This window comes from Oncorhynchus gorbuscha, unplaced genomic scaffold (assembly GCF_021184085.1).
Source record: "Oncorhynchus gorbuscha isolate QuinsamMale2020 ecotype Even-year unplaced genomic scaffold, OgorEven_v1.0 Un_scaffold_2398, whole genome shotgun sequence".
Taxonomy (NCBI): Eukaryota; Metazoa; Chordata; class Actinopteri; order Salmoniformes; family Salmonidae; genus Oncorhynchus; species Oncorhynchus gorbuscha.
In genome coordinates, this window is record NW_025746923.1 from 1 (window position 1) to 72,089 (window position 72,089).

Here is a 72,089-nt window from a genome sequence, read left to right on the forward strand (position 1 = left end):
TAGTGACAAGAGAGAAGTGAAACCACAGACAGCCCCTTAGAATTAGTTTGACACGTGTAATAGTGCAGGGTTTCCCAAACTTGGTCCTGGGCCCCGCTTGGGGACCGTTTAGTTTTTTGCCCTAGCACTACACAGCTGGTTCAAATGATCTAAGCTTGATGATGAGTTGGTTATTGAAGAAGGGGAGGGGGGCAGGGTTTGGGAAACACTGTAATAGAGGATCAGGCCACACCTGAAAAAATGTCCCTCCATCAACCAAATGTATATCTGCCTGGTAACATTACTACATAATCCAGATGCGGTAGCTATGGGACCTTGTTTGACCTAACAGATAATCTAACCTAGATGAGAATATGATATACTTGTTTGTTATCAAGAATGAACAGTATTTAGATGTGTGTGTGATATATTTTATCCAGCACTCACACTCTTTAATAAACAGGTAGGTGAGGGTAAGCATGACGGTGTGTCCACTGTAGAGGAAGTCACCACACATGAGGTGGAAGATGGACAGACCGCCGCCGGAGATCAATGTCAGCACACGCTGCATCTTAGCGTGAGAGTCCCCATACAGCTGAGAGAGATAGGAGGGAGAGAGAGAGAAGGGGGGTTGAGAGAGAAAGAGATAGGAGAGAGAGATTAGCTTGACAGACAATACAAGCAGCTTCAGTTAGAGGAATAAAGACCATTATACAAAACGTCATTGTAACATCAGTGCAACACAAACGATGTTCCCGTGTGGTTCAGTTGGTAGAGCATGGCACTTGCAATGCCAGGGTTGTGGGTTTGATTCCCATAGGGGACCAGTACAAACAAAATATTAAAAGTATGGACTCGCTACCGTAAATCGCTCTGGACAAGTCCATCTGCTAAATTACGTACAGTTGAAGTCGGAAGATTACATACACTTAGGTTTGTCATTAAAACAATTAGGACATCTACTTTAAACAGCTTGGGAAATTCCAGAAAACTATGTCATGGCTTTAGAAGCTTCTGATAATATTTGAGTCAATTGGAAGTGTACCTGTGGATGTATTTCAAGGCCTACCTTCAAACCCAGTGCCTTTTTGCTTGACATCATGGGAAAGTCAAAAGAAATCAGCCAAGACCTCAGAAAAAGAATTGTAGACCTCCACAGGTCTGGTTCATCCTTGGGAGAAATTTTCAAACACCTGAAGGTACCATGTCCATCTGTACAAATAGTACGCAAGTTGAAACACCATTGGATCACGCAGCCGTCATACCGCTCAGGAAGGAGACGTGTTCTGTCTCCTAAAGATGAACATACTTGTGCGAAAAGTGCAAATCAATCCCAGAACAGCAGCAAAGGACCTTGTGAAGATGCTGGAGGAAACCAGTACAAAAGTATCTATATCCACAGTAAAACGAGTTCTATATTGACATAACCTGAAAGGCCGCTCAGCAAGGAAGAAGCCACTGCTCCAAAACTGCTGTAAAAAAGCCAGACTGCGGTTTGCAACTGCACATGGGGACAAAGATCATACTTTATGGAGAAATTCCTCTGGTCTGATGAAACAAAAAATAGAACTGTTTGGCCATATTGACCATCGTTATGTTTGGAGGGAAAAGGGGAGGCTTGCAAGCCGAAGAACACCATGTTAAACCATGGGGGTGGCAGCATCATGTTGTGGGGGTGCTTTGCTGCAGGAGGGACTGGTGCACTTCACAAAATAGATGGTATCATGAGAGAGGAAGATTATGTGGATATATTGAAGCAACATCTTAAGACATCAGTTAAAGCTTGGTTGAAAATGGGTCTTCCAAATGGACAATGACCCCAAGCATACTTCCAAAGTTGTGGCAAAAATGGCTTAAGGAAAACAAAGTCAAGGTATTGGAGTGGCCATCACAAAGCCCTGACCTCAATCCTATAGAACATTTGTGGGCAGAACTGGAAAAGTGTGCAAGCAAGGAGGGCGGACAAACCTGACTCAGTTACACCAGCTCTGTCAGGAGTGAATGGGCCAAAATTCACTTATTGTAGGAAGCTTGTGGAAGGCTACCCGAAATGTTCGACCCAAGTTAAACAATTTAAAGGCAATGCTACCAAATACTAATTGAGTGTATGTAAACTTCTGACACACTGGGAATGTGATGAAAGAAATAAAAGCTGAAAGAAATAATTCTCTCTACTTATTATTCTGACATTTCACATTCCCAGTGGGTGGTGGTGATCCTAACTGACCTAAAATAGGGAATTCTTACCAGGATTAAATGTCAGGGATTGTGAAAAACTGAGTTTAGATGTATTTGGCTGAGGTGTATGTAAACTTCCGACTTCAATTGTAAATGTTTGGAAGTGTTAATATGAGCCTGTGTTAATGGATAGAATTGTACCTATCCAATGAAATTGCATTTAAACTCGCCAGTGTCGTCATCTTTCTCCCATCAGATCACTGTACCACAATACCCAGAAAACCTCAATTCCCTGGGGCATATATTTCCAATCGAACTCAAGACCGGATGCGATAATGTTTGTGTCTCCAGGGTTCGAATCCAAAATGGCTTTTTTTATGAGCAGCTATTGAGCATGGCAGGCAGATCGATATGAGTTCTGGAGGGAGCCAGGATGAGATCACGGTAGGACGTGGGTCACATGCCACAGCTCACACACACACACACACACACACACACACACACACACACACACACACACACACACACACACACACACACACACACACACACACACACACACACACCTTGGGGGCACAGGTGAAGTGATTGCCGGGTACAGGAAGGGTTGTGATGTACATGGTGACGCAGCGGTACAGGTAGAGGGTGCCAATCAGGAAGAAGAACCTCCGACCTGCAATCGACCTGGAAACAAACACACAAAGGGAAAATAAATGATGTCATCAAACAGGCCACTGTTAAAAGGGCCGTGGAACATTTCTCTTGGACATAGAACAGTGGAGGCTGCTGAGGGGAGGACGGCTCATAATATTGGCTGGAACGGAGCCAATGGAATGGCATCCAACCATGTGTTTGATGTGTTTGATACCATTCCACCTCCCCAATTAATTCTCCCAATTAACGTGCCACTAACCTCCTGTGACATAATAATAATGAAAATGTCATGTTCAGCATACCGTAGCACTTCATATAGCCTGCAATCACTGTCTTATACTGTTAAACCTGAATGTTGTATAGTCTGGTTAGAATGTCACATACATGGGGATAGCCTGTGACACAGATATCCCAAGATAACCGTTCTCTTACTTGTATCTGAGGAACAGCCACTGTATAACCCAGATTCCCACCAGGAGCATGCCGTTGATCTCGGTGACTGTGAACGCCCACTTCACCCGGTCGATGTAGTCAAAGAACTTATCGGGCAGTGGCGGGCTGTTCTCCTTCTCCGGACCCTCTCGTGGACGACCGTGATGACCACGGTGGTCAGGACCAGGTTGAAGATGGCGTAGAAGAACGCAATGGCTGTCTTCCACCACTCCGTGGGCAGCCGGTTTCCCTTGGCGTCGGGCAGCGAGATCTTCACGTAGTCCCTGTGGTGCCCGATGACCTTGCGTAGGCATCGTTTCGTGTCCTCCGGAGTGTTTTGCCCGTGTTTGGGGCAGTTGGCGTTAGGGAGGACCCCAAAGACACTGGCAAGGACCCCGCTCTCACCATCCATGCCCGGGTCCAGATGGGATGCAGTCGGGTCCACGAGCACCATGGTCCAACACTGTCTACTGTCCACACACCAATGAAGAGCTCTCTGGTTCACTCAGTCAGCTAGTGCCTCTGAGGGGCCTGGAGAAATAGGAATTAGTCCTTGTTGTTGGGCCTACTGTATTTGGTTTGACTGAGGCAAAGATGTCTTCCCCCTGAAGAAGAACAAGAGGTTAGGATTTCAGTTTCATTTTGGTTCAAAAAGGTGTTTACTGTGTGCTTGTTTCCTGCAGGAGAAAGAAGACACTGGAGAGACTTGAGCCGTAATGGAAGGATGGAATGCCTATCTGTGGGTAATTACTGGCTAATGTTCCCTCATTGTCTTTAATTTGGCTGGAGACAGACATGTCTGTTGGAAACTCATGACAATCTCTTCTCATTCTTCAGTTAACAACAACTACAGTACACTAATATCCACCACCATTCCATTTGCAAAAGGACAGTTGTACACTGAGATGCTAATTAATAATACCAGATGGCAAGGAAGTCATCATTACGAAATGCTAGTAGGCTACATATGTAGGATCTTAATCTGATCACTCTGTTGCAGGAGAACATTCCTGCAATGCAGGACATTTCAAATATGCAGTATATTTGAAGTTTAAAATGGCTTCTGAAATTTGTCATTTCCAATTTGAAGTTTCAGACTTGATTCTGCCCATCAAAATTTTAAATCAAAACCTACAAACATTTCCATTAAATATAATACACATAATAATTCAAATTTCCTGTTGCTGCAGGATTATCTTCCTGCTATATATTAAAAGTAATTTCCTCACCATCTTAAATAAGCATGCCCCTTTCAAAAAATGTAGAACTAAGAACAGATATAGCCCATAGTTCACTCCAGACCTGCCTGCCCTTGACCAGCACAAAAACATCCTGTGGTGGACTGCAATAGCATCGAATAGTCCCCGCGATATGCAACTGTTCAGGGAAGTCAGGAACCAATACACACAGTCAGTCAGGAAAGCAAAGGCCAGCTTTTTCAAACATAAATGTGCATCCTGTAGCTCTAACTCCAGTTTTGGGACACTATAAAGTCCATGGAGAATAAGAGCACCTCCTCCCAGCTGCCCACTGCACTGAGGCTAGGTGACACGGTCACCACCGATAAATCCATGATAATCGAAAGTTTCAATAAGCATATCTCTGCGGCTGGCCATGCTTTCCTCCTGGCTACTCCAACCCCGGCCAACAACAATCTGGATCCTCTCTTTCTAAAATTATCCACCGCCATTGTTGCAACCCCTATTACAAGTCTGTTCAACCTCTCTTTCATTTCTTCCGAGAACCCTAAAGATTGGAAAGCTGCTGCGGTCATCCCCCTCTTCAAAGGGGGTGACACTCTAGACCCAAACTGTTACAGACCTATATCCATCCTGCCCTGCCTTTTAAAGTCTTTGAAAGCCAAGTTAATAAACAGATCACTGACCATTTCGAATCCCACCGTACCTTCTCCACTGTGCAATCCGGTTTCCGAGCCGGTCACGGGTGCACCTCAGCCACGCTCAAGGTACTAAACGATATCATAACCGCCATCGATAAAAGACAGTACTGTGCAGCTGTCTTCATCGACCTGGCCAAGGCTTTTAACTTTGTCAATCACCGTATTCGTATTGGCAGACTCAATAGCCTTGGTTTCTCAAATGACTACCTCGCCTGGTTCACCAACTACTTCGCAGTTAGAGTTACGTGTGTAAAATCGGAGGGCCTGTTGTCCGGACCTCTGGCAGTCTCTATGGGGGTACCACAGGGTTCAATTCTCGGGCAGACTCTTTTCTCTGTATATATCAACGACCTCGCTCTTGCTGCTGGTGATTCCCTGATCCACCTTTACGCAGATGACACCATTCTGTATACATCTGGCCCTTCTTTGGACACTGTGTTAACCAACCTCCAAACGAGCTTCAATGCCATATAACTCTCCTTCCGTGGCCTCCAACTGCTCTTAAACTCTGGCAAAACCAAATACATGCTTTCAACAGTTCGCTGCCCGCATCCACCCGCCTGACTAGCATCACTACTCTGGACAGTTCTGACCTAGAACACGTGGACAACTACAAATACCTAGGTGTATGGCTAGACTGTAAACTCTCCTTCCAGACTCATATCAAACATCTCCAATCCAAAATCTTTCAATTTCGCAACAAAGCCTTCACTCACTCCGCGAAACTTACACTAATAAAACTGACTATCCTACCAATCCTCGACTTTGGCGATGTCATCTACAAAATAGCTTCCAATACTCTACTCTGGATGCAGTCTATCACAGTGCCATCCGTTTTGTTACCAAAGCGCCTTATACAACCCACCACTGCGACCTGTATGCTCTAGTCGGCTGGCCCTCGCTACATATTCATTGCCAGACCCACTGGCTCTAGGTCATCTACAAGTCTATGCTAGGTAAAGCTCCGCCTTATCTCAGCTCACTGGTCACGATAACAACACCCACCCGTAGCACACGTTCCAGCAGGTATATCTCACTGGTCATCCCCAAAGCCAACACCTCTTTCGGCCACCTTTCCTTCCAGTTTTCTGCTGCCAGTGACTGGGACGAATTGCAAAAAAATAAAAAATAAAAAAATAAAAAAATAAAAAAATAAAAAATTTAAAAAATTAAAATAAAATTTAAAAAAAAATCGCTGAAGCTGGAGACTTACATTTCCCTCACTAACTTTAAACATCAGCTATCTGAGCAGCTAACCGATCGCTGCAGCTGTACATAGTCCATCTGTAAATAGCCCACCCAATCTACCTACCTCATCCCCATATTGTTTTTATTTACTTTGCTGCTCTTTTGCAGACCAGTATCACTACTTACACACCATCATCTGATCATCATCATCTGCTCATCTATCACTCCAGTGTTAATCTGCTAAATTGTAATTACTTTGCTAATATTTATTGCCATACCTCCTCATGCCATTTGCACACACTGTATATAGACTTTCTTTTTTTTCTATTGTGTTATTGACTGTACGCTTGTTTATTCCATGTAACTCTGTGTTGTTGTTTTGTCGCACTGCTTTGCTTTATCTTGGCCAGGTCTCAGTTGTAAATGAGAACTTTTTCTCAACTAGCTAACCTGGTTAAATAAAGATGAAATAAAATAAAATATAAAACTAGCAAATCCTATATCTGTATGTCCCTTTAATTACTAACTCGTCAACTATCATCTCCTGTCCTGTGATTTAAATAGTTTGGGTTTAAATACCACATTTTCTCCCCAAAAAACCTGCCAACCTTCTAGGCAAAAAAAAACAAATTGTCGTTTCTCTAAATAGGTAGTCCAGGGATGATGCCAGAACCAAAATAGGAACCACTTCCCCAAAAGTTTTCAGAATGTAGCCTAAGCAAGGCTGCTGGTTTGCTTTAATGCAATAGAACATTAGTACATGAAAAGCCATGGCTCCATAATGATGATTTAGGATTAGGATGATGATGAGCAGGGAGGTGGTGGAAACTTCCAGATGTTTACTGTTATTCCACTACTCTTTATATTTAGGATTAGAATGATGATGATGAGCAGTGGAGGATTGAAACTTCCAGATGGAAACTTCCAGATGTTTACTGTGATTCCACTACTCTTTATATTTAGGATTGATGATGATGAGCAGGGAGGTGGTGGATAAAACTTCCAGATGTTTACTGTGATTCCACTACTCTTTATATTTAGGATTAGAATGATGATGAGCAGGGAGGTGGTGGAAACTTCCAGGAGGATTCCACTACTCTTTATATTTAGGATTAGAATGATGATGAGCAAGGTGGTGGAAACTTCCAGATGTTTACTGTGATTCCACTACTCTTTATATTTATATTTAGGATTAGGCTTTATATTTAGGATTAGAATGATGATGAGCAGGGAGGTGGTGGAAACTTCCAGATGTTTACTGTGATTCCACTACTCTTTATATTTAGGATTAGGATGATGATGAGCAGGGAGGTGGGAAACTTCCAGATGAAACTTCCAGATGTTTGAGCAGGAGGTGGTGGAAATTCCAGATGTTTACTGTGATTCCACTACTTTATATTTAGGATTAGAATGATGATGAGCAGGGAGGTGGTGGAAACTTCCAGATGTTTACTGTGATTCCACTACTCTTTATATTTTTATATTTAGAAACTTCCAGATGTTTACTGTGATTCCACTAATATTATTAGGATGATGTTTATGATTCCACTACTCTTTATATTTAGGGATTAGGATGAGATGAGCAGGGAGGTGGTGGAAACTTCCAGATGTTTACTGGATTCCACTACTCTTTATATTTAGGATTAGAATGATGATGAGCAGCTTAATGTTTATGTGGTAGGATGATTTAAACTTCCAGATGCTTATCAGCTTAAATGTTTTACTGTGATTCGTGAGTGTTTATTTTACTCTTATATTTAGATTAGGATGATGATGAGCACTGGAGGTGGTGACTCTGAAACTTGCACCAGATGTTTACTGTGACTTCTCAGACCTAGTTCAAATATGTTCCTCAAAATGCTCTTTGTTGAAACCTATTGCTTTATTTACATTTCCCAGAAGCACTGGCTCATTTACATTTAAGTCATTTAGCAGACAGCTCTTATCCATTTGAACCCGACTTACAATCATTTAGCAGAGATCCAGAGCTTAATTTCTACAATATTTGTAGGGTTAAAACTTGCATGGCTTAATGGACCAATAGAATAGTTACAAACCCCACCCACCTGGCATTCCAGGCAGACTAGAGCAAACACTCAAAAGTATTTGAAAGATTTCAAATAGTATTTGAACCCAGGCCTGGGGCTTTTATTTGACTGCAAGTTTGTTCTTCTGTCAGGAGGATCTGGGTGATCAAACCATTTGTAGCTCCGCCACGGCAATAGTTCTCTTTCTGTCCTCCCTGCCTGAGATGATTACCCAGCCTACTCTCTATATCCCAGCTGCCAGGAACGGTTCCAAATGCAGGCTTCAATGTATAGACTATATGTTCTGCAAGACTGCCTCAAGTAGTTTACAGTGTAGAAGCTGCTCACTGAACACCATGTCACATGGCTTGTGTATCAGCCTGCATGGAAGATAGGAGATACAGGAAATGGAGATTGGTTGGGGAGATGCAAACATCTGTATGTAGTTGCTGTATGAAGTGTGCTGGCTGGACAGACTGTCACTGTACTGTAGGCTAGGTCTGAGATTTGAGAGAGCAGAGAGAGGGAAGAATTAGAGAGGAAGAGGGAAAAAAGAGCCAGAGTGGAGAGGTAGAGAGAGATAATAGGTAGAGAGGAGGAAGTAAACAAAAGAGAGAGAAGAGGAAGGAGAGACAGAGGGAGGTAGACATAGATGGGTAGAGAGAGAGAGGGAAATAGAATAGGTAGAGAGGTAGACAGATGGGAGGAGAGGTGAGAGAGAGAGAGGAGAGAGAGCGGCGAGAGGGGTGTCTGTGGGAATGACTTAGAACCTATGGACGCTCTCTCATAAAGGGAGGGCACCAATCAGGGGGGCTTTGTCCCGATGCACAAGAACACACAATCCCATTGTACCAGCTGACAATCCAGGTAAAAGACACACACACACACACACACAATACCATGCATGCACACATGTTCGAACACACACAATGCATAGACACATTACACCGACTGCACTGTACTTTGAGGTTTCTCTGAGCTAAGAAAAAGAGAGCCCAGCCCATTGCTTATCCAGCTCTCAAATTGAGGGCATCTGGCTTGATTGAAGAGTCCTAAGCTAAGTATAACCTCTGACTCCAAGGCCTACTGCAAATTAAATCTTCAGCCAGGGGGTGGATGGATGACTGAGACCACGGAGTTGGTATCTTCTATCACAGATACAGATGACAGTCTTAGTATAGGGAGGCTCCAGTGTTCCTGCGAGATTCACACGGCCAAAGAGCAAAGTGTGTGTGTGTGTGTAACCTGAGACTGACTGAAACCTGTCGACAGACACACCTCTCCTGCGTCACATTCCTCCAGGCACACACACACACACACACACACACACTGAGAGCAAGGGGTCGCCTTCTGAAATTCAAAGTGAATTTTTCTCTGTAGTCTTTAATCATTAGAGAAAATGTTATTGCAACCACATGCTTAAACTCTAAAAAGTGAACAACTGTAGCTACAAAAATAAAGAATTGTTCATTTGATGTGGGAGTAATAGACAGTTTACTGTCAACCTTCCACTTTCCAGAGGTGGACAAACTAGCCAAAACAAAGGACCATGACTTACCTAAAGCCACAGGTCCGTTGACTAGAGGTTTCCATTCACACGCCAGAATAAAGCACAGAATCTTGGACACAGGAACATGAGTTTATTTGGGACTGAGCCCTTTTTTTTTGTTTCTTTTGGGTTGAAGGGGACCCCCATTTAAAGCATCCGTGAGGTCTGAGGTGTTAAATCCTAGTGCCAGGTCCTTACTAACTAGTGTGTATATATCTGGGTTGATTTAGTGACTCAAAGGGGGTGATAATAATGGTTGGTTTATAACATGTTTCCAAGTTTAGTTGTTTATTGAAACTGAATTGATATGCAGACTTCACAGACCATGTTGAAACTGAATTCAAATGCAGGCTTCACATGTATAGACTATATGTTCTGCAAGACTGCCTCAAGTAGTTACAGTGTAGAAGCTGCTCACTGAACACCATGTCACATGGCTTGTGTCGTCCACCTTGCGTGGACGTTAGGAGATACAGGACATGGAGGAATAATCATTCAGAACTTTACCTTGTGTTTATTCTCAAGTTAAAAGGAATACGTTGTGTTGTTTCATATACTGTAGAGGCATGTTATATTTCCGTAGGTGGACCATGTTCTTAGAGGTATTTTACCCACTAGGTGGAAGCACTGCACAATTTTATGTATGGTTTTCAAATTGATGTAGTAGTTCTGTCCTTGTCTATTAAATGTTCTGTATTATGTCATGTTTCATGTGTTGCTGATACTTTTGCACCGGCTAATGGGGATCCTAATAAAATACCAAATGGTTAGGCCAAAACAGTACACATGCTGCCTATCTACCCACCCTAGATACAATTTCCAAACTGATATGAACAGGTCCCTCAGAAGAGAGGGCTACTCACGGAATTTGAATAGCAAAGTAGAGTACTTTGCACCTGACCCGAAATAGGCTGCATCCTGGTGTTCTAACTGAGCCTTCTAGTGTACCGTTTAAAGAACTGTACGGTGGTGTCGTAACGTTGCCTTAGGCAGATTGACCCGACAGTACAAAACATGGTTTCATTCACTGGGGAAAATCGCCCCAACAGCAACACGGAAAGAGAAAAGGATTAAGTAATAAGGCCCGAGGGGGAAGTGGTACATGAGCAATATACCACAGCTAAGGGCTGTTCTTAGGCACGACACAACACGGAGTGGTAGAGTAAAAAGGAAGAGAACGCAACACAGCATGGTATAGTATTCCACTATTCCAATACAGGAGACATGAACCAAAAAGGATGCCAGTAAAATGTACTTTAAATGGGGATAATCTCTGCCTGTTCATGCTCTCTACCTCTTTTCAGTTCATGATGTGAGAGGACTTCAGGAATGGCCCTTTTCTATTCTCCTGCACTTCACAAGCTTCTGCCGCCTTTTAAAAGGTGCGAGTGCATCTCCGGCTTCCAAAATGCATCTTATACTGAACAAAAATATAGAAATGCAACGTGTTGTGCTGAATTCATTTTTTTAACCTTTATTTAACTAGTCAAGTCTGTTAAGAACAAATTCTTATTTTCAATGACGGCCTAGGAGTGGGTTAACTGCGTGTTCAGGTGCGGAACAACAGATTTGACCTTATCAGCTCAGGGATTCAATCTTGCAACCTTTCGGTTACTAGTCCAACGCTCTAACCACTAAGTTACCTGACGCCCCGAGATATCAGAAATGTTCCAATGCGCACATAAAGCTTATTTCTCTCAAAAATGTTCCACAAATTTGTATTTCAACCCTATTCTTAGTGAGCATTTATTTTTGCCAAGATAATCCATCCACCTGACAGGTGTGGCATATCACAAAGCTGATTAAACATTACACAGGTGCACCTTGTGCTGGGGAAAATACAATGTCACTCTAAAATGTGCCGTTTTGTCACACAACCCATGTATCAAGGTTTGAGGGAGTGTGCTATTGGCATGCTGACTGCAAGAATGTCTACCAGAGCTGTTGCCAGATAATTGAATGTTCATTTCTCTATCATAAGTCGCCGCCTCCTGACAAATTCTCTAAAATAGCATTGTATGTCCAACCGGCCTCACAACCACAGATCATGTGTATGGCGTCGTATAGGCGAGCGGTTTGCTGATGTCAACGTTGTGAACAGAGTGCGCCATGGTGGCGGTGGGGTTAAGGTATGGACAGGCATAAGCTAGAGACAATGAACACAATTGCGTTTTTTAGATGGCAATTTGAATGCACAGAGATACCGTGACGAGATCCTGAGGCCCATTGTCATGCCATTCATCCACCGCCATCACCTCTTGTTTCAGCATGATAACACATGGCCCCATGTCGCAAGGATCTGTACACAATTCCTGGAAGCTGAAAATGTCCCTGTTCTTCCATGGCCTGTCTACTCACCAGACATGTCACCCAATGATCATGTTTGGTGTGTACGACAACGTGTTCCAGTTCCTGCCAATATCCAGCAACTTCGCACAGCCATTGACGAGGAGTGGGACAACATTCCACGGGTCACCACGATCAGCAAGTTTCAGACAGAACACCACCTTCCTGACTCACAGATGTTTCGCTTTCTCTTATGTAACAAGATTCTGAGAGGATGGCTGTAAACCAATAACTATGGTCCTGACTGTTGCTCTCTGAACAAAGCTCTATTAGGAATCCTATATCAGTAAATGATATAGACAAGTAACCACATCAAAGGCAACATGTCCTTGTCAAGGAGCCTTCTCTGTCTCCTCTCCTTCTGTAGCACTGAGGCCAATACTCAAAGTTTTGATGCTTCCCTCAAGGCTATCAATCACTGGCAGGTCCCTCAATACTCTCTCAAGGTTACAGACAGTGCAGAGAGTATCATAAGGGCTAAAATATGCTACAGGGCTTCTATGAGTAAGTAAAGGTGTGGATATAAGTCTATAATTTATTTCTATTCGTATTTACTGTAACTAATATTTTTCAGATGAGATTGAAGATATTTCTTTCCAATGGTGTCCTCCGCATGACTGTACTGTGTACTGACCTGCAGGTCAACAGATACCACCAGGCTAGTTTTCCACTGGCCCTCCCAGATGTGCACAGCAAAGCCTGTTTTCCAGCAGTCCCTACTGCTGCACCCAGTTCTCTCTCAGAGTCTACAGGGATGGGTGGTGATGGGAAAACTGGCAGCCAAACCTATCCCACATGCTCACAGACTGAGTAATGGATGGCACTCCACTCTCCTCATGTTAGCTATACTAGCTATTTCTAGAGGAGCCGCCCCAGTTGCCATGAAAGCTGTATTTTACTCTAGAGGAGTCGTGAAACTGCGGCCACCATTTTGGGTCCCACATAATGACATGTTACATGACAGCTGTCCAGTTATTTAGTCAGATTCACCATCAAAGGGAGGGTTAAAAATAAAGCAGAGTCAGTACCAGAAGTGACTCGGCCCTGTGGAGATCAGAGCTCATCATAGTGAAGAGTCCCATCCAGAATACTATTTACCCTAATCCCTAACCTTAACCCTAAAACTATACCTAACCCTCAATGTAACCCCTAACACTAACCATAATTCTAACCCGAATTGTAACCCTAACCACCCCTAAAATAGCATTTCTCCTTGTGGGGAGTGGCAAAATGTCTCCACTTGAGGATAGTTAAACACACACACACACACACACACACACACACACACACACACACACACACACACACACACACACACACACACACACACACACACACACACACACACACACACACACACACACACACACACACACACACACACACAGAGAAAGAAACATACACTATTTAAGAGCTTTGCAGTTTAGTTTAGAAATGTTTGGAAAGCAATCATGATCATATTTGAGGAGACATTTCATGGGGAGCTCTAAGTGGAATATGATGCTAAATGCAGGTTCGAAAATATGGATGTATGTTTATGTGAGAGCAGTTAATTATGCATTTTTAGACAGTGGTTTACATACACTGTGAAGGCTTTACGGCACAGCACACAATAATGGGATGAATGATGGCAGGTCAGGAATCACTGTATGTCCTTTCCCACTGTCCAATCAATGCGGTTGATTTAAATAAAGTTCAGTCAGTGAATAGATAAATGCACAGTAATCAATATGAGGTACTGCCTAACAGAGGAATATTGACATATCGTTGTCTGTTAATAAGACCTTTTTAGAAACAACCCAAATTTCCACATTTACTTTGCCTTCTTCAAATTTCTTAGATTTGAGCTCTTAATCATTGAGTCTTCTTCTTATTGCAGTGATTGCTCTCTTTCTCCGATACTTCTCCTTCTCACTCAACAATAGGGGCAACAGCATTGGAAGGTCGGACAATTTAAATCCGTTTACCAAATTTTTACCAGCATGTCACATGTGCAACCAGAGGGAAAAAAATCCTAGACCCCCTTTACTCCACACATAGAGACGCATAGAAAGCTCTCCCCCACCCTCCATTTGGCAAATTTTACCATAATTCTATCCTTCCGATTCCTTCTGAAAGCAGGAAGTACCAGTGACTCGCTCAATACGGAAAGGGTCAGATGACAAGGATGCTACACTACAGGACTGTTTTGATAGCACAGACTGGAATATGTTCCAGGATTCATCCAATGGCATTGAGGAGTTCCCCACCTCAGTCATCGGCTTCATCAATACGTCCATTGATAACGTTGTTCCCACAGTGACTGTACGCAAGAATATCCTGCTATGCCCTCAGACGAACCATCAAACAAGCAAAGTGTCAATTCAGGATTAAGATTGAATCCTACTACACTGGGTCTGACGCTCATCAGATGTGGCAGGGCTTGAAAACTATTACAGACAAGGGAAACCCAGACGCGAGCCTACCAGATGAGCTAAATGCTTTTTATGCTCGCTTCGAGGCAAGCAACACAGTAGCATCCATGAGAGCACCAGCTGTTCTGGATGACTGTGTGATAACGCTCTGGGTAGCCGATGTGAAAAAACCTTTAAACAGGTCAACATTCACAAAGCCACTGGCCAGACGGATTACCAGTGCGTGTACTCAAAGCATGCGCAGACCAACTGTCTTCACTGACATTTTCAACCTCTCCCTGACCGAGTCTGTAATACCTACATGTTTCATGCAGACCACCATAGTCCCTGTGCCCAAGGAAGCGAAGGTAACCTGCCTAAATGATTACCGACCCATAGAACTCATGTCCGTAGTCATGGAGTGCTTTGAAAGGCTAGTCATGAGTCACACCAACAGCATCCTCCCGGACACCCTAGACCCACTCCAATTCGCATACCGCACCAACAGATCCACAGATGGCGCAATCTCAATTGCACTCCACACTGCCCTTTCCCACTTGGACAAAAGGAACACCTATGTGAAAATGCAGTTCATTGACTACAGCTCAGTGTTCAACACTATAGTGCCCACGAAGTTCATCACTAAGCTAAGGACTCTGGGACTAAACACCTCCCTCTGCAACTGGATCCTGAACTTCCTGACTGGGGCCCCTCAGGGGTGTGTACTTAGTCCCCTTCTGTATTCCCTGTTCACCCGTGACTGCATGGCCAAAAATGACTCCAACACCATTAAGTTTTCTGACGACACAACAGTGGTAGGCCTGATCACCGACAATGATGAGACGGCCTATAGGGAGGACGTCAGAGAACTGGTAGTGTGGTGCCAGGACAACAACCTCTCCCTCAATGTGAGCAAAACAAAGGAGCTGATCGTGGACTACAGGAAAAGGCGGGTGGAACAGGCCCCCATTAATATTGACGGGGCAGTAGTGGAGCAGGTCGAGAGTTTCAAGTTCCTTGGTGTCCACATCACCAACAAACTATCATGGTCCAAACATACCAAGACAGTTGTGAAGAGAGCATAACAAAACCTTTTTGCCCTCAGGAGACAGAAAAGATTTGGCAGGTGTCCCCAGATACTCAAAAAGTTCTACAGCTGCACCATCGAGAGCATCCTGACCGGTTGCATTACCGTCTGGTATGTGCAACTGCTCGTTATCTGAACGTAAGGCGCTACAGAGGGTAATGCATAAAGCCCAGTATATCACTGGGGCCAAGCTTCCTACTGTCCAAGACCTATATACTTGGCGGTGTCAGAGGAAAGCCCATAAAATTGTCAGACTCCAGTCACCCAAGTTATAGACTGTTTTCTCTGTTACTGTACGGCAAGCGGTACCGGAGCATCAAGTTTAGGACCAAAAGGCTCTTCAACAGCTTCTACCCCCAAGCCATAAGACTGCTGAACATTTAATAAAATGGCCACCAGACTATTTTCATTGACCCCCCCATCCCTTTTGTACATTGCTGCAACTTGTTGTTTATTATCTATGCATAGTTACTTCACCCCTACCTACATGTACAAATTACCTCTAACTGGTACCACCTGCATATAGCCTCGTTATTGTTATTTTATTGTGTTACTTTAAAAAAAAATTGATTTACTTTAGTCTATTTGGTAAATATTTTCTTAACTCTTCAACTGCACTGTCGGTTAAGGGCTTGTAAGGAAGCATTTCATGGTAAGGTCTACACTGTATTCGGCGCATGTGACATAAAGTTTGATTTGATTAGCATTGTAAAGTTCAAGCCTGTCTTCCATCAAGACATAGGACCAAATAACATGTGCATGTTCCAACTCTTTTACATGGAAAAATAATTAACCGGCAGCACATAGCAGTAGCTTTATCTTTCCCCCTTAGAAGACCAACATGGGCAGGTCTCCGGTCGGCTGAAACCACTCTGTTACACCCTGGTGGCTTAGCCACACATGGGTGGGTGCCTGGTGGATAATTTCAGGGTATGGAGACTGCCTGGGTTCCAGGATTACAGGGCGCTGCGGCGGGGTGTGTCTGTGTGCTGAGCAGCAGGTCTCCACATTTAACATTTACTTTTCAGGAACAGCCCTGGTTAGTTAGTAGGACACAGCACCCCCCACCTTCACCTACCACCATGTTCTAAAAGGGGCACCAGGGTGAGGTGAGGGTTCCACCATGGAAATAGTCATTATAATGTTAAGGGTTCTGTGAGCTGTTCTGTCTCTTGTAACTCAATGGAAGGACATTTCCAGACTTTCATAGACCTGCTGCAATTGGAAATGGGCCGGTATTGGATTAATGTAATGTAATTAGACTAAGAAACATTTGAACATCTACTGTAGCCTACGTCGTTGGCTTGTACATTAAACGTATTATATTCAAATACTGTATAGTTAGCATAGTTTAGACGTTCAACAAGAACATATCACCTGTAGAAGTGTGCCTTGTCTACAGTATTTCCTGTTCCACGTCATGCTGCCAATGAATGATAACGAACCTGTTCTCTTGGCCCTAATAAAGTATCTTCACATGACATCCTCATTTCGTGCACAGTATTAGGCTAGTATTCTTTCACCACTCATGCATCTTTGTTTGCTAATTTACTATTGTGAAAGATCATGTTTTAATTTGGAAACTAGGCTATTTGGAACTGTCCATGACTATAGGCTACACAGTGAATGAAAGAAAAACGTATTTTGTTGTCGAACTACAATGACGTGACCTACTGGCAACATAACATAAATTGGCGATACCAACCTAGATCACAATAATTATCTTCACACGTTGTAATATTCATTCCATATGATGCAATTCACTCTAGGCTATTTAGTAGCCTAGCATACGTGCATTTGGTTATAATTCATTTTATATAGAGCATATCGTTTATCAACCTACCTGTCTTGCTTGGGATCCTCTCCAGTTGTGCGCCTTGTTCTTTCAGCGATCAAACTCCTAATGTTTACATGGCTGAAATGAACTCTGTCTTTGAGCGTGCGCTCCTCCCATATGCAAACATACAGTGGTCCAACCCCTCTCTGTATTACTGTACAGCCTAGCCTACAGTCAGCTGCAGAAACTGTCGCCAAAAACATCACTTATTTACGTACCTGCCCACTCCTTTGTATAAAGATGATTTAATAGCAAGCATACAATTGTTTCACCTGACCAGAGGTGATAGACATGATAAAGCAACCTTCCAATTCTCACCCATTCAAAGATATATTGCATTTTGAAGTGCAAGATATGCATTTCAATCTTTTTCTAACTTCCCATAATGAATTAGGACTACAATGTATACAACTGGATATTTGATTGCAATTCAATTTATAAAAAAATATATATATATTTTTAACTCTCATACAAAACATCTAAGAAATAAACATGCTCTATTTAAACCAGATTGTTCACGCTTCAAAAGAGGTAAAGCCTAGTCTTAGCCAACTAGTCCTGCATGATGATTAAGAAAAATAGGCTATTTATTCCCAGGCCTGTTCTGTAATGAGGACATTGGATAAGTACATAGCCTATCATCACACTTCTTTCTTTGATGTTGGGTTTGGCGTTTTCCAAAGAAGCAAACTACAGGGCCAACCATATGCAACATTTAGTCGGCTACAAGTTTACAGTGCAATTCTTCACAGATTGCTTTTAATGTTTTGTAATCAAGTCTGTCTTTACGATAATTGTTTTATAGGTTGGATAATATTTTGTATGTATTTTTTCATGAGTAGGATTTGCCCCAGTACGCGATATAGTTATTTAAATAAGTTATTTCCAATCATATAATTTAATTGGAAAAAATCGAACTGGAGCCAACAAACTAAAATGTCTAATATGAATATGTATTTTATCCAATGTGCATTCCGCCCTTATCTCCGCGACGCACACCACAGGTAATAAATAACTGGTCCAGGATATGTTATGTAATCTAGCTCTGTCATCCATAGTTGTCATCACCGTGTCGTTTGAGACTTGCGCGGATAAAACTGATTCAAAATCAGTTTTCAAAGAACAGACAGTTCACCAGCCAATAGACATCACTTCCGATTCTGATGACGTAGGGCGTCCTCATCGGTTCCTGTTTGAGGTTCCTCCATTCAAAGAGATAACTGTCCGTAAAAAGATAACGTTTTAGTAATTGATTTAGTAGGTCGCATATACCTTAACTGGTGACGAAAAATTTCATTATAGACCGTTATGGAGACTTCCGGAAACTCTCACAAGAAACCGAAGCTGAGCAACTCGTCCAGCGAGAATTGGGTGAGTTGTTGTATTCATTCCTACCCCGGCGACCGCTGCCACGTCAACAATATGCTGCTGAACTATCAATGTTGTCTCTTGTTTCTGCAATTTCTGTTCCCAGTAAAACATTTACTGCTATAATTAAATTATGCAATACTTTCTTAGCTGCGCGGAATGGCCGTGTTGCTAGGATTGGAGAAATACAACTAGTTAGCTTCTTAGTCCTGCCACCAAATGCCAGACAGACAGCCATTTGTAGCAAGCTATAGCTTGCACGACATTTCAAAAGCAAGCTGTTCTACCATATAGCAACTGCTATATGCTGCAGTTAGCTAGTTAACTATGAGATACTGTATCTGCTGCAAAATGATCTGTCGTCATCACGATGACCCGTGTACCTTGACGTACATTTTTGTGTGACTCTCAAAATGCTTCTTGCTAATCTACTCAGCAGGAGCCTAGTGACCGAGCACATGCATTGGAATGTAGTCCTATGTCACCTTACTGTACATTAGGGTCAAACCAGTCCTTCAACGTTTTTGTCATTATATTGCTGATGACATTTTGCTTCATGAGTAAGAAATGTGCCTGTCCTGGACTCAGTGCACGTCATTGTGGCTTCAGTATGTTGCAAAGTCACAGTCAGTGTTGGCTGCAAATGCAAAGGAACAAATGGGACTAAGTCAGTGTAATTTGATATGAAACTAAAGGACAGAACAATATTGTGATTGCAGGGAATGCAGAGGGCGACTAATGTGACCTACCAGGCTCATCACGTCAGCAGGAATAAGCGTGGTCAGGTGGTGGGGACGAGAGGGGGCTTCCGTGGATGTACTGTCTGGCTCACAGGTATACAGAAGAACTAAAGTTCAGTTCGCCTGGTCCCAGATCTGTTTGGGCTGTGTTGTCAACTCCTAGGGTCATTGGTTGTTGTGAGACTGACCATAGGAGTTGGCAAGACCACACAAAAAGATCTGGGACCAGGCTATCGTCAGTTAGTCTTCACAAAGAAATACAAACGTTTTTTTTAAGCCTTTCTTTCAGTCCCTTTATATTCACTCACTAAACTCACCATTGAACAAGGTTTACTGATGTATTTACATTTCAAATACTACCAAAAGACAATATTAGCATTCAATCAACAGTAGCATTTCTAAAGACTGCATCACATTCATCCACGCTCTGCCTTCAATTCTAATATTGTCAGGCACCATTTGTTATCATGCATTCAAAGCTAATATTGACGGCCACCATTTTCATCATTCATTCAATGCTAATATTGACACATTGCTAAAATGGGGGTATTGCTAGTTGGCTACACTCAATACTAATATTGACCAACCACCATCAACACCTATTCCTCGCCACTCTCTCCCACCCAGGTCTGTCTGGGGCTGGGAAGACCACGGTGAGCATGGCCCTGGAGGAGTACCTGGTGTGCCACGGCATCCCCTGCTACTCGCTGGATGGAGACAACATCCGCCAGGGCTTAAACAAGAACCTGGGCTTCAGCCCTGAGGACCGCGAGGAGAACGTCAGGCGTATAGCCGAGGTGGCCCGCCTGTTCGCCGACGCAGGGCTCGTCTGCATCGCCAGCTTCATCTCTCCCTACGGACGGGTGAGTGAGGGGGGAACAAGTGAGAGAAAGAGGAGAGGGAGGTAGAGACCCAATAGAAGAGGATATCGGAAGACCGAGGGGAAGAGGTGATAAGTCATGAGAAAGAGGAGAGGAAAGAGAGCAAAAAGAAAGATGCAGAGAGTTAATATGCTGCTACTTGTGTTTTGCCTGTAATTCCCAGTTGACGATTTCAAATACACCATCATCGTCAGGAGTTAACTATCCCGTTGTTTGTCTCCCCATCGTCCAGGATCGTGTGAACGCCAGGAAGATCCACGAGGCTGCAGGCTTGCCCTTCTTCGAGGTTTTTGTCGACGCGCCGCTTGACGTGTGTGAACAGCGAGACGTCAAGGGCCTCTACAAGAGAGCCAGGGCTGGAGAGATCAGAGGTAAGGCAAGACAAATAACACGTGCTTATGTGTCGATTAATTAGGGCCAATTTAAAGTTTTTATAACAATCGGAAATCTGTATTTTTGGACACTGATTTGGCCAATTTTTATTTTATTTTGTACTACACCTTTATTTATCCTTTATTTACCTAGGCAAGTCAGTTAAGAACACACACATTCTTATTTTCAATAACGGCCTTGGAACAGTGGGTTAACTGCATCGTTCAGGGGCAGAACAACAGATTTTTACCTTGTCAGCTCGGGATTCAATCCCGCAACCTTAGAGTTAACTAGTCCAATGCTCTAACCACCTGATTGCATTGCACTCCACGAGGAGAGTGCCTGTTACGCGAATGCAGTAAGAAGCCAAGGTAAGTTGCTAGCTAGCATTAAACTTATCTCTTAAAAAACAATCAATAAATCATAATCACTAGTTAACTACACATGGTTGATGATATTACTAGTTTATCTAGCGTGTCCTGCGTTGCATATAATCGATGCAGTGCGTATTTGTGAAAAAGGACTCTCGTTGCTCCAATGTGTACCTAACCATAAACATCAATGACTTTCTTAAAATCAATACACTAGTATATATTTTTAAACCTGCATATTTAGTTAATATTGCCTGCTGACATGACTCGTTGCGAACTGCGAAGACTATTTCTTTTTAACAAAGACGGCCAACTTCGCCAAACGGGATGATTTAACAAAAGCGCATTTGCGAAAAAAGCACAATCGTTGCATAACTATACCTAACCAGAAACATATTTTTAAACCTGCATATTTAGCTAAAAGAAATCCAGGTTAGCGGGCAATATTAACCAGGTGAATTGTGTCACTTCTCTTGCGTTCATTGCACGCAGAGTCAGTGTCTATGCGACAGTTTAGGCCGCCTAATTTGCCAGAATTTTAAGAAATTGTGACATAACATTGAAGGTTGTGCAATGTAACAGGAATATTTAGAATAATGGATGCCACCGCTTAGATAAAATACAGAACGGTTCCGTATTTCACTGAAAGAATAAATGTCTTGTTTTCGAGATGATGATTTCCGTATTCGACCATATTAATGACCTAAGGCTCGTATTTCTGTGTGTTATTATGTTATAACTAAGTCTATGATTTGATAGAGCAGTCTGACTGAGCGATGGTAGGCAGCAGCAGGCTTGTAAGCATTCATTCAAACAGCACTTTTGTGCATTTTGCCAGCAGCTCTGCTGTTTATGACTTCAAGCCTATCAACTCCCAAGATTAGGCTGGTGTAACCGATGTGAAATGGCTAGCTAGTTTGCGGGATGCACGCTAATAGCATTTCAAATGTCACTCGCTCTGAGACTGAGTGGTTGTTCCCCTTGCTCTGCATGGGCAACGCTGTTGTTGATGTGTTCCTGGTTCGAGCCCAGGTAGGAGCGAGGAGAGGGACGGAAGCTATACTGTTACACTGGCAATACTAAAGTGCCTATAAGAACATCCAATAGCCAAAGGTATATGAAATACAAATGGAATAGAGAGAAATAGTCCTATATTTCCTATAACAACTCCAACCTAAAACTTCTTACCTGGGAATATTGAAGACTCATGTTAAAAGGAACCACCAGCTTTCATATGTTCTCATGTTCTGAGCAAGGAACTTAAAGGTTAGCTTTCTTACATGGCACATATTGCACTTTTACTCTTCTCCAACACTTTCTTTTTGCATTATTTAAACCAAATTGAACATGTTTCATTATTTGAGGCTAAATTGATTTTATTGATGTATTATATTAAGTTAAAATACGTGTTCATTCAGTATTGTTGTAATTGTCATTATTACAAACAAAACATTTTTTTAATCGGGATCTGCTTTTTTTGGTCCTCCAATAATCTGTATCGGTGTTGAAAAGTCATATTCGGGCGACCTCTAATGCTTTTAGGCATTTTACCATAACTCTCTTATAGCATTAGTATGTATGAAAAAGTTGGAGAGAAGTCTCTAGAGAAAGTATGTATTGGTTTTGTGTATTGGTTTTGACCAGCAGGAACATGAGATCTCATGTCTTTGGCTGTGGTTACCAGAGGAAGTGCTGTGTCATTTATCGCTTAGTGAAACAGTGAGTCACAGGCTAAGGAAGCTGCTGGGACAAGATCTTCATCTAGTCTATTGCACCCTGCTGAGCTCGGAGTCAGTTCATGTGTCATATGCACAGTATCCCCACAGTGTGCACAGTATCCCCACAGTGTGCACAGTATCCCCACAGTGTGCACAGTATCCCCACAGTGTGCACAGTATCCCCACAGTGTGCACAGTATCCCCACGCTGTGCTCAGTATCCCCACGCTGTGCTCAGTATCCCCACGCTGTGCTCAGTATCCCCACGGTGTGCTCAGTATCCCCACGGTGTGCACAGTATCCCCACGCTGTGCTCAGTATCCCACGCTGTGCTCAGTATCCCACGGTGTGCTCAGTATCCCCACGGTGTGCTCAGTATCCCCACGGTGTGCTCAGTATCCCCACGGTATGCTCAGTATCCCCACGGTGTGCACAGTATCCCCACGGTGTGCACAGTATCCCCACGGTGTGCACAGTATCCCCACGGTGTGCACAGTATCCCCACGGTGTGCACAGTATCCCCACAGTGTGCACAGTATCCCCACAGTGTGCACAGTATCCCCACAGTGTGCACAGTATCCCCACAGTGTGCACAGTATCCCCACAGTGTGCACAGTATCCCCACAGTGTGCACAGTATCCCCACAGTGTGCACAGTATCCCCACAGTGTGCTCAGTATCCCCACGGTGTGCACAGTATCCCCACAGTGTGCTCAGTATCCCCACGCTGTGCTCAGTATCCCCACGCTGTGCTCAGTATCCCCACGCTGTGCTCAGTATCCCCACGCTGTGCTCAGTATCCCCACGCTGTGCTCAGTATCCCACGGTGTGCTCAGTATCCCCACGGTGTGCTCAGTATCCCCACGGTGTGCTCAGTATCCCCACGGTGTGCACAGTATCCCCACGGTGTGCACAGTATCCCCACGGTGTGCACAGTATCCCCACGGTGTGCACAGTATCCCCACGGTGTGCACAGTATCCCCACGGTGTGCACAGTCCAATGAAATTCTTACTTACAGGTTTCTTCATGCTAAGCTCTGAGCTGTAGGCATGAGACAATATACTGCGAAGCCTAGTTAAGCTCTCCAACTGGTCAAGACATGATCTACCAGGTGCCATATGTCAGGTAGTAGAGTGACTAATTGAATGGGGGGAGGGGGTGGGATTCAGCCCTGTTCGAGTGCGTCCTCAGACCACACTTTTAAGAATCTTGTCTCTTCCTGTCACGCCAATCTGGATAATAAGCTGTGTGAACCCAAAAGCCTGTCTAGATTTCTGTTCATTTGTGTGACTTGTGCAGTGTTTCCAACCAGAGGTACAAGGGCCCCTGGGGTTACTTGGTCTATCCACAGTGGTACTTGAGAAGACTCATGAGACAATAGGGTTGCTGTTCAAATGCACATGAGGGGGTACTTCAGGGGTACTCTGGGTAGAGCACAATTCAGTTGGTGGTACAATAACGTTTGTGAGCCACTGACTCAGTGGATAGATATTACCTTCCCTGCAACTTTAATGAAGTCACAACCTTTCTGCAAATGACATATTGTTTCATATTCAGCTATTGTTATTCATGCCAATTGAGGGACTGATTTAGCTATTCCATAAATGAATTGTGACTGTTTTCTCCATGTGTCAGGTTTCACTGGGATAGACTCGGAGTATGAGAAACCAGAGGCCCCAGAACTGGTGCTGAAGACTGACTCCTGCAGTGTCAACGAGTCTATACAGCAGCTCATTGACCTGCTACATGAGAAGGTGAGAGAAACAACCTTGTCTTTCATCCATCCATTGATGAGGTTTGGCATAAACAGATTCATTGAAACCTGTAACATGGAAGCATGCTGTCATATTTAATTTCCACCACTAGAGGGCAGTGTCTTCACACTTTCAGATTGGGATTCACATTTCCAAAATACTAACGCTTCACAGCTGAATAACCCCCACTTTCACACCCCTGAATTCTTATCCAATGCGATCAACGTCTTGGATGTTCTCGTTTTGTGATATTTTGTGCATTTCCACTGGTATAATGAATGAATATTTGTAGGATATAGTGCCGGTGGATGCTTCTTATGAAGTGAAGGAGCTGTACGTAGTTGAGAACAAGCTGGACCTGGCCAAGACTGATGCTGAAACACTACCTGCTGTGCAGATTGGAAAGGTAACCTTTCTCATCAAATACCATTTTTACTAACACCTACTGATGCTTTCCGGGAGTCTACAGGGATGGATAGATTCTAAAGACCTATGTGAAAGTGATAAGGGAACATTTCTGAAAGTGTGATCCATGTTCGACCACACTTTGAATGGCGTTGAACCATTATTTGAGTGCTGATTGACTGCTGTTTGACCACAGGTGGACATGCAGTGGGTTCAGGTGCTTGCTGAGGGCTGGGCCACCCCTCTGAACGGCTTCATGAGGGAGAGGGAGTTCCTGCAGTGTCTCCACTTTGACTGTCTGCTGGATGGTAAAGATGGCATCATGGCCCTTTCTCAATAATCTTTCCTTGATCCCTGATGTTTTCCTCTTGTCCTCTCCTCAAAATGTCTGCCTTAGAGTCCTTTCCTTGCCTACTTCTCAAAATGTCTGCCTTTCTTAATCCTCTCCTCACTTCTCACTGACATTTTGAGAAGGAGGTGCTGTGATAAATACAGGTGTATTTCTCTGTGAAGTCAAATATTATATATGGTCCTGTGTAGCTCAGTTGGTAGAGCATGGCGCTTGTAACGCCAGGGTAGTGGGTTCGATCCCCGGGACCACCCATACGTAGAATGTATGCACACATGACTGTAAGTCGCTTTGGATAAAAGCGTCTGCTAAATGGCATATATTATTATATTTATATTATATTAAGTCAAATAAATCGATTGATGTTATGCTCTATAACGGCCACTAGAGGGAGATGAAAGCTCTCAAAAGGACATGTTCAAATCAAATGTTATTTGTGACATGGCTGAATACAACAGGTGAAGACCATGCAGTGAAATTACTTAAAAGCTCTTAACCAACACTGCAGTTAAAATAAAATAAAATGGACAAGTAGACAAGTCAAAAATAGACAAGTTAAAGAGCAGCAGTAAAATAACAGTACCGAGGCTGTGTACAGGGGGTACAGGAACAGAGTCAATGTGTCGAGGTAATATGTACATGCAGGTAGAGTTGGAACAAGTGGTCTTGATTAGCTCATCATTACCTCAAAATGACCGAATACACTAGTTAATCAAAAGTAAGTCTGATTTTTAGATGAAAGAATCAGAGGGATAATCTTACCATGCTATTGTGTTGAGTCATCGTGATCCTTTTACACTTCAGGCTCAAGACTTTTCATTCTCTGGAAACAAATGGAACCGGTACCTTTTGAGTTGGGCTGAAGGAACACCGCGGGGCCCAGTCTTTGGTTTTGGTGAAACTGTGTAATTACACCAATTTCCTACACAGAGTTTGAATTTCCAAAAAAGAGTCAATTTGCTTTTATTGCCCACATAACACTGACCCTTAAGGCGACGTGTGTGATGTGTTGCCAATACATACTGACACACACATGCACACGCACGCGCAGCATAAAAATGTGTTCAACAACAGAAATGATAACCAAGCCAGTGTTTCATTAGCTGTCCGATATCACAGGTGTTCCTGACAGCAACAACTCTCTATTCTTCACAGCACCAACAAGTCATTTTTGGATCAGGTCTTGTTTGGTTTTTCTTTAGATATGATTTCAATATGTTTTGGACCAGAGCTAATGGTGACTCTATGCTGTGGTAAATAAGTGGAACTGGGCCTGTGTACTTGGTAGAGAACGCTGAATGACGTGTCCATGTGCAATGCCCTCACTCAGGTTTCACTTGTTTGTCCTAGCGAGGGAAATGTGAGCGGAGGAAAAGGATGAAGCCTCAATATTGATTGCCTCCACAAACTATCATTTGTCTATTTCCAGTTCCTTGTAGGGATTTTACAGTGGCTGACCCTTACGGCCCTGGAGGAGCTTCTGTTCCACACAATCACCACTGAACCAAACATGACTGGATAGAAGTCAGATCATTTGTTCATTTAACTTTTGTACTTTTACCCTCACTTTCACTTAAGGTTGCAAAATTCTGGTGACTTTCCCAAAATTCCCTAGTTTTCCAGAAATTATGGTTGGAAAATTCCTGGAATTAAGAGGAAATCAGAAGGAAATATGGGAATCCTCCAACCAGGATTTCTGGTAAACTAGGGAATTTTGGGAATGTTACTGGAATTTTACAACCCTACTCTCACTTCATTGTAATCTGTCCCTGATTTGGAGTCCCAGTTAATAGGATTGACAAGGACACCAGCATTTCCCTGGTAGATGACTGTGTTGTGTGTTTGTGCCAGCTCCTTGTTTGGCATGGGCCAGGCTGGGACAGCAGGCATGTGTGTGTGTTCACGTGTCTTATTGAAGCCAGCTGTGTGTGCTAACTCTGTGACAGAGGATGGAGGAGTGGTGGCGGGGTGGTTGGCAGCAATGGCATCCCATCCAGCAACACACCATCTGATCCAATAGGATGTGAGAAGCGTGCTGGTCATGTTGGTTTAATCAAGGTGTAGGGCTAAATGAATCTGCCAACGTCATGTCAACACGGGGCCTCTCTCTTTCTTTTCTCTTTTTCTTTCTTTCTGCGCGGGTCAGAAACCACCTGAATGCACAAGACTGGATGGTGTTTGTTCCCTAAACACCTCATATATCTTACATGTCTAAATATTCCCTGGCATAGTATGCAGTAGATAGGCTGTACTTGAAGTTATTTTAGGAGAGACAGTTAAACTGCTGCAGGTTTGCTGATGGTGCTGTCTGGTTTCTGACCTATCAACTTCCTCTGTCAGCAGTCTGACGTTGATTTATTCTGTGTCTCAAAGCACTAACATGTCTCCTTTCCTTTATTCCACCTCTGACCCCCTCAATGAACCGAACCACCTGTTCCCCTCCCGTCCCCTAGGTGGCGTCATCAACCTGTCTGTGCCGGTGGTGTTGCCGGTGTCGGGGGCGGACAAGGAGCGTCTGGACGGCGTCACGGCCATGGCCCTGGTGTACGAGGGCCGCCGTGTGGCCATCCTCCGCAACCCCGAGTTCTATGAGCACCGCAAAGAGGAGCGCTGTGCCCGCCAGTGGGGCACTACCTGCAAGGACCACCCCTACATCAAGGTCAGTGGTTAGTTCCAGAGACCCCTACCACATAGACAGACAGGGCAGCCATGGTCCGGTCCACTACACCGCGAGGGGTGTTATGCCAGCAAAAGCTGTGTTGAAAACTGTTGAGTAACACTCCTACATCAAGGCCAGTGGTTAGTTCCAGAGACCCTATCACATAAACGACAGGGGGGGCTACGGACCGTTCCACTGCACAGCAAGGGGTGTCTTGACCTTCAGACGAAAGCTGTCACTTTTGAAAACTGTCATGTAAAATGTCAAAACGACGATGTTTGTTTTCCTTTGAGTGTTTCTTATCTTTGTTTGGCTCAAACCGGTGCTCTTGACAGCTTCATCTGACAGTTTATGTCATGTGACAGGCAGGAGCCTTTGCGTTCTCACACCTCCCTCCACCAGGTTTATTATCATAGACCCATACCTTCTGTTACAGCTCCTCAGTCTCCAGAGCTGTGTAGAATGTCCCACTGGTAGTTATTATGAAATGGAACCCTGGTCATAATGCTGAACAATGCAGGCATGGCCCCTGAGATGGTTACCCTTAACGTGATGTTTCATAAACACCCTCCCCATGTCCAACCCAACCAACTCTCCCCTTGTATGTGCGTGCACACACACACACACACACACACACACACACACACACACACACACATACACACGTTCTAATAGAAGACAGATCCTAGGTGACCCTTTTCCTCAGTGCTGCTTATGGAAGGAGTGAATAAAGTGGAGTAGTGTCGTAAAGAAATGAGCTGCTGCTGCTCCCCCTGTCAGAAGTGCTTGTGTAATCGCTCCATCGCCTTCGGACCGCCCTCAATTTGCACATGTGTTTTATTTGGATCGCAGTCTCTCTCGGCCCCCTCTCTCCATCTGGCCCCTTCAAACAGCCTTTTATTTACACAGGGCTTTTAGTAAAGCTGTCCTGGACTTGGAGCTGGCCCTGCTGAACACATTACCCCTCGCCAGCAGCCACCCACCTCATCCATTCCAAATATACCTGAGCAAAGATGGCAACAATGGTGTCTTATTATTATGGACTGTTATTATATCAGTGGGCGCTCAGGTAGACTTCGTGGCGTCCTGAAATGATCCCACCCCCCTGCTTTAAAAAAAAAACTACAGGCGCCAGCCGAGCCGTGGCGAGGGATCAGACCTGGGAAAGCTGTCTTGCGCACACACAAGTGTAGTCACACACACGCCACCACGTCACACAACAGGACTGGAGATCTATAACCGGGGAGGACAATTGTGAAATTGCATTTTTGAAACCCTATCTTCAAGACTGATGGTGGCAGGAGCCGGGCTAGGGTTATTTTTGCTATCTGTCTCGGGACAATTTGGGCTCCCATTGTTATTATGGATTAGTGTGGGTTTACACACACACACACACACACACACACACACACACACACACACACACACACACACACACACACACACACACACACACACACACACAGAGGGAGCTGGATAGTGCTATACTGTCTTCAGCCCAACTCGGTCTGGTGATTTTAAACACACTGAACAGACACACACTAACACCACGGTGGCTCATTTTAAAGCCCTGCCCTGTTGAGTCATTGGCTGGGTGAGATGCTGTGAATTTGCTTCTCCTGTTTCACTCAAAATGCCCTTCAATTCAACAAAGTTGAACAGCCAACACTATCTTCAGCGTCTCTGTTATCCATTCTGGGTTGATGTTCAGTTGTAGGCACTGTCAGTTTACCAAGAGAGCAGCGTGGTTGGCTGTCCATCAGCTACCCATAATCAAATCAAATCAAATTGTATTTGTCACATACACATGGTTAGCAGATGTTAATGCGAGTGTAGCGAAATGCTTGTGCTTCTAGTTCCGACAATGCAGTGATAACCAACAAGTAATCTAACTAACAATTCCAAAACTACTGTCTTATGCACAGTGTAAGGGGATAAAGAATATGTACATAAGGATATATGAATGAGTGATGGTACAGAGCAGCATACAGTAGATGGTATCGAGTACAGTATATACATATGAGATGAGTATGTAGACAAAGTAAACAAAGTGGCATAGTTAAAGTGGCTAGTGATACATGTATTACATAAGGATGATGTAGAGTACAGTATATACGTATGCATATGAGATGAATAATGTAGGGTAAGTAACATTATATAAGGTAGCATTGTTTAAAGTGGCTAGTGATATATTTACATCATTTCCCATCAATTCCCATTATTAAAGTGGCTGGAGTTGAGTCAGTGTCAGTGTGTTGGCAGCAGCCACTCAATGTTAGTGGTGGCTGTTTAACAGTCTGATGGCCTTGAGATAGAAGCTGTTTTTCAGTCTCTCGGTCCCAGCTTTGATGCACCTGTACTGACCTCGCCTTCTGGATGATAGCGGGGTGAACTGGCAGTGGCTCGGGTGGTTGATGTCCTTGATGATCTTTATGGCCTTCCTGTAACATCGGGTGGTGTAGGTGTCCTGGAGGGCAGGTAGTTTGCCCCCGGTGATGCGTTGTGCAGACCTCACTACCCTCTGGAGAGCCTTACGGTTGAGGGCGGAGCAGTTGCCGTACCAGGCGGTGATACAGCCCGCCAGGATGCTCTCGATTGTGCATCTGTAGAACTTTGTGAGTGCTTTTGGTGACAAGCCGAATTTCTTCAGCCTCCTGAGGTTGAAGAGGCGCTGCTGCGCCTTCTTCACGACGCTGTCAGTGTGAGTGGACCAATTCAGTTTGTCTGTGATGTGTATGCCGAGGAACTTAAAACTTGCTACCCTCTCCACTACTGTTCCATCGATGTGGATAGGGGGGTGTTCCCTCTGCTGTTTCCTGAAGTCCACAATCATCTCCTTAGTTTTGTTGACGTTGAGTGTGAGGTTATTTTCCTGACACCACACTCTGAGGGCTCTCACCTCCTCCCTGTAGGCCGTCTCGTCGTTGTTGGTAATCAAGCCTACCACTGTTGTGTCGTCCGCAAACTTGATGATTGAGTTGGAGGCGTGCGTGGCCACGCAGTCGTGGGTGAACAGGGAGTACAGGAGAGGGCTCAGAACGCAACCTTGTGGGGCCCCCGTGTTGAGGATCAGCGGGGAGGAGATGTTGTTGCCTACCCTCACCACCTGGGGGCGGCCCGTCAGGAAGTCCAGTACCCAGTTGCACAGGGCGGGGTCGAGACCCAGGGTCAAATACCCATAATCCTCTAGTGCGTCTGTGTCTGGTGGCTCTGGCCCTGCTGCAGGCAATGTATGCTGGGTAGTGGGTTCTCCCAGACCTGTCACTCACTCTGTTTCTCCAGCAGTGCCTCCTGTCCTGTCTCCGCTGTGTGTGTGTGTACAGCTTGCTATGATTAAGGTGTCACTCGTTTAACACACACACACTTTAACTCCCTGCGCTGTAGCCGATCCGTCAACACACCCCTCGCAGGCGGCAGCCCCTCATCCCGTCTCCGTCTCTCTCTGAGACGAGGAATAACCTGCTCCATATTACGTCGCGGTCAATCCACCTTTCCTGTTTACTCCTGTCCGTGCCGCCAGGGAGCCTTCACGTCGGAAACTACAGCAAGCTGAGTTGTTTAATTTAGCAGGAGTCCCTTTTGTATCTAAAACACAGTGTGTGTGTTGTCGTGTAAATGCAGCTTTGGGTTACCCCTGAGCTATAGCATTCTACTATCATTCCATTCTACTATCATTTTCCATCTTCCAATGTTTAAAACATCTACTGTGTGTTTGGGATTTGAATTGAAACGTTTTTTCCTCAGATGGGTCTTTCATGTCTCAGCCGCCAAAGTGAGGGATATTTGTCTTCTTAGCCACTGATCTGGAGCCAGTAAATCAGACTAGTTGGATCAAGTGGAATGACAGGCACCTCTTCACACCGTTACACTGAACTCCATCCATCCTTCCTCTCTGGCTTATTGATGCAGTAGATCAGACTAGTTGGATCAAGTGGAATGACAGGCACCTCTTCACACCGTTACACTGAACTCCATCCATCCTTCCTCTCTGGCTTATTGATGATAACAACAAGAGGGCAGAGTTTTAGCAGCCTTCGGTTCACTCAATGTTTTATTGAACACTGAAGATGTATGCAGTGTATACAACCTTGTGGATAATACATGCCCCATCTCTGTTGTGAAAGACGTCCTACTACAACTTACAAAGACTTGGGCGAAATGCACTACCAACGTCTGTCAGACAGTCAGTGCTACTGTGGAATCCTCCTCAGAATATGAATTAAAGTCTGTGGAATCTAAGACTCAGCCCCCATACAGTTACATCCATAGGAACCCACCCCCTTTAAATCCAAACCTTTACATGCCACTGTGAGCGTTTTTATATGGGACATCAGAACTGCTCACTAGTAGGCTGGTATTGTTTTCTAACTTTGACTCCTTGAGTAATATTGAATAGCTATTCTCTATAAGACACATTTGTGTATATGCTTCTGGACCCCCCCTGCCATAGTCTATCCATAGTCCTGATTTGATGGCTTGAGTACCTACCCTGCAGTGTGTACTCCATAAAGAGCCCAGTGGTTACAGCACAGGCACAGTACATGCCCAGAAAGGCAGACCAAGAGTTATAGCCTGAAACAAAGCTGGCTTTGCCTGGGTTTAGCAGTGCTTTGGGGACATTAGAACAATATTGTAAGGGGGGGGGGGGTCGCTTCAATGTGGTCCATGAGCTCATCGTGGATGGTGTCTCGTTGTGGATTACATTACACGTCATATTTTGTGTTCCTCGTGAGTTTTTCCCCGCTAAAGTCGAGAGGGATGCGGTCAAAGGCATAAAGCAAAGGGGATTCTTCATTCTTCCTGGGCTCCAATTTGTAGGAGTCTCAACTTTTTTAGATGTTGTATTTCAACTTGTCTGGGGCTGTTATTGCTTTATCCATAATCCCGCTCCTTTTTCAGCGGTTGCCAGATTGGGGTGGTTTACTGTTTTGAAACAGTCCTTGATGGCTGTCATAACCGCAGTATGAACATGGTAGAGGAGTTAGAGAAGTCCACTTGTTTAGCATCAATTTCAAATTGATCCATAGCCGCAGGCTCTTCATGTACCTCTGACAGGATTGGATAGTTCTAAGCAGTATGGTCATTACTGCACCTCTCTTCTTTGATAGGCTGAAATGTTCACCATATTGCTTTCCAGTCTTTTCAGATCTGCACAATACCCGGGTTGAAATAAGTTCTGGTAAAAAGGTCATTGAAATGTCCTGGAAAAATATTTTTTGAAAATTGGGAACCCTGGAAAATATGAGTCACAGTGAAGTGGGTGTGGTATTGTATGATGCTAATGGTCAGTGTTGTCTCTCTGTCTGGTCCAGATGGTAATGGAGAGTGGAGACTGGCTGGTAGGAGGAGACCTGCAGGTCCTGGACAAGATCAGCTGGAACGACGGCCTGGACCAGTACAGACTCACCCCCACTGAGCTCAAACACAAGTTCAAGGAGATGAATGCAGGTAACGGTAGAGAGTTAATCTCTCTCTCTCTATTTTGCCCTCTCTGTTTAAGAAAAGCAGGATGTCTCAATAAAGATGCAGCATCTAAATCAGTCTTTCTCTGACCTCTTTCTCCCTCCAGACGCGGTGTTTGCCTTCCAGCTGCGTAACCCGGTGCACAACGGCCACGCCCTCCTCATGCAGGACACCCACAAGCGTCTGATCGAACGGGGCTACCGCCGGCCCGTCCTACTGCTGCACCCGCTGGGCGGCTGGACCAAGGACGACGACGTGCCGTTGGAGTGGCGCATGAAGCAGCACGCCGCCGTGCTGGACGAGGGCGTGCTGAAACCCGAAAACACCATCGTGGCCATCTTCCCGTCGCCCATGATGTACGCCGGCCCCACTGAGGTAAGCTTAGCAGTAATCTGACCATAGAACCTGTAGAACGGGCTTCCCTATTCAAGTCAATGGTTGAAATAATGGGAGGACTGGCAGCCAAGTCCATTCTATGGATTCTATTTCTATGGACCTGTAACACAAGCCAAAGTAATGAGTACACTTGGGAGTACACTTGGGAGTACACTTCAAGAATTAGAGGCTACTTAAATTTCCTGACTGTCACTGTGATGTAATATGATGGGACGGTCCACACATGATTTATGAAATCAGCTTAATCTAACATGGATGGCAATTTCCATTCAGAATTAGAAAGTTCAGTATAATCTCTGTCACTTTGTATTGTACTTACTTGATGCCTGTCTAGCTGTTTGAAGTCTCCTGCTGTCCTTTAATCATGTAGTCAGGGTTATGGGAATACGATCATTGGGACCAGACTGAGTTCTGTTCTGGGGAACACGATGCAGCCTGGAAAGGCCCATCATCTGTCTGTGTGATCTCACAGCCTGACATCAAATGCACCACAAAAGCATCCTCATTGTTAAAAGTAGAACCAACCCGTTTCTGATTTTTTTTTGGAGCCTTCTGAGAATAAATAAACGTTTTATAATGTAATTCCATTGTCCTCCAAGAGTTGCTGCATGTTCTCTGTAATTCTGTCACCTTTGTTGGATAGCGAGGTAGTGGTAGGGATCCCTTCTCTTCAGATGGACTTCACCCATAAGATAATCAAATACTTCTTCACCCTGGAATAATACAACCGGCTTAAGATCAGTCCAGGTCCATACATTTAGGAGAAGATGAACGATCTTCCGGACTCATCTAACACCCTATGAAATGTTTTGTGTGTTTGACTACATATGCTGTATTCCCATCCATCATAAGTCAAGTTTATTTGTCGTCCAGTACCTTCAGAAAGTAGTCATACCTCTTGACTTATTCCACCTCTTGACTTATTCCACATCTTGTTGTTACAGCCTGGGTTAAATAGATGTATTTCTCACCCATCTACACACACAATACCCCATGATGAAAAAAGCAAAAATGTGTTTTTTTTAAACCTTATTGCAAATGTATTAATTAAATGCAGAAATACCTCAAACGTAATTATTCACACCCCTGAGTCAATACATGTTAGAATCACCTTTGGCAGTGGTTAAAGCTGTGAGTCTTTCTGGGTAATTCTCTAAGAGCTGTACACATCTGGATTGTACAATATTTGCCCATTATTTTGTTCAAAATTCTTCAAGCTCTGTCAAATTGGTTGTTGATCGTTGCTTGACAACCTGTTTCAAGTCTTGCCACAGATTTTCAAGCAGATTAAAGTCAGAACTGTAACTCTGCCACTCCGGAACATTCACTGTCTTCTTGGTAAGCAGGTCCAGTGTAGATTTGGCCTTGTGTTGTGGGTTATTGTCCTGCTGAAAGGTAAGTAATCAGCCAGTGTCTGGTGGAAAGCAGACTGAACCAGGGTTTCCTCTGTATTTAGATCCATTAGGTTCATTTTTGATCCTCTAACTCCCCAGTCCTTAACGATTACAAGCGTAACCATAACATGATGCAGCTACTACTATGCTTGAAAATAAAACATATTCAGGACAAATGATTTGCTTTGACACATTTCTTGCAGTATTTATTTCGTGGCTTGTTGCAAACAGGATGCATGCTTTGGAATATTTGTTTTAAAAGGAAGCTGTACAGAATAACTCTGTCAATTAGGTTTGTATTGTGGAGAAACTACAATGTTGATCCATCCTCAGTCTTCTCCTATCACAGCTATTAAACTCTGACTGTTTTAATGTCCCCATTGGCCTCGTGGTGAAATCCCAGAGCGGTTTCTGAGTAAGGAAGGACGCCTGTATCTTTGTAGTGACGGAGTGTATTGATACACCATCCAAAGTGTAATCAATAACTTCACCATGCTCAAAGGGATATTAATAACTTCACCATGCTCAAAGGGATATTAATAACTTCACCATGCTCAAAGGGATATTAATAACTTCACCATGCTCAAAGGGATATTAATAACTTCACCATGCTCAAAGGGATATTAATAACTTCACCATGCTCAAAGGGATATTAATAACTTCACCATGCTCAAAGGGATATTCATAACTTCACCATGCTCAAAGGGATATTCATAACTTCACCATGCACAAAGGGATATTAATAACTTCACCATGCTCAAAGGGATATTAATAACTTCACCATGCTCAAAGGGATATTCAATGTGTGCTTTTTCTATTTTGACCCATCTACCAATAGGTGCCCTTCTCGTCGAGGCGTTGAAAAACCTCCCAGGTCTTTGTGGTTGAATCTGTGGTTGAAATTCACTGCTCGGTTGAAGAACCTTACAGTTATCTGTATGTGAGGAGTACAGAGACGAGTCATTAAAAATCATGTTAAACACTATTTCACACAGAATGAGTCTATGCAATTTATCATGTGACTTGTTACTCCTGAACTTATTTAGGCTCGCTGTAACAACGGGGTTGAATACTTAGTGACCGAAGACATTTCAGCTTTTCAGTTATTAGTTCGTAAAATAAAAGAAAACATATTTCAACTTTGATATTATGGGGTATTGTGTGTAGGCCAGTGACACAATCTCCATTTAATACATTTTAAATTCAGGTTATAGCAACAACAATGTGGAACAAGTCAAGGGGTGTGAATACTTTCTGAAGGTACAGGATACACATGGTACGCAGTACAATGAGGTGCTTACCTACAGGTTCCCTATCCACATGATACGCAGTACAATGACGTGCTTACCTACAGGTTCTCTATCCACGATGCCACGTGATACGCAGTACAATGACGTGCTTACCTACAGGTTCTCTATCCACGATGCCATGTGACACGCAGTACAATGACGTGCTTACCTACAGGTTCTCTATCCACGATGCCACGTGACACGCAGTACAATGACGTGCTTACCTACAGGTTCTCTATCCACGATGCCACATGTTACGCAGTACAATGACGTGCTTACCTACAGGTTCTCTATCCACATGATACGCAGTACAATGATGTGCTTACCTACAGGTTCTCTATCCACGATACGTGATACGCAGTACAATGACGTGCTTACCTACAGGTTCTCTATCCACATGATACGCAGTACAATGACGTGCTTACCTACAGGTTCTCTATCCACGATGCCACGTGACACGCAGTACAATGACGTGCTTACCTACAGGTTCTCTATCCACGATGCCACGTGACACGCAGTACAATGACGTGCTTAACTACAGGTTCTCTATCCACGATGCCACGTGATACGCAGTACAATGACGTGCTTACCTACAGGTTCTCTATATCCAGTACAATGATGTGCTTACCTACAGGTTCTCTATCCACGATGCCACATGTTACGCAGTACAATGACGTGCTTACCTACAGGTTCTCTATCCACGATGCCACGTGATACGCAGTACAATGACGTGCTTACCTACAGGTTCTCTATCCACATGATACGCAGTACAATGATGTGCTTACCTACAGGTTCTCTATCCACGATGCCACATGTTACGCAGTACAATGACGTGCTTACCTACAGGTTCTCTATCCACGATGCCACGTGATACGCAGTACAATGACGTGCTTACCTACAGGTTCTCTATCCACGATGCCACGTGATACGCAGTACAATGACGTGCTTACCTACAGGTTCTCTATCCACGATGCCACGTGATACGCAGTACAATGACGTGCTTACCTACAGGTTCCCTATCCACGATGCCACGTGATACGCAGTACAATGACGTGCTTACCTACAGGTTCTCTATCCACGATGCCACGTGATACGCAGTACAATGACGTGCTTACCTACAGGTTCTCTATCCACATGATACGCAGTACAATGATGTGCTTACCTACAGGTTCTCTATCCACGATGCCACATGTTACGCAGTACAATGACGTGCTTACCTACAGGTTCCCTATCCACGATGCCACGTGATACGCAGTACAATGACGTGTGTTTACCTACAGGCTTTCAGGTTCCCTATCCACGATGCCACGTGATACGCAGTACAATGACGTGCTTACCTACAGGTTCTCTATCCACGATGCCACGTGATACGCAGTACAATGACGTGCTTACCTACAGGTTCCCTATCCACGATGCCATGCCACGTGATACGTTCTCTAGTACAATGACGTGCTTACCTACAGGTTCTCTATCCACGATGCCACGTGATACGCAGTACAATGACGTGCTTACCTACAGGTTCTCTATCCACATGATACGCAGTACAATGATGTGCTTACCTACAGGTTCTCTATCCACGATGCCACATGTTACGCAGTACAATGACGTGCTTACCTACAGGTTCCCTATCCACGATGCCACGTGATACGCAGTACAATGACGTGCTTACCTACAGGTTCTCTTCTGCCACTATACGCAGTACAATGATGCTTACCTACAGGTTCTCTATCCACGATGCCACGTGATACGCAGTACAATGACGTGCTTACCTACAGGTTCTCTATCCACGATGCCACGTGATACGCAGTACAATGACGTGCTTACCTACAGGTTCTCTATCCACGATGCCACGTGATACGCAGTACAATGACGTGCTTACCTACAGGTTCTCTATCCACATGATACGCAGTACAATGATGTGCTTACCTACAGGTTCTCTATCCACGATGCCACATGTTACGCAGTACAATGACGTGCTTACCTACAGGTTCCCTATCCACGATGCCACGTGATACGCAGTACAATGACGTGCTTACCTACAGGTTCTCTATCCACGATGCCACGTGATACGCAGTACAATGACGTGCTTACCTACAGGTTCTCTATCCACGATGCCACGTGCAGTACCGTGCTTACCTACAGGTTCCTATCCACGATGCCACGTGATACGCAGTACAATGACGTGCTTACCTACAGGTTCCCTATCCACAGGTTCCCTATCCACGATGCCACGTGATACGCAGTACAATGACGTGCTTACCTACAGGTTCCCTATCCACGATGTCACGTGATACGCAGTACAATGACGTGCTTACCTACAGGTTCTCTATCCACGATGCCACGTGATACGCAGTACAATGACGTGCTTACCTACAGATTCCCTATCCACGATGCCATGTGATACGCAGTGCAATGACGTGCTTACCTACAGGTTCTCTATCCACGATGCCACGTGATACGCAGTACAATGACGTGCTTACCTACAGATTCCCTATCCACGATGCCATGTGATACGCAGTACAATGACGTGCTTACCTACAGATTCCCTATCCACGATGCCATGTGATACGCAGTACAATGACGTGCTTACCTACAGTTTCTCTATCCACGATGCCATGTGATATGCAGTACAATGACGTGCTTACCTACAGGTTCCCTATCCACATGATACGCAGTACAATGACGTGCTTACCTGCAGGTTCCCTATCCACGATGCCACGTGATACGCAGTACAATGACGTGCTTACCTACAGGTTCCCTATCCACGATGTCACGTGATACGCAGTACAATGACGTGCTTACCTACAGGTTCTCTATCCACGATGCCACGTGATACGCAGTACAATGACGTGCTTACCTACAGGTTCCTACATGATACGTGATACGCAGTACAATGATGTGCTTACCTACAGGTTCTCTATCCACATGATACGCAGTACAATGACGTGCTTACCTACAGGTTCCTACATGATACGGTTAAGAGGACGCAAGTTAAGAATAATACAAAATAAGATGAATATAATAAAACATTTAGTACATTTAGCAGGAATATAAATACAGGGAAGGCACAGTAGGATATGTGCCGGGGAGGGGCATAAAAATAGAATAGCTGCCAGGTTGGAGGGAGTGGGTTCACATGGCCCGGAGTGTCCATCTTAAGCCTCTCTTCCAACCTGGCAACCAGCTAACAAAACAATACACTCCATCCCTCCCTCTCCAGACTGCCTACAGAGTTTAACTGTCGTTTTCTCCTCCTCCTAACTTCCTTTGTTCTCTCATCAAGGTCTTTTAGTTTAAGACTTGCGTTTCTCAGGTTGAAGACTTCCAATTTTAAAAGTCGGATGGGAGCGTATGGGTGGTTAAATAGTGGGATTGGCCCAAAGAATGAAGTCTTGTTTTCTTTAGTCATTTGAAACTTCCAATCGAGCTCCGTTTATTGTTGTTTCTGTAATGTGTTGTAAAACCGGATTCTCGCATGTCGACGGTGGGAGCTGCGTTCGGGGGTTTTGAGCACTCCTGTCCAAACGTCATTACCATAATTGGCTGTTTATTATTGAAGAAAGTGCTTTGTAATGTAATTAAAGGGGGCTTGCGTCCATGTCCATCGGCGGTAGCAGCGAGAGCAATGTCCACTCGTATTTAGGGGAATTGTGTTCCACCGTACGTGATTACGAATCAGTCAAGGTAATCAAGTGCTGTTTTTCCCTTCCCATCGGTCTCACCACAATGTGCCTGTTGTGCCAAGGCTTCCTTGTTTCTCCAACCCACTGAAAGAGCTGCCCAACCACTTCCCCTTCTCCTGGCTTCCCATTAAAACGTTCTAAACGTTCTCATCCTCTGAGTGACCAGAGGGGTTTTCCCATTGGAAATGCTATAAGGTAGATTTGGCGCTAAATCGGAATTACCAGCTAGTATTTTCACCCATTGGAAATGCCAACATTTAGTTGACATTAGTTTTGAGTAACTAAAGCAAACTTTTTCCCCCATAAAACCACAGGTGCAGTGGCACTGCCGAGCCCGAATGGTGGCCGGTGCCAACTTCTACATCGTGGGTCGCGACCCAGCGGGCATGCCCCACCCAGCCACGGGCAAGGACCTGTACGAGCCAACCCATGGGGCTAAAGTCCTCACCATGGCGCCTGGACTCATCACCCTGGAGATTGTACCCTTCAAGGTGGCCGCCTACAACAAAGCCAAGAGGGCCATGGACTTCTACGACCCCAAGAAGTAAGCCCTGTCACTCATCGTTTGTTTTTCAGTCTCCATCCCATCTCGTTATTGTAGATCAGCTTTAATATTGTAGAAAGATTATCTCCTTATGTGTGTTGTCTGTCTGCCATTTTGTGTTTGCGTGAAGGACAGGATGATTAATCCCAGTGGAATTGTTTTATTTTTATTTAACCTGAACTTGGCAAGTCAGTTAAGAACAAATGTTTATTTACAATGACGGCCTAGAAACAGTGGGTTTACCTGCCTGTTCAGGGGCAGAACGACATATTTTTACCTTGTCAGCTCAGGGATTGGTTCTAGCAACCTTTCGGTTACTGGCCCAACGCTCTGACCACTAGGCTACCTTCCGCCCCATAATGAGTGTCTTTATAAACAAAGCTCTACTCTCAAGGTTCGAAGAATGTAATCGGTGGATGTCACTCGTAATACCAGTGTTCTTCAACGGATGTAATGAAGTCCAAATGTTACCTTCTTGAAGGTTTTAAGATGTTTCGAAGTCATGGTGACCTTTCTCAACCAATCAGAATTAGTCAACATTTAGTCACACTTTTACCTAGATATCAAAATACTATAAAGGTGTATACTCTGCCGTACAATCTTGATGTGGGTAAGCAGGGTGCGTTCATTAAGACATATGACATAAAACGTTTTGCAACGGAAAACAAATGAGCGGGTCTTTTTTTTTTTTTTTTTTTCATCGGTGGCAGGAATGTTGTTCCACAGCCTGTAAACATTATCATGCCTAACTCCAATAACCCAAATTGATCATTCATTAAGCTTCTCCACTGAAACCTCCCATGTGTTTTTCTTCCTTATCTACGGCAAACGGCAAAGCCAAGAATAACAGGAACTCCTTTGCTTTCTTATGCTCTTTACAAAGTTTTGTGGCTTTCTGAGCTTTTGAAGTGGTTCGGAAATCACAGAGAACTGCTATTAATTAAAGTCTGTAAAAGTCTGTGTACGGATACTGCAGCCGATGACTAATGAAAATCGTGCAATCTCTGTGTGCTATGGGCTTTAATACCGTCCACGCTATCACTTTATAGCCATGTCTGGCTTAGAATATCATGACTGAGAACTGATCTGACTGATTAAAGGAATATGATGACTTAAAAAGTAGGAACTGATTGATCAGAAGGAGTACACACTTTTTTCCATGGCGCATGGTTTGATATCAGAATAAATTGAGTTGACAAGATAAATATAGTATTTGTATATGGGGGGGGTTACCACAATCGCCAGGAGAACTAGTCTGAAAGGAAATATTTCCCCACACCCAGTTGAGTTTCACCTAGGTATGGGATTCAGAAATGGAGCACGGAGATATATATCCTTCCTGGATTGAAAGCAGGAGAATTACGACAGTAAGAGCCACAACTGACACGGCTGTTTATATTCTATGTATAATCTGTCTCTCCATACCAGTAGTCCAGTATGTTGATAAAGGCTGACTCCAGAACCATTTGGTATGTTATAAAGATACAATCGATGAGTATTTCTCTCAGCTTGTATTCTACTTCGAGTGGCTGAACTGTCCATTATCCAGTGTTTTTGGACTAGTTTTACAGTTGGATAAGACCGTTTGGATAGCAGTAAATCTTCCTGCTAAAGCGTGAGAATTCTGCAGTGTGACTCAGTGGAAATGTAAGAGTAATGGGACAAAGGTCCGATAGTGGTTACTATGTCACCACTACTAGAATTCCCCTTGTGCTCTTCTCAACGAGCCCCCTTAAGAACTGCCGAGTCAGCAGTCTGGCTTGTCAAGAACCGTAACCACGTTATATTCTACTCCGTCCAGGAAAGTAATTGTCAGTTTTCTGACTGTCACAATAACATTATATAACAGGCGACTTCATTTCAGCTCAATTGTGTTGTTTTTATTAATATGAAACCTGAAGACTCGAAAAGAGCTACGCCAGAAAATTTCAAAGCCGCAATGACCGTCTCTTTCTGACCGTATCAGTGCTAGGCTAGCAGCTAGGGAGAGCTGAGAGAAAGTAAACGCTAAATCACAATTTCAAAGGCTCTGGTTGGCGCCTTGTGAAATGTATGGCATTCCGTCTGTTCTCGACCACTCCTTGTGCACATTGTGCCGGCCGGCGCTGCCAAATGTGAGAGGAATATAGATGCTAGGCCTAATTGCCAACGATCGCCCTTAAAGTCTGCCTCTATAGTGTAATGGCTAAAATCAGCGCAAGCTGTTTCTCATTTGACCGCATATTAAGTGTTCCTCCTCTGCAGAGTTTGAAGTTTGTGCTCCCCCTCCCCCCTCGCTCTCTCTCTCGCGCTCTCTCTTTGTGTCTCTCTCTCTGCCCTGTCATTTCCACCTATTGTAATGAATACAAGTCCTCCACAATCAGAGTTCATCAAAGTATTTAGGACCAGAACACATTGAGCGTAATATACAGTAGAACAGGTTCACTGGATGGCAATTCTAGAATGTTTATTTCTTCCCAGCGAGAATGCAAGTGTTAGCCCCATGGCCTGAGCTATAGATCTGATAGGAAATAGGACAATATGATAAAAAGGTGTGATTTTCCAGTACAAAATTCACTAATTTATGGGGAGAATACAGTCATTTATGGGGAGAATACAGTCATTTATGGGGAGAATACAGTCATTTATGGGGAGAATACAGTCATTTATGGGGAGAATAGTCATTTATGGGGAGAATACAGTCATTTATGGGGAGAATACAGTCATTTATGGGGAGAATACAGTCATTTATGGGGAGAATACAGTCATTTATGGGGAGAATACAGTAGTAGATGTGTTCAACAGTGTGTTTGCATTACGGAGGTCAGGAGGAAGGTGATCCCATTGCTGCCTATGGAGATGGAGAAAAGCTGACTCGTTGGCACACCTGGACTGTCGGACATACACGGGGTTCTGGGTTCCGCCACCTGGACTGTCAGACATACACAGGGTTCTGGGTTCTGCCACCTGGCTGTCAGCCTGGTCTGCATTGTACTGTACTGCAGGCTCAGGACTCACTGTTGTGCAGAGGAAAATAACGGTACCTCAGCAGTACTAGGGGAGGAATTAGGGAGGTTATTTAATTGGTCTATTCAGTTGATTTGAACAGGGACCATGTACTAAAAACACACGTTTCAGGACACTTGAGAAATGATACATTTGTATCAGATTTAGCTGACAGCTGATTTACATCTGCAAGTGGGTTCTTTGACAACCCAGAACCCAGAGTCCTTAAGAATGAGATTCATTGACTAATTTAAAGTCCAATTCAAGAATGGAGGGGGAAAAGTGAAATTTTCTGAATGAAATTGAACCCCAAACCAACCCTTAAATTGTCCGCGAGCTTCAATGTAGTTTCAGGAGTGAGGTAGACAGGAGAGGACACTGCAGAATATGTGGAACTGGAGTTTACATCCTACTACAACTCTGCTGGTCAGGAATCCATGAGGTTTAATGTGTGTAAACGTCGTGGCTCTTGCTGCGGCTCTAACAGTACAAATCCATACAAGCCGCTCCGCTGCGCACAACAGTCCACACGACCGCAAGCCGCTGAGAAACAGAACCACATTTGACAAATGTGATTATTATGAGGAAAGTGCATTGTAACGGTGGCGAGAGAAGGAATGTGATTTGAATGTTACCCCCTTTGTCTAAAGGGAGGAATCTACAGTAGTATCTAATGAATCTAATCCTTGACATATGTCATTTATCCCCTACTTGTGTGTGGCGGAGTCATGGAAGGTTGTATTTAGACTAGTCTGTTTTTTACAGGAATTTTCTCATTTTGGTTTGAGACTAGCTGATTAGCTGTGTTTAGACAATTTTTTTGTCCCGTGTTTATTTTTGAACCAGTTGTTTAAACTGAGAGGTCTAACAGAAGGTTTGAATTTGACGGCGAAGGTCTGACGTTTAGGTTGAGCTCTTTCTTTACCGCTGACTTGAAGCAACGTCTCTGAGTGCTGCTGGTTCATGTGTCTGAGGTTCTTCTCATATCCCAGGTCCCCTGGGTAACGGGGCTCAGTGCTGCTGGTTCATGTGTCTGAGGTTCTTCTCATATCCCAGGTCCCCTGGCGTAACGGGGCTCGAGTGCTGCTGGTTCATGTGTCTGAGGTTCTTTTCATATCCCAGGTCCCCTGGCGTAACGGGGCTCGAGTGCTGCTGGTTCATGTGTCTGAGGTTCTTCTCATATCCCAGGTCCCCTGGCGTAACGGGGCTCGAGTGCTGCTGGTTCATGTGTCTGAGGTTCTTCTCATATCCCAGGTCCCCTGGCGTAACGGGGCTCGAGTGCTGCTGGTTCATGTGTCTGAGGTTCTTCTCATATCCCAGGTCCCCTGGTTCGAACGGGGCTCGAGTGCTGCTGGTTCATGTGTCTGAGGTTCTGGTTTTCATCATATCCCAGGTCCCCTGGCGTAACGGGGCTCGAGTGCTGCTGGTTCATGTGTCTGAGGTTCTTCTCATATCCCAGGTCCCCTGGCGTAACGGGGCTCGAGTGCTGCTGGTTCATGTGTCTGAGGTTCTTTTCATATCCCAGGTCCCCTGGCGTAACGGGGCTCGAGTGCTGCTGGTTCATGTGTCTGAGGTTCTTTTCATATCCCAGGTCCCCTGTGTCTGAGGTTCTTTTCATATCCCAGGTCCCCTGGCGTAACGGGGCTCGAGTGCTGCTGGTTCATGTGTCTGAGGTTCTTTTCATATCCCAGGTCCCCTGGCGTAACGGGGCTCGAGTGCTGCTGGTTCATGTGTCTGAGGTTCTTTTCATATCCCAGGTCCCCTGGCGTAACGGGGCTCGAGTGCTGCTGGTTCATGTGTCTGAGGTTCTTTTCTCCCAGGTCCCCTGGTTCAGTGCTGCTGGTTCATGTGTCTGAGGTTCTTTTCATATCCCAGGTCCCCTGGCGTAACGGGGCTCGAGTGCTGCTGGTTCATGTGTCTGAGGTTCTTTTCATATCCCAGGTCCCCTGGCGTAACGGGGCTCGAGTGCTGCTGGTTCATGTGTCTGAGGTTCTTTTCATATCCCAGGTCCCCTGGCGTAACATATCCCAGGCTCGAGTGCTGCTGGTTCATGTGTCTGAGGTTCTTTTCATATCCCAGGTCCCCTGGCGTAACGGGGCTCGAGTGCTGCTGGTTCATGTGTCTGAGGTTCTTTTCATATCCCAGGTCCCCTGGCGTAACGGGGCTCGAGTGCTGCTGGTTCATGTGTCTGAGGTTCTTTTCATATCCCAGGTCCCCTGGCGTAACGGGGCTCGAGTGCTGCTGGTTCATGTGTCTGAGGTTCTTTTCATATCCCAGGTCCCCTGGCGTAACGGGGCTCGAGTGCGTGTTTACTTCAATTACCCAAATACATGGCCTTTTTTTCCAAGCATATGAAGTGCATTTTGTGAAGTTCCCTCAAAGACCTCTTCCTAAAGTGTCCTTGAATTGAGTTGGTCATGCCATTCATCCACACAGTAAGTTAGAAGTTTGTTCCTCACTTACCAGACAGCGTTTCAGGGTCAGGCTGTTGAAATGAGACGGTGCTTTCTACATGTTTGTTTTCTTCTTCGTTTTCTTTCAGCCATCAAGACTATGACTTCATCTCAGGGACACGGATGCGTAAGATGGCTCGCGAAGGACAGAACCCTCCGGAAGGCTTCATGGCCCCCAAAGCCTGGGCTGTCCTGGTGGAGTACTATCAGTCCCTGGACAAGGCTACCTAAGGTCAAATGTGGTCAAAGGTCAAAATGGGGAACATCCGGGTCGTATTCATTAGGGCACACCATAGTAAAACTTTTTCAAATGTTTTCCACCAGGAAAAACGAAAACAAGCGGTTGTCATTGGACAAGTCCAGATAGTCCCTGCCTGCTTCAGTCTGTTTCCCTCTGTTTGGTGCCTAATGAATACGACACAGCTATCTCCTCTAAAACAGTTAAAAGATTAATACGAGGACCACTCAACAGCTAGATGTCCCTCTCCAACGCACACACCTCTCTATTCTCCCCTTCTCCTGTATTTTCTCCTCTCCTCTCTCTCGTTCTGCTGCTACTGCCACTGGGCTTCAGTCTTACCACACTGAGTATGTACTTTATTTCAACTCACCATTACAAATTGGTTTCTCTAATTGTGCAACTATCAGTATTTTTAAATGTGTTTTAAACTGGGTTCAAATGTTCATTTTAAAAGGTGTGAAGAGGCAAAGATTGTTGTTTTTAGAGAACGATGCTTAAAGTTTCCTCATGATGTGACAAGATGTGGTTTAGTTGAGGATGAAAACATGATACATGTAGGAAGTCAATGCCCCTCTTAGTACTGTTTCCTAGAACTCTTACCGTGTCCGTGGCTAACGTGATCATATTGATTCTTTTGAGTGTTTGGCTTTGTCCCTTTGTCCCCATGCACACTTCAAATAAGTCAGTGGAAAGCGTAGACTCATTTAGTGATCTGAAAACAAGCCATCGCTGTGTAGCTGCAGTATGTGGGTAACTGTCATCTGAGGTTGTTGGCCTGACTGGAACTGTGGTTTGAATTGGAGTTTGCGGTCAAGTTGAGTGCCTTGTCTTTGTCAATCGTTCTCACACAGGGACATTGCACCCCCCCCCACACACACACACACACACACACCTGTTCATACTCCCACTTGCCTCTGTTACATTAAAGCGGTCCAATAGATCCAGGAAGTGATCTGCAAAGCAGATGAGAACCGAACTAATGACTAAACCTTTAGAAAACCTTTCTGTTTTACCATTAGCTTTATTTCTCCATACTGATAAATGATGTTCTCTTTTCACCTTGATGTAGCATGTAGTGAAGTGTTTACCACCTATGACTGTTTTAGTGAACTATCCGTATTTATTTTTTTAGTTGATGTTTATCACACAGGAGGTTGGTGGCATCTTACTTGGGGAGGACAGGCTGGTGATAGAGACTAGAGCAGGATAGGTGGAATGGTATTCCATTTGTTCTGTTCCAGCCATTATTATGAGCTGTCCTCCCCTCGGCAGCCCCCTGTGGTCTGTCACTATATATATTTTAGTTTGTTTGCTTGTTTTAATATTCTTTGTACTGAGTTATGATATTTTCCATTTGGTTACTACTGTACAAACATGGGTCTGCTCTGCCAGTATGGCCGGAAGAAAAGAGATCGGTTTATATATTATTGTCCATGTTCTCCAATAAAGCATTTTTAGCAAATGGATATATTTTGTATTTTATTTTTTGTTGGTTAGCCACAGGCCATGATAGATACATATAAATAAAATGCTTCCAGACTCTCAAAAATATTGTGTCATCAAAGAATTCATGTTTAACTCAGAACAAAATCTAATTTGCTTCAAAAGAACTACCATTGATGAGCTTTTACTGACTTAAACCAGAGTAGGTGATCTCATTCCCAATGTATACCGTTAAAATACCCTGCCATCTCCCATCAGGCACATATAGTGCTGACGTATGTGTGACAACCTGTAATGTTTCAACTGGTCCTGTTGTACGTCTCAGTGCCTCATGTCCACACCTTTTATATAGGAATTTCCATTCGTTTTTAATATTCTCAGACCCGGTACATTGTGCTCACTGCTCAATCATGGTAAAGAGCCCCCTCGTGCTCAATCTCTCTCCTTCTGTCTATCCCTCCGTCTCTGTTTCACACACACACACACACACACACACACACACACACACACACACACACACACACACACACACACACACACACACACACACACACACACACACACACACACACACACACACACACACACACACACACAGTCCCAGCTCCCAGCTGTGGCCCAGATGCGCGGGCCCTGTGAAAGTGGAACACACAGGGTAAATGCATGGCCTTAAGTCGCCCCTCTCAGACAGGAGGACCCTGGATATTCCATCTAAGCCACCTCATGGAGACCTCCGTAACCAATAGACCTGCCTGCCAGCAGTCATTTTTCTACACCGCGTTGCCAGACCTTGTTCAATCTCAAATGGTAATCAAGCTCGGACCTCGATACCTCTTCAAAGGGAGTGCTGTTGTTTTTTTAGCTGTAAATGAAGGAATGCTGTAGGGATTGGGAAGCTTGCCTTACATTTTGGTTGTCCTTTTAACTTTCTCTGAGGGAATGAGGGGGTGTAGTTCTCTGGGGGGGGGTTCAGGTGTGCAGAGTTATACTGCAGATTCCCTTCAACCCTTGTGATGTTCTAGATGGATCACACACATTGTATAAGAGGTGATTATACCATCTATCACTCCTTTTCATCTGTATGAAGAATCGAGACCATTTTTCAGATGGCTCTACCTTTAATCAGATGTGGCTTTGAACTTTTGTCATCTCTGATTTCATCAAATTTGCCAAAGAGTATTCCTTTACAACATGGCTGGCTGCCAGCCCCAAATATACTACTAGAAAGATGTTAATGCTTCTACTAATGTTACTGTGCCATGTCTACTCACCTCCCGTCTGTCTACTACTCACCTGTCTGTCTACTCACCTGTCTACTCACCTCACCTGTCTGTCTACTCTACTCACCTATATCACTTATTCATATTGACTTGAATTACAGTCTCACATTGACAGGACAGTCTCACCATTTTACTTTTTGTTATCTTGGCTAAAACTGTAGAACAACTTTGCTGAAACTGTTTCCAGACAGTTTTATGTACAATACAGTTTGAGATTTCCATAAATGCTAGACTTGACACCAATATCTCTGCTATCCCAGAGATTCTCCAGTCCATAGAAATGCACAGTGACCCATGCGTGGCACATATGATGACCTCACACCCCCTCTCCATCGCCAAAAGATTCTGCCACTTACATGGATTCCAGCTGCATTTAACTTCAATTTCCCCCCATCTGGTTCTAGTTCCCATTCAAAGCCAGCCATTATAAAAATAGGCTTCTTCTTCTTCTCTGCAAAATGCAATACATTGGTATATACACCAGGATGTCTGGGGACTCTGGACAGATGAATCAAAGCAAAGCCAACTCCAGCCTGTCATAAAATGGGACAGGGGGGATTGTCATCCTTATGTCTCTGTTCCCAGATCAAGTCCATACTGACTCCATAGCATCCTGGTCACATGGTCTAGAGAGATGACTATATAATAACAGCATAGTACAGTAGGCTAGCCTGGCTCCAGATCTGTTTCTGCTGTGTAGCCAACTCCTATGGTCATTTGCATGACAACGATCAGGATCCAGGCTAAATACAGTATACAAAGTAAGTCTTGGAGCTTGGCGGTCCATTAAGGGGTGTTGTGGAGACAGCTGTAGTTGTGTAATGATCGTTTCTCTTTATCGGAGTATCGTCACCACGGTGTTTACACTGTAGCTATGTGATCCTATTACTTTTTTTTGGCTCCCGTCATGAATTAGTGTAGTGATGTCATCCAAAGTGGACATAAATCGCTATGAAAAGACTTGATAACATCAGCCTGGGGGTTAATGACAAATGATTGGCCGCTGTCATGTAAACACACATCGTGTAGCCTTGCTACTTCTATTCGCTGTTGATATATGATACTGAAGACATGTTATTACTACAACATCTCGGCTGGGATAAATCCATGAAGGTTCATTATGATATCCTGTCTGTTCGTCGTGTCAGAGTGAGATGGGACAGGCCGGGAGACCATTACCTCAGTAGAGGGGGAAGACTAGAACATATGAAGAGGAGAATATCATTCATCAAATGATCCTGCATTGGCCCGCCGCACATCAAAAGGATATGCATCTGTTTCAGGCAGGGAACAAGGAGGGAGGACCACAGGAGGAATTCTTCCAGGCCAGGCTGTTTTACCAGTCCACACAGGGTAAGCTGCCTGACAGGCACGTACTGAGGTGGGCTTTGAGACCAGCCTAGCTCCAGGCCAGCTTCAGCCTGCTGTATCTACCCAGCCAATCGCCTTCCCCCTACAGTCCTACCTACTGAGCACTAGCTGTCTAACAATGGGTACATTCCACCTGCCTGGTATGCCTGCCTACCACCTACCTGGAGGAAAGAAATGAGGGACTTTCATGATGTCACTGCTGGGTGCAGTCCCTAAGCATGTGATGTCATAGAACGTATGGTATGGGGACAACAAGTTGGGAGAAGCTGGGCCTAGTTCTAACAACATTGCCATGGCAATAATATCTAAACGCTTCTTTGTTTTATTTGGGGATTCCACCAGACCAGTCAGCCCTCTCTCTCTCTCTCTCTCTCTCTCTCTCTCTCTCTCTCTCTCTCTGTCTCTCTCTCTCTCTGTCTCTCTCTCTCTCTCTCTCTCTCTCTCTCTCTCTCTCTCTCTCTCTCTCTCTCTCTCTCTCTCTCTCTCTCTCTCTCTCTCTCTCTCTCTCTCTCTCTCTCTCTCTCTCTCTCTCTCTCTCTCTCTCTCTCTCTCTCTCTCTCTCTCTCTCTCTCTCTCTCTCTCTCTCTCTCTCTCTCTCTCTCTCTCTCTCTCTCTCTCTCTCTCTCTCTCTCTCTCTCTCTCTCTCTCTCTCTCTCTCTCTCTCTCTCTCTCTCTCTCTCTCTCTCTCTCTCTCTCTCTCTCTCTCTCTCTCTCTCTCTCTCTCTCTCTCTCTCTCTCTCTCTCTCTCTCTCTCTCTCTCTCTCTCTCTCTCTCTCTCTCTCTCTGGTTGTTTATAATGGCATCATTAGGTTTTCAATGAGCCTTGTTTGAATGCAAGTCAACTGCCTTGCTAACAAACTGCCTATTAACAAACATGATTCACTCAAAGATGAATGCATCGTTGATAGTAAGTAGCCTTTGATAGCATGACACCGTTTATGACACTGCCACACAGAGGGGATGACCGTGATAGGCTGGCACACCGGTAGTCATTGTGAAGAATTCCCGCTCATAATCTCTATCAATCTCCCCACACGCCTCATGTTGAACAACGGACCACATGTAGCCGCCAGAATAAAGGAAAGGCCTCCGTAAACAAGGGAAACAAAGTATATTGAACGGTTAAGCACAAATGTTAATTAAGAATTTAACATCCCATCATGCTGAGGGTCATGTAGAAAAATGCCCAGTGGCCCATTATTTTATCTACCATGTCTAGAAGAAGAGATCTCAGTGCCTTTGAAAGAGGGTCTCAAAGGAGCTTAGAGGGTGTGTGTGTGTCTCAGTCACCAGACATCAACCAAATTGAACACTGATGGGGAGATTCTGGAGCGGTGCCTGAGACAGTGTTTTCCACCACCATCAACAAAACACCAAATGATGGAATTTCTCATGGAAGAATGGTGTCGCATCCCTCCAATAGAGTTCCAGACACTTGTAGAATCTCTACCAAGATGCACTGAAGCTGTTCTGGGTGAACTTATTTCACTTTACTGTTATTTTGGCTGTATATTTGATACTTGGAGTTGTGAACTTGATTTCATACTGTTACTATTGATACTTGGAGTTGTGAACTTGATTTCACTACTGTTACTATTGATACTTGGAGTTGTGAACTTGATTTCACTACTGTTACTATTGATACTTGGAGTTGTGAACTTGATTTCACTACTGTTACTATTGATACTTGGAGTTGTGAACTTGATTTCACTACTGTTACTATTGATACTTGGAGTTGTGAACTTGATTTCACTACTGTTACTATTGATACTTGGAGTTGTGAACTTGATTTCACTACTGTTACTACTTGGAGTTTGAACTTGATTTCACTACTGTTACTATTGATACTTGGAGTTGTGAACTTGATTTCACTACTGTTACTATTGATACTTGGAGTTTGGTTACTATTGTTGGAGTGAACTTGATTTCACTACTGTTACTATTGATACTTGGAAGTTGTGAACTTGATTTCACTACTGTTACTATTGATACTTGGAGTTGTGAACTTGATTTCACTACTGTTACTATTGATACTTGGAGTTGTGAACTTGATTTCACTACTGTTACTATTGATACTTGGAAGTTGTGCAGTGAAGGGATGCTACTAAGGCGAGCAACGGAGGACTTTTGAAAGGTGAGTATCTGAATGAAATAGAATAGAAACCTGAATGTTTAAAACTATAGTTTATCATGCTCTATAGTAAGCAAACTTGGCTCGCTGTGACTGCTAACTATTGTCATTGGCTCCTAGCTCTCAATATCGAATAATTTAGCTTTGTCTCTAGTCTAGGCCCATGTCCAATGACCTCCTGCGTATTTCACACCTGCACCATAGTACCACGCCTCTGAAACAACACAAGCCCTAACAAGAGAACCATTCAATCCACTGTTACTGTTTGCAGGTGCATTTGAATGGCATGAATGAATAGACTTAAAGCACCTGGACACATAAGAGGACGACAACACATGGATTGTTCCCCACTGCACAGTGCCTCTGTCTGCATGATATCTCCTGTCTGCTGGGGTTCCCCAAAACTTCACACCTTGACACGTAGTGTACTCCTCTACTGTTGTCCACATGCCAAGAAGGGTCAGTCTCTCTTTCTCTGTCATGCTCTTTCTCTGTCTCTCATTTCTGACATCTGTGAAATGTCAGAATAATAGTAGAGTGATTTATTTCAGCTTTTATTTCTTTCATCACATTCCCAGTGGGTCAGAAGTTTACATACACTCAATTATTTGGTAGCATTGCTTTTAAATTGTTTAACTTGGGTCAAACGTTTCAGGTAGACTTCCACAAGCTTCCCACAATAAGTTGGATGAATTCTGTCCCATTCCTCCTGACAGAGCTGGTGTAACTGAGTCAGGTTTGTAGGCCTCCTTGCTCACACATGCTTTGTCAGTTCTGCCCACACATTTTCTATGGGATTGAGGTCAGGGCTTTGTGATGGCCACTCCAATACCTTGACTTTGTTGTCCTTAAGCCATTTTGCCACAACTTTGGAAATATGCTTGGGGTCATTGTCCATTTGGAAGACCCATTTGTGACCAAGCTTGAACTTCCTGAATGTCTTGAGCTGTTGCTTCAATATATCTACATAATCTTCCTACCTCATGATGCCATCTATTTTGTGAAGTGCACAAGTCCCTCCAGCAGCAAAGCACCCCCACAACATGATGCTGCCACCCCCGTGCTTCACGGTTGGGATGGTGTTCTTCGGCTTGCAAGCCTCCCCCTTTTTCCTCCAAACATAACAATGGTCATTAAGGCCAAACAGTTCTATTTTTGTTTCATCAGGCAAGAGGACATTTCTCAAAAAGTACGATCTTTGTCCCCATGTGCAGTTGCAAACTGTAGTCTGACTTTTTTATGGCGGTTTTGGAGCAGTGGCTTCTTCCTTGCTGAGCGGCCTTTCAGGGTTTATCGATATAGGACTTGTTTTACTGTGGATATAGATACTTTGTACTGGTTTCCTCTAGCATCTTCACAAGGTCCTTTGCTGTTGTTCTGGGATTGATTTGCACTTTTCGCACCAAAGTACGTTCATCTCTAGGAGACAGAACGCGCCTCCTTATTGAGCGGTATGACAGCTGCGTGGTCCCATGGTGTTTATACTTGCATACTATTGTTTGTACAGATTAATGTGGTACCTTCAGGCATTTGGAAATTGCTCCCAAGGATGAACCAGACTTGTGGAGGTCAAGAATTATTTTTCTGAGGTCTTGGCTGATTTCTTTTGATTTTCCCATGATGTCAAGCAAAGAGGCACTGAGTTTGAAGGTAGGCCTTGAAATACATCCACAGGTACACCTCCAATTGACTCAAATGATGTCAATTAGCTTATTAGAAGCTTCCAATGCCATGGCATCATTTTCTGGAATTTTCCAAGGTGTTTAAAGGCACAGTCAACTTAGCATATGTAAGCTTCTGACCCACTGGAATTGTGATACAGTGAATTGTAAGTGAAATAATCTGTCTGTTAGCAATTGTTGGAAAAATGACTTGTGTCATGAACAAAGTAGATGTCCAGACCGACTTGCCAAAACTATAGTTTCACAAGACATTTGTGGAGTGGTTGAAAAACGAGTTTTAATGACTCCAACCTATGTGTATGTAAACTTCCGACTTCAACTGTATATATGTGTGTGTGTGTGTGTGTGTATATATATATCTTCCTAATTCTCTCTCAAGAAACCACAGCCAATGCATAAGCAGTGTAGGATCTGAACATATATCTTTCCTAAACCAATCTCAGAACTGTAGTCAGACTGTAGAGAGTGGACATACCGTATGCCTGAGGGGTACAGGAGAGATAGGGTTGCTACAGCAGTCAGCCTGTTATTGTCTCAAAGTTTAAAAAGGTTTGGAGAGAGAGAGAGAGTGAATGGGTCATTTTGATGCATAGAATATGGGGGAAAGAATGTTGAAGTATAGGCCCAGGTCACGTGATCAAGCTATAGTATAATGAATGAATGTCAATCCAATCTATCCACATTGAGATAACACACGTGTCTTTTGACATGATCTCTACTACATCTTTGCACCTGGAAATAAATCAACCCGACCACATGTTTTTAGTGTTTTTAATAATCCACTTTACCGCCATACAGCCGCTATACAATAGCTCCTTATACAACATCTGTGTGTTGACCCCATATCATAGCCTGTGCGACGTAGATCACTCAACACAGGCACCTGAGTTCACTCCAAGTTCACAAGGTAATACTCACGTCGTATGGCATAATTGGTACCTACCTGTGTGAGTGACTTCCAGACGCTTGTTTTTCAGTAATAAAGTGTAGTGATGCGGTTTCAGCTCTCAGCAGCCTCTACCTTGGCAGGGCACCTTTTGGCAATCTCAGATTCCCCGCGTATCATCAGATGTGCTGCTATCCGATGTCACCTTGTACTTGTCTTGGACATTGTTCTAGCTTTGATCATAAATTGCCGTAATTATTCCGGTGGCCTATACTTTCCAGCCTACTTCCCGTAAGAAACACAATTCATGGAACAGGAGAAGCCGGTGCTGTGGTAGTTGTACAGTACACAAGCACAGCGGGGGAAAGGGGAGTGGCCTACCTGACTGGATAAATGGGCCCAATTAAATGCGTCTTTTATGTTTTTCATCAGCAATGCACTTTGCAGCTCTCGCTGCTGCTGCTGCTGCTGCTATTGTGCGGCGTCGTCTCTCAGGCTCTTCATGACTGAGTCCGGATGTGTAAACGAACCGAGGGTGAAATTGAACCAGCTTTTTTTTCTCTACCTCCTCCCTCACTCCATTCTCCTATTTTTCTTTCATCTCCGAAACACAAATAAATAAATGAAGAGAACCTGAGAGGTGAATGCAGGGAATTGTTCATTTGCGGTTTCCGGAAAACAGGAGAAATCAGGACTTAAATTGGGGGTGTTTGACTGACTCATTTGGCTTTTAATAGTGACACACACACACTTAACCCTAGGGTGCCCACAGCCCACACCTTACCATAATCACATGGGCTACTGTGTCGCTTGACTTTCTTCTACCCTCTTGTATATATGGCTGGGATTTGCCAAGGACCTCACGACACGATATTATCACGATACCTTGTTCCCGATACGATAGGTATTGCGATTCTCACGATTCTATATGTATTATGATTTGATACTGAAATGTTAGTGCGATTCGATGCTCCAAACATATTGCTCTCCATATGTCTATTGCAGAGGGACAATAGAGAGACATGAGAAATCAAGTTTGGATCAGTCATGGAAATAAAAGTGCTGAAAATAAATTGGCTCCTTTTTAAAAAAAGATGGAGAACGAGCTATGAAGGACAAATACTGGAGTTTGCAGGTACAGCCAACTTGTGTAAAAATAATATTGTGATATTGTAAAATCAAGCTTTATTTATACATCACATTTCAGACATGCAATGCAATATGTTTTACAGGGGGTGAAAATAAAAGGTGAAATATTTACTACTCAACAAACATAAGATTAAAAAACAAAAGAATGACACAAACTGACACTAAAAAGCACCCTGAGGAAAAGCAACGCAAAAGATATGTGTTTGAAGATCTCTTTAAAATATGTCCACAGTTTCGCCCCCCCTTTCAGCCCCCTCCGGTTCATATCATCCAAAATAATATCACACTATGTAACTAGCAACTTTTCCCCCTATCACTACTTGTACACAATGCAAACATCCATCTATCACTCCAGTGTTTAATTGCTATATTGTAATTATTTCACCAATATGGCCTATTTATTGTCTTACCTCCCTTATCTTATCTCATTTGCACACACTGTATATAGACTTTTTATATTGTGTTATTGACTGTATGTTTGTTTATTCCATGTGTAACTCTTTGTTGTTGTACAGTATGTGTCGAAACTGCTTTGCTTTATCTTGGCCAGGTCACAGTTGTAAATGAGAACTTGTTCTCAACCAGCCTACCTGGTTAAATAAAGGTGAAATAAAGGTGAAATAAAAATGTAAGCAATGAGACCCAAGGGGGCATAACATATTGTGAATGTACCACAGCTAAGAGCTGTTGTTTGGCACGATGCGTTACCCTTTCTTAACTTGTTATTATATGCAACAAACATGTACGAATTCACAGCATCAGTGATATGTTTATAATTTGCATGTCGCTGAAATATTTTCCCAGTTAGACCGTCATTTATTTCCATCAGACATTTATTGCAGACCACTTACTGGCATTGTTTTCTGGTCGTTAAAGCACTAAGACTTGGTCTGTTCAGTCAGTGTGGTTATCCAGAAATATGGAGAGAGAAATTCCAGTGATTCTCTATTTTTTCCCATAAAAAGGTTTTATTGCTGTGAGAATGATGGGATTCCCTTTTCACTGTTCCTTGGAGAGACAGTGCATGCAGCCTCCCTGTGGTACAGCCATTCTGATCGCTCCCCACTGGGACTCGTGGCTGCAGGTTGAATGACTGTCTGAGCAGCTCCTGAAGTAGCCCAGCTGTCTTTGTAACAGAATAACTTTACGTCCGTCCCCTCGCCCATACCCGGGCGCGAACCAGGGACCCTCTGCACACATCGACAACAGTCACCCTCGAAGCATCGTTACCCATCGCTCCACAAAAGCCGCGGCCCTTGCAGAGCAAGGGGAACTACTACTTCAAGGTCTCAGAGCAAGTGACGTAACCGATTGAAACGCTATTTAGCACACACCGCTAACTAAGCTAGCCGTTTCACATCCGTTACATCTTGACTGGCTCATTACTGATCATCAACAAAAGGTCCTATACCGTCGTCCTCCTCTTTAGCAATACACAGGCCACGTCCGCCGGCTGTATTACGCATGTTTTCGTTTCCGTTGTCCAGAAAGTCCCTCATCCCTCACAGTTAGTTAATCACTCGTCTCCATAGAGGACTGGAGCCCACAGACGAGCTGAGCAGAAATTTTGATGTTTACACTATAACACAGTTAACGTAAGCCAATTTTCAAGGTTAAGTGTAAAAGCAAATTCAATTTTGATCCGCAGGATTTAAACCGCCGATGACTAACTGAGAAAAGGAGAGACATGGTGTGGCACATAGACAACAAGATGGTGAAAATCACAGTTTGGAACGGAACACTGTCCCAGGCTCAAATTGATCTCCAATGTTATTTTTCTCTCAGTCTTTTCATTCTCAGCCACTTACCGAAAAAGGCAATATTATGAGACATGCCCTGATCTAGTATAACAAATATGACTTGGACTGGGCCTGTAATTATGTTGAAATGGTAAGTGTTATCATCAGTTGAATGTGTTGGAAAGGATTAAAAGAAGTTGTACTTTTTTGTCCAAATGTATGACCTCTCTTGATGTATGGTAGTAAAATACAACACAGAAGAGATGATTTCTCATATCCAAGACTAATACGAAACAGCTTTTTCTGGCCTGTAGGCCTGCAGAATGTTCATCCTTACTGCACAGCACAATGATTCATACATTTCTACAAAAGCAGAATTCTCTGAAAATGCATTCTGGTTGCCGGGGACGAAACTTCTCTCATAGTTTGTCCCAAAAAATAACTGATGTTAATTGAAAACCTTACTTTCTGCAATTTCAAAAGGGACCTCTGCGCCCACAACAATTATGAAATGCAACAGCTGGTTTCTTTACTTTGTAGAAATGCTCTGTCTTTGAGTTTGAACATTGTGCATATTGCTAAATAACATGGTTCCAGTTTCTTTACCGTGGCATTTATTTATGGGAATCGTCTTGGTAACAGTAATGAAAATATAGACCCGTCAACAGTATCAGATATACATCCTCCGGGAGGTCATTACTTTATGATGTGGTATGTTCAGAATCAGATGCCATCCACAAAGGATTCACCAGTCTCAAAGACGCTTCCCTGGGTGCCTTGTGTCAGCCAGTCAACCCTTTGCTCTAGGTACATATCACAGGAGGCTTCTGAGGGCAGGACGGCCCATAATAATACGTTACAGCCGGACTGAATGGAAACCATGTACAGTATTCATTCGGAAAGTATACAGACCCTGTGACTTTTTACACATTTTATTACGTTACAGCCTTATTCTATTATTACGTTACAGCCTTATTCTATTATTACGTTACAGCCTTATTCTATTATTACGTTACAGCCTTATTCTATTATTACGTTACAGCCTTATTCTATTATCACGTTACAGCCTTATTCTATTATTACGTTACAGCCTTATTCTATTATATTACGTTACAGCCTTATTCTATTATTACGTTACAGCCTTATTCTATTATCACGTTACAGCCTTATTCTATTATCACGTTACAGCCTTATTCTATTATTACGTTACAGCCTTATTCTATTATTACGTTACAGCCTTATTCTATTATTACGTTACAGCCTTATTCTATTATTACGTTACAGCCTTATTCTATTATTACGTTACAGCCTTATTCTATTATTACGTTACAGCCTTATTCTATTATTACGTTACAGCCTTATTCTATTATTACGTTACAGCCTTATTCTATTATTACGTTACAGCCTTATTCTATTATTACGTTACAGCCTTATTCTATTATTACGTTACAGCCTTATTCTATTATTACGTTACAGCCTTATTCTATTATTACGTTACAGCCTTATTCTATTATTACGTTACAGCCTTATTCTATTATTACGTTACAGCCGTTACAGCCTTATTCTATTATTACGTTACAGCCTTATTCTATTCACGTTACAGCCTTATTCTATTATTACGTTACAGCCTTATTCTATTATTATTACAGCCTTATTCTATTATTACGTTACAGCGTTACAGCCTTATTCTATTATTACGTTACAGCCTTATTCTATTATTACGTTACAGCCTTATTCTATTATTACGTTACAGCCTTATTCTATTATTACGTTACAGCCTTATTCTATTATTACGTTACAGCCTTATTCTATTATTACGTTACAGCCTTATTCTATTATTACGTTACAATTCTATTACACGTTAGCCACACAATACCCCTTATGACTCTAGACATTACTTATTCTATTTTTTGCAAATGTATTAAAAATAAAAACCAAAATATCACATTTACATAAGTATTCAGACCCTTTACTCAGTACTTTGTTGAAGCACCTTTGGCAGTGATTACAGCCTTGACTCTTCTTGGGTATGATGCTGCAAGCACCTTGGCAGTGATTACACACCTGCTAGCTTAGCACACCTGTATTTGGGGAGTTTCTCCCATTCTTCTCTGCAGATCCTCTCAAGCTCTGTCAGGTTGGATGGGGAGCATTGCTGCACAACTATTTTCAGGTTTTTCAAGAGATGTTCGATCAGCTTTAAGTCTGGGCTCTGGCTGGGCCACTCAAGGACATTCAGAGACTTGTCCTGAAGCCACTCCTGTGTTGTCTTGGCTGTGTAAATATAGTCGCCCCAGTCTGAGGTCCTGAGCGCTCTAGAGCAGGTTTTCATCAAGGATCTCTCTGTACTTTGCTCTGTTCATCTTTCCCTCGATCCTGACTAGTCTCCCAGTCCCTGCTGCTGAAAAACATCCCCACAGCATGATGCTGCCTCCACTATGCTTCACCGTAGGGATGGTGCCATGTTTCCTCCAGACGTGACGCTTGGTATTCAGGCCAAAGAGTTCAATCTTGGTTTCATCATCATTTTTCTCATGGTCTGAGTCCTTAAAGTGCCTTTTGGCAAACTCCAAGTGGGCTGTCATGTGCCTTTTACAGAGTATTGGCTTCTGTGTGGCCACTCCACCATAAAGACCTGATTGGTGGAGTGCTGCAGAGATGTCCTTCTGGAAGGTTCTCATATCTCCACAGAGGAACTCTGGAGCTCTGTCAGAGTGACCATCGGGTTCTTGGTCACCTCCCTGACCAAGGCCCGTCTCCCCTGATTGCTCAGTTTGGCCGGGCAGCCAGCTCTAGGAAGAGTCTTGATGGTTCCAAACTTCTTCCATTTAAGAATGATGGAGGCCTGTGTATTAATGGGGACCAACAATGCTCCAGAAATGTTTCGGGACCCTTTCCCAGATCTGTGCCACGACATAATCCTGTCTCGGAGCTCTACGAACAATTCCTTTCACCTCATGGCTTGGTTTCTGCTATGACATGCACTGTCAACTGTGGGACCTTTATATAGACAGGTGTGTGCCTTTCCAAATCATGTCCAATCAATAATATAATTTAACACAGGTGGACTCCAATCAAGTTGTAGAAGCATCTCAAGGATGATCAATGGAAACAGGATGCACCTGAGCTCAATTGACCCCATTACCCTTTTTTGACAAGCTGCTTCAAAGCTGTAATGTTTACATTTATTCTGATTATTTCCAGGGATACACAACATATTGAAACATATGTAGATATCTTTGTTAGAAAGAATGCTATATTTCCCTTGACGTAACAAGGCTGAATGTAAAGAATTGTTCAATATACCCCACTCTCCCATCTACGTAAGTTATTAGTTATGTTTTTACTATGTATAAGGTTGATTGGGATACCAAAAGCTGTTTACTGACACACTGCCTGACACCCACTTCTGCCAACAAACGTCCAGCCACCAACCTACATGTGACCTGTCATCTGGCATGTGACAGGTCTGCGGTGTTGTGCTAACATTAGCTAGAGTAGTGTTACTCCACTTTTTCCCACTCTTGACAAATTGCAGCGTTGAGAGGCACCAAAGTGAGAAATGCAAGTGCAAACAGCTTCGCTCCCTCCAACACTGCTGAAATACACCACACTGCCAAGACCCTAGCTGGGTACAGTATAATTCAGCCTTTGGCTCCCTGTGCTATTAAGCTGTCAAATATAAAATACAACAGTATTATGACTACTGTTTTCTGCCTAGATGCAATACTTTAAAGCGACTCATAAAGAGGCACGATCATTAATTTCCAGACTTTTATTAGGTATTTTCACCTTTTTTTTATGTTGCAATAACAAACATTTATTTGAATAATTATTTTTTTAAATAAAGAAGGTAAAAAATATTTTTATTGGCGTGTACAACAATTTAAAAAATAATCTTAATCCAAACCACATGAAGACAAACATTTGATACAACGAAACTCAAAAGCACCTCTGTAAAGCTCTGAGAATTTCCATAATTTTGTGGTGGAATTGCACACTACAATTATCTTTGAAACGATAGGCTACCTGTAAACATTTTGATTAATCAAATGCAACTGGTTGGCCATGAACAATAATCAGAAATTGTATCCATCGGACATATATAGAGGTAATAGCTCTTTCGATTAGTCAAATCAAATGTACTTGTACTACCGTAAAGTGCTGAGACAGGAAGATTTTTATGGTCCGTTTTAAACTTGTTAATTAACCTCTATATCTGCCGCTCATTCTGTCTGCTTTAGCTGTTTATTTGCTAGTTTGGTTGTCTGGCTGCAGCTCCCAGCTTTCTCTGAGATTGTTCTACTGTAAATCACATCGAAGCAGACAGTCTGACTGCCTAAAGCCCTGGCTGCTGTACAGAAACTCAACCTTTCTCAGGAGTTAGGTTTAATGAAAGGATTTAGTAGTACGCTGATCTAGGATCAGGCTTCCTGTGACAATGCACACCTGTACATTGGAACCGTCATGAGATCTGAAGCTGGTCTTCTTTCTCAAAACACTGACGGATCATCCTCATCTCCCGAGAAAAGGTTGTTGCTTAATTATGTTAACACTATAATCTGCTTGCTGCTGGTTGGCTTTGATAAGCTCAGGTAACATGTGGGTGTGTTGGTTCTGTTGACTAGATGAAACCACACCAGATAACACGGTGGGACAGTTTGGGGACGGCGATGTAAGACGACATGCTTCAGCATGTATTGTAAGGGTATCAATTCAAGTCAATATTGTTCAAGTCAAGGGCACAACTTTCATTGGGGAGCCATGTCCCACATTCTGAAATTGCATTTTTGTCCCCCCCTAGTTTAATCATTGGAATGTGATACAAAACCAGGCAACATTGTGTTTTTAGGACCATGGGGACGCCTCCGAGCGGTCGGGTACGCTGTTTGGAGTGTTTATCCGACTGGATAACAAAAAAAACGAACAAAAATGATTATGTCCCCCCCACTTCTAAAACCAAAGATGCGCCCCTGGTGGGGACGGTTATGTAAAAGGACATGCTTCAGCCTGTATTGTAACGGTATCAGTGTACTCAATCAGAGACTGTTTGTTCAAGTCAATATCAAAGTGTCTTAGATTGCCTGTTTATCTCATATTCCCCCTGTGTAACAGTTCATTAAAACAATTTCCGTGTCCATTTGTTGTTAGTCGGCTCCCATGTCATAGGTGCACAGATGAGTTTTTAACATGGCCCGTAGCTCTTATGTTCTTCAGAGTCAACATTTCTGGGAAATATTACGAGCTGCACTTTACATGGGAAGGAGGGGACATTTTGTTCTTTGCCGTTGCTTGGGGAGATGGTTTTCTCTTTGTGGCGGCTCAGTACAATGGTTTTCAGTGGTTTCCCCGTTGACCACAGACACTTTGTTCACTTTCTCAAGGAGGAATTCCAGGCCCAGCGGCCAAGGCCTCCTCCGCATAGTGACTGAGCATCAAAACATGCCCAATATGCATCACATCTGCCCCCAACAACTCCCATGGGGACGGCATGTTGGCGCGTCAGTTTGAGACGACATTCTCCAGACCTGGTCTTAGCTTCTCAACTTGTGAGTGTAGCCCAAAACTCCATAACAAATGTGTTTCTCTGTACCACAATTAGGCCTCAGACTGCAATTTCCAACTAGATATTGCAACTGGAGACTTGAAGTGCAATTGTGAAAGACATCATGAGCCTTCTACGTTCTGTTCAATTAGAATTGACATATCATGATTTGGCTTTGGCTTACACTTGTATAAACGGTTCTCCAATTGTTGCCACTTTTATTAGGGTTAACCTACTGGAGTTCATTAAGCGTGGGTGTAGGTGCTGACAGACCAACAGACCTCCATGAAGTGTAAGTGGGGTAGGGATGTCCAAAGGATGAAAACTAGACTAGTGGTGGAGCTGGCTAGCCATTCTTAGTATCTAGTTAGCTAGTCATCTAGTGACATTGAAAGCTAGCCATGTTAGCACCTGGTACTGTTCTAGCCTTACATGGTTAACGTTAGACTACTTTGTGAATGATGAAATAGTTATGCAAGTGCGTGAACCAAGGTGCTTGTCAGCAAACTAAACAGCTTGGAGTCTGTTACGCATATACACTTGTCCCATACAGGCCTACATTTCTCATCACTCACCCTTCATTGGTGCCATCTCATTCAGTCACCTAAACCCAGGGTTTCCCAAACTCGGTCCTCAGGACCCCAAGAGGGGCACGTTTTGGTGTCTGCCCTAGCACTACACAGCTGATTGAGACAATCAACTAATCATCAAGCTTTGATCATTTGAATCAGCTGTGTGGTGTTAAGGAAAAATACTAAGTGTGAACCCCATGGAGTCCCTAGGACAGAGTTTGGGAAACACTGATAACCATCTTCTCTCACGCAGCGTCTAGCCAACCATGTGTCAATACACCGTCAGCCCATCCTTCATCAGTATAGCCTCTCATTTGTACAAGTGGACTAAGAGATTTACTACAGCTCAAGTCTTTCCCACCTAATCAGTCTTCATAGTGGAGGGTTATACCCAGGACGTCCCAGCTGGCATGCATTATAACATAGGCTTACATTTGCTTGCATACACACACACACACACAACCACAAATGGTCACACACACACACACACACACACACACACACACACACACACACACACACACACACACACACACACACACACACACACACACACACACACACACACACACACACACACACACACACACACACACACACACACACACACACACACACACACACACACACACACACACACATGCTATTATAGCTTAGGTAGACACAGTGTATGGTTAAATAACCCTATCAGAGTGACAGTGGGATCCCTGCTTGCACATGGATCCTATTTGTAAAGCTGGAGCCAACAGGGCCCTCTCTAGTTGTATCTCCTTATGAATAATTTTAATTCAGTCTCGTTGTCAGTCACACATCGCTCCAAACCAGTGGCGTTGTTGGTGCTGATGAATACTTTGTCTGTCAGACCAAGAAAAACAGACACCTCGCTGCATGTGCGTGGCTGCTGTGCTGAGATGGATCTAGTTCAAATAAACGACAGAAAAAGTAGGTTATACTGTAGGTGCCAACTGACCTGAACATCTTATGTCCACATGGGATTGGTGTGTTTCTCAGGGAGGGTTCTTCTTCTCTGTTCTAGAGAGTGAGAGGGTTCTTCTTCTTCTTCTCTTGTCTAGAGAGGGAAAGGGTTCTTCTTCTCTCTTCTAGAGAGTGAGAGGGTTCTTCTTCTGTCTTCTAGAGAGTGAGAGGGTTCTTCTCTGTTCTAGAGAGTAAGAGGGTTCTTCTTCTTCTTTTCTCTTCTAGAGAGTGATAGGGTTCTTCTCTCTTCTAGAGAGTGATAGGGTTCTTCTTCTGTCTTCTAGAGAGTGAGAGGGTTCTTCTTTTTGTAGTGTGAGATGGTTCTTCTCTTTTCTAGAGAGTGAGAGGGTTCTTCTCTTTTCTAGAGTGAGCGGCTTCTTCTCTTTACTAGAGAGTGAGAGGGTTCTTCTCTGTTCTAGAGAGTAAGAGGGTTCTTCTTCTTTTCTCTTCTAGAGAGTGATAGGGTTCTTCTCTCTTCTAGAGAGTGATAGGGTTCTTCTTCTGTCTTCTAGAGAGTGAGAGGGTTCTTCTTTTTGTAGTGTGAGATGGTTCTTCTCTTTTCTAGAGTGAGAGGCTTCTTCTCTTTACTAGAGAGTGAGAGGGTTCTTCTCTGTTCTAGAGAGTAAGAGGGTTCTTCTTCTTTTCTCTTCTAGAGAGTGATAGGGTTCTTCTTCTAGAGAGTGATAGGGTTCTTCTCTTCTAGAGAGTGATAGGGTTCTTCTTCTTCTTCTTCTTTTTCTAGAGAGTGAGAGGGTTCTTCTTCTTTTTGTAGTGTGAGATGGAGAGTGAGAGGGTTCTTCTCTTTTCTTGAGAGGCTTCTTCTTTCTAGAGAGTGAGAGGGTTCTAGAGAGTGAGAGGGTTCTTCTTATTATTTTCTCTTCTAGAGAGTGATAGGGTTCTTCTTCTCTCTTCTAGAGAGTGAGAGGGTTCTTCTTCTTATTTTCTCTTCTAGAGAGTGAGAGGGTTCTTCTTCTTGTAGTGTGAGATGGTTCTACTCTTTTCTAGAGAGTGAGAGGGTTCTTCTCTTTTCTAGAGTGAGAGGCTTCTTCTCTTTACTAGAGAGTGAGAGGGTTCTTCTTCTCCTTTCTAGAGAGTGGGGGGGTTCTTCTTCTCTTTACTAGATAGTGAGAGGCTTCATCTCTCTTCTAGAGAGTGAGAGGGTTCTTCTTCTCTTTACTAGATAGTGAGAGGCTTCATCTCTCTTCTAGAGAGTGAGAGGGTTCTTCTTCTCTCTTCTAGAGAGTGAGTGTATTTGAATCACTGTACCAATCTGGAGCATAAAACCACCACAACAAGCAAACAGCAAAATAACACATGTGCTTTGTATAGCCCCTTTTATAACTAATATATTCAGCCTCTACCTGTTCCTGAGGCGTTGTGTTTTAGTTTTCTACTGTCCTGAAGCTCCCATTCTCCGGTCAATTATTTCAGGTTGGAAATCAGAAATAAATCAGTTGATGGTCGATGCCAAGTTTACCTCAAACAATATTATAGGCAGAATCTGCAGTCATAACGTAGTTGAATGATTTAGCGAAGACAATATCTGCCCTCATGCCGCGGATTATCTTGTCATAGGTAAATGGAAGGGAATGGATAGCTCCGTTCCTCTCTAGCTTTCTTCATAGGTTCCTGGCTTCTAGGGAGTTTCTCCTAGCCACTGTGCTTCTGCATCTGCATTGCTTGTATGTTGATGTACATTGTCCTGAATCTTAGCCTGGAGGCAGAACTGAGCGATTTCCACTAGATGGTCCAGTTGCAAAGTCAAAATATTGTAAATTTTCATGAAAAAAGAAAGTGCTTTTCAGGTCTTTATTTAAGGTTAAGGTTAGAGACATTAGGATTAGCAGTGTGGTTAAGGTTAGGTTTAACATGCTAAGGCCATGCTAGGCAAAGCTCCGCCTTATCTCAGCTCACTGGTCACGATGGCAACACCCATCCGTAGCATGCGCTCCAGCAGGTGTATCTCATTGATCATCCCTAAAGCCAACACCTCATTCGGCCGCCTTTCGTTCCAGTACTCTGCTGCCTGTGACTGGAACGAATTGCAAAAATCGCTGAAGTTGGAGACTTTTATCTCCCTCACCAACTTCAAACATCAGCTAGCTGAGCAGCTAACCGATCGCTGCAGCTGTACATAATCTATTGGTAAATAGCACACCCATTTTCACCTACCTCATCCCCACAGTTTTTATTTATTTACTTTTCTGCTCTTTTGCACACCAATATCTCTACATGTACATGACCATCTGATCATTTATCACTCCAGTGTTAATCTGCAATATTGTAATTATTCGCCTACCTCCTCATGCCTTTTGCACACATTGTATATAGACTCCCCTTTTTTTCTCTGTGTTATTGACTTGTTAATTGTTTACTCCATGTGTAACTCTGTGTTGTCTGTTCACACTGCTATGCTTTATCTTGGCCAGGTCGCAGTTGCAAATGAGAAACTGTTCTCAACTAGCCTACCTGGTTAAATAAAGGTGAAAAAAATAAAAAAATAAAAAAACATATTTTATGACTTAACACCTGTTCCAGCGAGTGACCACTCTGCAGATAAGATGGAGAAAAAGGTTAACCTGTGCATTGCTTGCTCTTTGGAAGTTTAAGGCACTTTGTTACAACTGCTGATGTAAAAAGGGTTTATAAAATACATTTGATTGATGGATGGATGAATGATGGAGATTGGATGGATGATACATAAAGCGGAGGGAAATGGATGAGTGTTTATAATGTGAATCATCCCAAGCAGCATCATTGGTCAGTTGAGACACAAAGAAGCCACTGATTAGATGTAAGTGGAGAGAGAGAATGTCTTTATTGTTTTTCAACTTCTGTATGTGTAATGTTTACTGTTATCTTTTATTTCACTTTTGTATATCTACCGCACTTAGAGAGAGAGAGAGAGAGAGAGAGAGAGAGAGAGAGAGAGAGAGAGAGAGAGAGAGAGAGAGAGAGAGAGAGAGAGAGAGAGAGAGAGAGAGAGAGAGAGAGAGAGAGAGAGAGAGAGAGAGAGAGAGAGAGAGAGAGAGAGAGAGAGAGAGAACCTCATCAGTCACCACGCAATGGTAAAGAAGAGTAGATTGAGATTTTTGCATGATGAGCTCATGCTGTGACCAAGATAAAGTCTTTGGCTAATTGAACGGAAGGGCTTAGAAATGAAAGGACTGCTCTTTCTTTAGTCTCTCGTTTGTTCCGGAAACTTCTTTGAGGTCTCTGTGTTCAGTAATGGATGTTGGACCGAAGACAAATAACAGGAACTTATCTTTTGGAATAGTCTCCTCTCAAAGACCATCCAGTTTTACCTCATCTTCCTTTACCACCGGTAGCATAGATTTGCTTAGGTTTGGGCTTCACCATGGTGAAATTGGAAACATACCTCTAGTCGCTGGGCACGCCGCTCTCGTTCTTTTTAAGTTCTTCCTTCCTTTTTAATGTGGGCTTTTGAGGGGAGAAGACAAAAGAGGCTTTCGCAGGTCAAAGTTAACACCTTGAACCATCTGGACAGCGAGCATATCCCAACCAATAAAAACATCAAGGCCCAGGAGGGATTATAGTCTGACTGTAGTAAAAAACAACCCACCTCTCTGTTAGGAGGATTTGTGTGTGTGTGTGTGTGTGTGTGTGTGTGTGTGTGTGTGTGTGTGTGTGTGTGTGTGTGTGTGTGTGTGTGTGTGTGTGTGTGTGTGTGTGTGTGTGTGTGTGTGTGTGTGTGTGTGTGTGTGTGTGTGTGAGACCCATGGAATATAGACAAATAGAGAAAGAACAATTATAGTGGGCATTTCACTGTAAGGTGAATTTTTTATTTTATTTGAGGAGTGAAGTGTCCATTTGTTTCAGTATACTTCTCCTTGTAAGGATGTTTTCCTACTAGACATACTAGATGCCGTCTTCAAGTGATTATATAGATACAGGTAACTGCCAAAATAAAGGAAACAGCAACATAAAGTGTCTTAATAAGGCGTTGGGCACCACGATCCAGAACAGCTTCAATGCATCTTGGCATAGATTCTACAAGTGTCTGGAATTCTATTGGAGGGATGTGACTCCATTCTTCCATGAGAAATTCCATCATTTGGTGTTTTGTTGACGGTGGTGGAAAACGCTGTCTCAGCCGTTGCTCCAGAATCTCCCCATAAGTGTTCGGTTGGGTTGAGATCTGGTGGCTGAGACGGCCAGGGCAAATGGTTTACCTCGTTTTCATGCTCATCAAACCATTACGTCACCACTCCTGCCCTGTGGATGGGGGCACAGCCAAAATAAAGGCCACAATAATGGCCTGCCCAGCATTATGGGATGTTAATTGCTTAATTAACTCAGGGACCACACCTGTGTGGAAGCACCTGCTTTCAATATACCTTGTAGCCCTCATTTATTCAAGTGTTTCCATTATTTTGTCAGTTAACTGTACGCACCGCAGCCTATATTAATTAATCACAGTGAGGTGATTAATACACTGTGTCTACCTAAGCTATAATAGCATGTGTGTGTGTGTGTGTGTGTGTGTGTGTGTGTGTGTGTGTGTGTGTGTGTGTGTGTGTGTGTGTGTGTGTGTGTGTGTGTGTGTGTGTGTGTGTGTGTGTGTGTGTGTGTGTGTGTGTGTGGTATGTAGTCACAGGTGGCTGAAATGTGTTGTTTACCACTGCATCTGTTTCCTGTATGTCCCTAACCATGGTCACACCCAAAGACTCACATTTCCCAGTCGCCTGACCGCATCACTTCCTGTATCTAGTGTCTGTAACTGACCTCAATGACTTTGGTAGGCAGTGTTATCTATCTTCTCTGGCCTGGCTATAGAGCGTGCATCATGGGATACGACCATCTTGTGTACGTGTTGGAGATTACAGTATGACTTCGGTCCTAAGGAGGCTGTGGCCAAAGCCTCAAAATGGGGTGTGAAATTCCTCTTTTGGCTAAATGGTGGTTTGTGTTGATTGCATGCTTACTCATAGTTGACTGTTCCCCCTCCCCTTCACCAATATATATCATTGTCCATATCTTCTAGGACATTTTTCCCCAAGTAAAAGTTTTTCACATTTTTTGTCCAAACCTCAAAATATCCCAACACCGACTCACATATTTCGGTGACCCATGACTGAACTTGGATCAAAATACACATTGAAGTAACAGAGGGGTTATTCACAGTCACATACGGATTCTTGCGGTAGAGAATGAATTGTGGGTACATTTAATTTGAAATGTGTCTCACAATTCTTCCCCTGACACCCTGAAGGTCTTCTGGAATCAATTGTCGCCTCAACAGAGTGTCAGCACTCTCAAAGAAAGACTCTCTCTCTCAATAAACCCACAGTCGCTTCTTCTGCCATATTAACTGTCCAGGCTTCAGGCATTGAGTGGCGGTTAGACTAGGGTACAAACATTCACTCATTGAGAGAATGTTACTTAATAGAAATGAATGATGATTCCCTCTGTAGCTCGGTTGGTAGAGCACAGTGATTGCAATTCCAGGAATGTGGGTTCGATTCCCGGGACCACCCTAAATGTATGCGTGACAGTAAATCGCTTTTGATAAAAGCATCTGCTCAATGGTATACATTATATGTTATAGGTGGATATAATGTAGGCTAATGTTCTCAGTAGTGGGTGATCAAGTTAAGCATGGACTCGTTTTACTACCAGAGCTCATCCCTTTCATGCAGCTTTTTCAAATCATCATTAGAGTTGCATCATGCAGCCTTAGAATGTATTAAAAATCCAAACACATAGTCCAACATTTGTATCACAACTAAAGTTGGATAAATAACTCTAAATGAAGCATAGTTGGACCTGTTTCTTTGTCAACCGCTCAACACAGAATAGCCCCATGTGTTCACTCCCTCACATCGTTGGAGAAAATATCCTTTCTGTTTGATTCATCTATGTTCAATTATATTCTTCATACTATAAATAAAATATCCTTTCTGTTTGATTCATCTATGTTCAATTATATTCTTCATACTATAAATAAAATATCCTTTCTGTTTGATTCATCTATGTTCAATTATATTCTTCATACTATAAATTCATATCAAATAATGTCATGGAATTCTAAGCAAATCTTGTCTGCTAAATGAACTAGTGTAGCCCACAGCCATCAGGACTTAACATAAGGACAACTCAGAGTATGCTATTCTGTCCTTCTGAAATGAACTAGTGTAGCCCACAGCCATCAGGACCTAACATAAGGACAACTCTGTTCTTCTGAAATGAACTAGTGTAGCCCACAGCCATCAGGACCTAACATAAGGACAACTCTGAGTGTAGCCCTAAGCCATCAGGACAACATAAGGACAACTGTTCTTCTGAAATGAACTAGTGTAGCCCACAGCCATCAGGACCTAACATCAGGACAACTCTGTCCTTCTGAAATGAACTAGTGTAGCCCACAGCCATCAGGACCTAACATAAGGACAACTCTGTTCTTCTGAAATGAACTAGTGTAGCCCTGAAATGAACAGCCATCAGGACCTAACATAAGGACAACTCTGTTCTTCTGAAATGAACTAGTGTAGCCCACAGCCATCAGGACCTAACATAAGGACAACTCTGTTCTTCTGAAATGAACTAGTGTAGCCACAGCCATCAGGACCTAACATAAGGACAACTCTGTTCTTCTGAAATGAACTAGTGTAGCCCACAGCCATCAGGACCTAACATAAGGACAACATAAGGACAACTAACA

General features: G+C 43.5%; 1 protein-coding gene and 1 pseudogene across 2 annotated transcripts; one reads left to right on the forward strand and one right to left on the reverse strand.

The window, feature by feature from the left end:
* Positions 1–426: 426 nt before the first annotated feature.
* Positions 427–17,889, reverse strand: LOC124025740 (annotated as a pseudogene).
* Positions 17,890–18,697: 808 nt separating this feature from the next.
* LOC124025741 (bifunctional 3'-phosphoadenosine 5'-phosphosulfate synthase 1-like) lies at positions 18,698–47,212 on the forward strand. Of its 2 annotated transcripts, XM_046339074.1 has the most exons (12): positions 18,698–18,941; positions 19,658–19,772; positions 20,306–20,541; positions 20,792–20,930; positions 24,655–24,773; positions 25,066–25,179; positions 25,375–25,486; positions 27,981–28,186; positions 33,499–33,634; positions 33,756–34,024; positions 40,726–40,955; positions 46,483–47,212. In XM_046339074.1, the coding sequence occupies exons 1-12, from the start codon at positions 18,879–18,881 to the stop codon at positions 46,622–46,624; spliced, it is 1,881 nt and encodes a 626-aa protein (XP_046195030.1). In that variant the 5' UTR covers positions 18,698–18,878; the 3' UTR covers positions 46,625–47,212. The 2 variants fall into 2 exon arrangements, with proteins under 2 accessions (XP_046195030.1, XP_046195031.1); XM_046339075.1 differs by lacking the exon at positions 40,726–40,955 and having other exon boundaries at positions 18,700–18,941; positions 46,483–46,631.
* The last annotated feature ends 24,877 nt before the right edge of the window (positions 47,213–72,089 follow it).

Excerpts from the sequence above, each read along its gene's own strand:
- LOC124025741 (XM_046339074.1), top strand. The coding sequence starts at position 18,879 with ATGGAGACTTCCGGAAACTCTCACAAGAAACCGAAGCTGAGCAACTCG. Across the intron at positions 20,931-24,654 it reads CAGGGCTGGAGAGATCAGAG|GTTTCACTGGGATAGACTCG; the intron begins GTAAGGCAAGAC and ends TCCATGTGTCAG. Across the intron at positions 34,025-40,725 it reads TGTACGCCGGCCCCACTGAG|GTGCAGTGGCACTGCCGAGC; the intron begins GTAAGCTTAGCA and ends ATAAAACCACAG.